At 39.4% G+C, this 70759-nt stretch overlaps 6 protein-coding genes and 1 long non-coding RNA gene across 12 annotated transcripts; 2 read left to right on the top strand and 5 right to left on the bottom strand.

Moving 5' to 3' along the window:
• Positions 1-1332: 1332 nt before the first annotated feature.
• On the bottom strand, positions 1333-3742 carry LOC104416122 (3-ketoacyl-CoA synthase 11). Its single transcript, XM_010027558.2, has 2 exons — positions 2909-3742; positions 1333-2124 (listed from the first exon to the last, which is right to left on the bottom strand). Exons 1-2 carry the CDS (start codon positions 3740-3742, stop codon positions 1333-1335), a joined length of 1626 nt encoding a protein of 541 aa, XP_010025860.2.
• Positions 3743-10593: 6851 nt separating this feature from the next.
• Positions 10594-14134, bottom strand: LOC104456147 (3-ketoacyl-CoA synthase 11). Of its 2 annotated transcripts, none has more exons than XM_039298739.1 (3): positions 14123-14134; positions 12446-13392; positions 10594-11671 (listed from the first exon to the last, which is right to left on the bottom strand). In XM_039298739.1, exons 2-3 carry the CDS (start codon positions 13253-13255, stop codon positions 10880-10882), a joined length of 1602 nt encoding a protein of 533 aa, XP_039154673.1. In that variant the 5' UTR covers positions 13256-13392; positions 14123-14134; the 3' UTR covers positions 10594-10879. The 2 variants fall into 2 exon arrangements, with proteins under 2 accessions (XP_039154673.1, XP_010069186.1); XM_010070884.3 differs by having other exon boundaries at positions 12446-13393; positions 14118-14132.
• A 22320-nt stretch (positions 14135-36454) lies between these two features.
• On the top strand, positions 36455-41000 carry LOC104456146 (CBL-interacting serine/threonine-protein kinase 4). The gene is given in 4 exon segments (XM_010070883.3): positions 36455-37141; positions 37144-38723; positions 39390-39574; positions 40654-41000. Coding segments are annotated over 2 exon segments (1422 nt in total). The 5' UTR covers positions 36455-36498; the 3' UTR covers positions 37923-38723; positions 39390-39574; positions 40654-41000.
• Positions 41001-42786: 1786 nt separating this feature from the next.
• On the bottom strand, positions 42787-53941 carry LOC104456143 (acylamino-acid-releasing enzyme). 4 transcript variants are annotated; one of them, XM_010070877.3, is made up of 18 exons: positions 53792-53941; positions 52851-53026; positions 52465-52774; positions 52005-52226; positions 51698-51916; positions 50933-51007; positions 50256-50394; positions 48028-48179; positions 47855-47937; positions 47650-47771; positions 47472-47550; positions 45540-45714; positions 44659-44719; positions 44438-44560; positions 44019-44216; positions 43514-43582; positions 43209-43285; positions 42787-43104 (listed from the first exon to the last, which is right to left on the bottom strand). In XM_010070877.3, exons 1-18 carry the CDS (start codon positions 53920-53922, stop codon positions 43041-43043), a joined length of 2475 nt encoding a protein of 824 aa, XP_010069179.2. In that variant the 5' UTR covers positions 53923-53941; the 3' UTR covers positions 42787-43040. The 4 variants fall into 4 exon arrangements, with proteins under 4 accessions (XP_010069179.2, XP_010069182.2, XP_010069180.2 ...); XM_010070880.2 differs by having other exon boundaries at positions 52851-52986; positions 53792-53920; XM_010070878.3 differs by lacking the exon at positions 53792-53941 and adding an exon at positions 53457-53726 and having other exon boundaries at positions 52851-52986.
• A 1995-nt stretch (positions 53942-55936) lies between these two features.
• LOC104456145 (acylamino-acid-releasing enzyme 1) lies at positions 55937-65384 on the bottom strand. Of its 2 annotated transcripts, XM_010070881.3 has the most exons (18): positions 65251-65384; positions 64168-64303; positions 63771-64080; positions 63466-63687; positions 63156-63374; positions 62964-63038; positions 62258-62396; positions 61578-61729; positions 61370-61452; positions 61166-61287; positions 60992-61070; positions 59470-59644; positions 57843-57903; positions 57602-57724; positions 57238-57435; positions 56804-56872; positions 56507-56583; positions 55937-56390 (listed from the first exon to the last, which is right to left on the bottom strand). In XM_010070881.3, the coding sequence occupies exons 2-18, from the start codon at positions 64289-64291 to the stop codon at positions 56327-56329; spliced, it is 2292 nt and encodes a 763-aa protein (XP_010069183.2). In that variant the 5' UTR covers positions 64292-64303; positions 65251-65384; the 3' UTR covers positions 55937-56326. The 2 variants fall into 2 exon arrangements, with proteins under 2 accessions (XP_010069183.2, XP_039154765.1); XM_039298831.1 differs by lacking the exons at positions 64168-64303; positions 65251-65384 and having other exon boundaries at positions 63466-63696; positions 63771-63907.
• Positions 65385-66683: 1299 nt separating this feature from the next.
• LOC104456142 (photosynthetic NDH subunit of subcomplex B 5, chloroplastic) lies at positions 66684-68751 on the top strand. Its single transcript, XM_010070876.3, has 5 exons — positions 66684-66940; positions 67385-67445; positions 67963-68025; positions 68122-68180; positions 68295-68751. Exons 1-5 carry the CDS (start codon positions 66713-66715, stop codon positions 68523-68525), a joined length of 642 nt encoding a protein of 213 aa, XP_010069178.2. The 5' UTR covers positions 66684-66712; the 3' UTR covers positions 68526-68751.
• A 1375-nt stretch (positions 68752-70126) lies between these two features.
• On the bottom strand, positions 70127-70413 carry LOC104456141. The gene is made up of 2 exons (XR_727295.3): positions 70374-70413; positions 70127-70228 (listed from the first exon to the last, which is right to left on the bottom strand). It is a non-coding gene; the product is annotated as an uncharacterized LOC104456141 (long non-coding RNA).
• Between the last annotated feature and the right edge of the window lie 346 nt (positions 70414-70759).

The raw sequence follows: 70759 nt of genomic DNA, 5'->3' as shown, positions 1-70759 counted from the left end.
TGTAACCAATATTTTGAAATTAAAATTATGCATGCCATGATAACATTAAGTAACATTATGTTATTTACTAAGGAACTTTTTTTCTTGTAAAAGCTAAATATATACGAACAGGCTAGGCTGGGAAAATAAGGAGAATCTTTTCTACTATGGATTCAGTCAATACTAAAAAAGTAATTCCACGTATAACGCTATCCCAATGACTTATTATTACTAGTATTGTAATTATGATTAATATTATTATTATGTAGGAACTAATACGAGGAATAATGACGTCATATTCCACAATTAAAAGTTCCAAACATACCTATCCATCATTCATTCACAAGTAAGGATTTCACTTGAATTCCAACAATTGTCGTAGGAAACTCAATAGGTATAACAGGGAGAAAATTACCTAATCGTTCCTGAATATATCGTAATGACTGTAGATTCTAATTTACCTTGTCATTCCCCTTTCTACTGTTCCATATCACTTTCTTGATTTGATCCTTTTGTTTCTTAATTTATTTTACCCTTTGGAAACTCTCCATTTTAGTCAATGATAGTCAAACGACCGTATCTGTGTCTCCATCAAGTGTCAAACTTCAATAAAACCGGTGAAAGGGAAAGTGCATATAGTTCACATTCATCGTGGCATTAAGCTCGAATCTTTTACCAACCACTTCTTCAAAAATAAAAATAGTTGGTGATAATATCAACTTTCGGCGTCTCTAAATAAAATATTTGAGAAACTTTACTTCTAAGAAAAGGTTTTAAAAAAACCAATTAGAAGTACTTGTCGATTATTCACCTAAACACCATATATAATCACGTTATAGGGGATTGTCTAATTGATTCCACGGTCTAAATGAGTTTCTGCACATAAGACGCAGTCTGCGGTTCGGACCTTTGGTTCACCCTTGATATTTTTTGTCCCGTGTAAAAAAACGACAGACGGTCGTCTAACCAACCAATATAAATTGCCGTTTGACTTTAGGTTTCTAGGTTAGTTCTTGCATTGAAACAAGTAAGGATTGGAGTGGTAATAATATCTAAAAGCCTTCATGGAATATAAAGTTCGAAGTCTCGATTTTACTATGCAATATAGGTGAACAGCACAATAGTTTCTTCAAGTAATCCAGCCATAGAAAACATGCTTTGACCGGTCATATAGACAATTACAACAGCTAAATGCACACTTCTTTCAGGAATCGATTCAGGCGAAGAAAAGTTTAATCTCAAGTAGATCTAGAATGATGCTTGTGCAAGAACTCAAGGCAAAAGGATAATTAAGGGTTTATGTGTCCTTCAGAATCAATCTCACCTATCTTGGCGAAATCCCGAACGATGCGCTTATTTCATGGTAGATCCGAAGGACACTGCTTTTGGAACATGGACGGGGAACTCATGAATCTCATCCATCCATGGATTCTTCTCCTTCACTGGGTCGATGGTCCTGAGCGCCCGCCAAACTGTGCTATTGCACTTAAATCCGGACCCGAAACCAATCTGCCATGTCCTATCACCTTTCCTAATCCTTCCTTTGGCCTCCGAATAGGCCAATTCGTACCACAGTGAGCTACTCGACGTGTTCCCAAATCGGTATAGAGTCATTTGTGATGGCTCCAAGTGCCAATCGGTGAGCTCAAGGTTCTTTTGTACCTCATCAAGAACCGCTCGACCTCCAGCGTGGATGCAAAAATGCTCGAAGGCCAGCTTGAAGTCAGGAATGTATGGCCTACTCTTCATCTTGAACACCTTCTTCGCGACCAAGGTGGCGAAGAACAAGAGCTGCTCCGACATCGGGAGCACTAATGGGCCGAGGGTCGTGATGTTGGTCTTCAAGGCTTCCCCGGCAACTGCCATCAAGTCCTTGGAAAGCGACACGCCGATGATCTTCTTATCATCCTCTCGTTGGAACGCGCAGTTGTAGCTCTTGTCATCTGCGCCTTTGTGGGTGCGCACAGTGTGGATGAGCTGGTACTTGGAGCGGCGGCGGTCGGAGGACCGGTTGGAGAGGAGGATCGCTGCGCCGCCCATCCGGAAGAGGCAGTTCGAGACGAGCATCGATCGGTCGTTGCCAAAGTACCAGTTGAGGGTGATGCTCTCGAGGCTGACCACTAGAGCATAAAAGTTACGATTTACCTGGTGATTGATTCATCAGAGAAGTATTACGATTAGACCCAAGTTTCATTTTCATGAGACCAAAATTAAATTTCCCTAGTAAGAAAGTCTAGAAACTATTGTGCCTAGTAGATAGAATAGATAGTAATGAGAATTTACAAAGCTCATGTTCAATTCCGTTGTCAATTATCGAATTCGTAAATGTGAAAAGTCCTATTTCAACTCTAGCTATATTTTGTGGCATAATGAATCTTGAATTGACTTATCAGTGGATCATTTTGTTCGACGACATCTAGGTTCTGAGTTCAAACCACTCATTAACTCCCACTTCCCAACCAACCAAAGCGTAGTCTAGGGAAATAAAATACGTGAAAATTTACTATTTGCACCACTTGGGTCACAATCTTTAATTTACTACGAGAATAATAGTCTATTTTAGATCACAAAAATCAAATAACAAATAATTATAAATTGTTGTTGCGTCCATTCTTTCGAGAATTTGTGATTCACAATTAGCCATTATTCTCACATTAGCTCAAAGATTGTTATGCTAACAATGCTTCTTTTATTTTCCTGTCCTGATTCTAATTTTTATGAAATGGTTTTAAAATTACATGACACACTATCAACATAAAATGGCCTGCGGTAGTGAACCTAATACAATTCCTATTGCCCAATTTATATTTAGAATTTTTTCTTAAATGAAAGTTTTCATTCCTTGTCTGCTTGGATAGCACTAAGGTTGTTCATAAAATGAAACCTATAATTTCAATATGAAAAAGAGAGAGGAAAACAGAAATAAAACCTGTAATAACTGCTTAACAAGGTCGATCGAAATCAATCCAGCACTGCAACCCATCCCACCAATATTGTAGCTCAACACATTCCCTCTGAGCTTGTAGTGGTTCACGATCATCGCCGACAGCGACGGCGTCGGGTTGAACACACTACAGTTCACGACAAGGATCCCTATGTCCTTGGCCTTGACCCCGGTCTTGGCCAGCAGCTGGTCCACAGCCCCGAACATGATGGCCTCAGCCTCTGCCCGTGCTTCTGCCATGCACCGGTTCGGTGGAACCTGAAGCACAGCTTCAGGCACGTATGTCCGCTGCCCCAGCCCGGACCGCTCGAGGATCCGCTGCTGAAAAGCAAGATTCTCCTTGGTGAAGACGTTCGTGAGCTCCGACCGCTCCATGAAGGTCTCATGGGTGCATATCCGAGCCGGGTCAGACTTGTGGCAGGCAGAGTCGTCAGGCTTGTAGCAGGCAAAGTCGACGAGGTAGACTTTTCTGGGTAGGGTCATGAAATACAGAGTGACCAGAAATACCATGAGGGTTGAGCAGAGCACGACGGTAATGAGATTGAACCTGAGTTGGTTCCAGAGCTGGGCTAGGTCTCGGGCCGTGAGGGCTGACAGGTGGGCCGAGGAGATGCCAAGGAGTGGCACGAGGAGTAAATATATGGCTTTAGAGATGAGGTAGTGGTAGCCGAGCTTCACGTACTTGAGCCTCACTGATAAGAGGAAATCTGGGAGGTTGTGGTTCAATGGTCTGTCCGAGTCTTGGCTTCGAGGTTCAACTGAGACGGGGACCGTTTGATCTGGGTTTTGTCGACTGGTCTGTTCTTGTTGGTTGGCCATTTCCGAAGGACCCTATTGCGGAAAAGACAAGACGTTTGCAGCTTCAGAGGTTTCTTGTCTCTCCTTCAGAGGAGCTCCCTGAAGAATATCAGAGGACAAGAACTTGGTGTTTCAAAAGCAAACGGAAGAAAATGGCAGAGAAAGAGATAGAGAGAGATAGAGTCTTAGCAATGCATGGGAAAGATTGAGGAATGTTTGGGATGGATTTAAAGAGAGTGCGTGGAGAGCGTGGAGGAGAAATGAGAAGTTATACCATGTAAACGGTACATGTTTCCAGATAGTTGAGAGATGAGAGAGAGAAGTTATACCATGTAAATGGTACATGTGTCCAGCTAGTTTAAAGGGACCGTAGGATGACGAGGGCCCAAGTCGATTGAATGGAATATAAATTATTTGAGATTACACTAATAACCATTTGCTCTAAAAGTTTGAGTTGTCAAATTATGATGTGAAAGATAGTTCTATATATCTTGACAGTTTCTCTCACGAGGGAATCGGTTTGATGATATGAATTTGAATATATGCAAACAAGCTCCGCGAGGAAAGTGTTGTTGAGCAATAATACTTATAAAGAAGGAAATCAATAAATGAATGAAAGAAAGTGAGAGGAATCGGATTGAGAACTCTATGGATGGATGAGGTTGCCCAGTGTCCCCATTTATCATAAATGGTAGGACTAGGAGGACCTTTCCAGAGGTAAACCACTACGCCAAAGACTTAGTGCCCACTCTCCCAACTTCATATCCATCGAAACTTTAGGGTTTTGATACAATCATTTTAACATGCAAATTAGTTCAATTCAATTATGTGTTGTCACTGATCTATTGTGGGTCGATTAGTAACCCAAGTAAGATGCAGGAATTCACCTTACTTTTATGAACCAAAGATTTATAGATTAATCTAACTCTCTTTCACTACCATTTCTCTTTATTTTCAAAAAAAAATTAGTTTTTAGTCTTGGCAAGTTTTAATCCTAAACCACTAACATGCAATGAGTGATCATACAAGGACACAATAAATTAATGCAACACTAAATAAATTGCTAGAAACAAGGCAAACCTCAATACACTAAACAAAGCATAATCTCACTATGATTAATTTTCCAATATTTGCAAGATGTCAATTAAAAAAAAAATCGCATGCCATAAACATTATTTTTAGTTGCAATGATGATTATTTCTTTTTGGATTTTCTTGTTCAATAAAAGATTAAACTATATGCAGTTCATGATATGCAAGTTGATTCTAGGTTGTGTCTATGTGATGCTATTCTAACTAATGACATGTGATATGGATTATCTAGATGCGGTCTATATATAATATAATTCTAATATGACACAATCTAATTCTTTGATATCTTGACATGGGAATTATGACATGGCAATGATGCAACTAATTCTGTATGATATATGCATGTTTTTTTTTTTTTTTGTGGTCTTCTTTTAAACTACAATAGAAAACTACTTAAAATATGTAGTTACCTATTTTAAACGAGGAAATAATTTACTTACATCCTAATCTAAATTAAGTAATTTTCTAATTAACTACATGGTTACTAAATATGCAATTCCAAGTTAGAAACTATACAGAAGCAATCAATCCTAACATGCAATGCAATACTTTTTTTGTATTTTTCAAAACAGGAAAAGTTCCTAATTTAGTGGTATGCAATATTTAAGCTCACATAATCAAATATTTTCCACGATTCAAAACAGGAAATAAAATAATTTCAAGGATCCAATCTTAAGTCTTAAAGATTGAAACCCCAATTATCATAATTATGCATGTCTCAAAAAATATAAATTTCCTATTTTGGCGATGCCAATAATTTCATACCAAATCAAATGAGAACCAAGTAATCCAAATTAGGTAATCAAATATTTAAATTGGATTTAGTTGAAGAAATTACCTAAATTGGACTTGATCCAAGATAATCGGCGAGGAAAGTTTGACGACAAAGGGCAAGCGGCGGTACCGCAGTGAGGCTACGACAATAAAGGCGATGACAATGAGGAGACCTCAGCAGCAGTTGGGCACATAGGAAGAGCTGACCACCAGAGTTGGTGTGAATCATGACCAAGGATTGGGCTCGATGAGAGTTGGTAGCTCTTGGTCAAATCCCTAGGTCTCTAAATGTTTAATGAGATTCCTTTGGTGAGGATGAAGAAGTATGCGTCATTAAGATCTCCTTAAATTTCAACGCATTCTAACCTAGAACAAACCCATGCTCACCGTTTTTGCGAGGCTGCACGTTGAGCTGTCTTGTCTTGATCCAGTAGTCTGACCGGTTCAGTTTTCTATGTCAAAGACGTACTTTCAGATATTTTCTCACCAATCCCGCCAAACAAATCTAAAAATAATGCCTTGCCATACTCTCCATAAATTTTGAGCACAATCCAACAGCGCAATTGTTGATTTAGTGAAACTGCCTGCTGAAATTTTACTGCCAAGGAAGAGAGCTTCGCCATTTTCTCAAAAAATTTCTGCACGTCCCTCCTCTTTCTTGCTCTGCCAAGAGGGGATCTTTATAACCTCCATTAAGTCGGGTTTTCGCTAAAGGTCAGGAATTATCGAATAAGAGTTTGATTGAATTCAAGAACCACTTTAAAGCTCAATCGGTTTTGTTCATTATTGACACTTCAATTTTGATAATCCAATTAGTTATTATTTGCACAGAAAATTAAGGACAAAATTTTAGTCCCTAGCAAAAATGTTAGTTAACTGCATATAAATATTAGGAGCATATTACATTAGTATTGAACCGGCAGCTGATGGGCTTATAGTAAGTGGAAATTTGAGCTTAATTAAGTTTCTTGGACAAGAGTGCACAAAAATTAGACACTAACCCCTCACTACTGTTTTCACCTCTGGCTTATCACCAAAAACCGGTTGTCCACTCATGTTTCTACTCTCCTATGGTAGGATTGCAGAGGGATCTTGTGCCTTCTGCAATCTAAGACCAAATTCTATTGATCATCTATCTTTTTGTTGTCATGTTACTACTAGCCTTGTTTTTTTTTTTTTTTTTTTTTGGGCTCCTCAGTGTAACCTCCCTTGGCAAAATAGCTTGTGGCTGGAAAATCTAATTTGGGCCAACAAATTCCTATCTGGCAATGGGTTCCATTAGTGTATTGCTCAATTTGCTTTTGGGCCCTGTGTCACCTAATATGGAAGACGGGGAACAACATCTTCTTCTGGGACCAGGTCCTGTTCGTGCCTACCTTGAAGAAGCATCTCATTAAAGACGTGAAGGACAAGGCTATGTCGTTCAGCCTCATTACGAACACGCCTAGGAACAAGAGGATTCAAAGAATTTGGAGACTTGATCCCTCTATTTTCTCTTCCAAGGTGTCAAATATTTCCTTGTAAAGTTTGACTAAGGGTTGCCTCTTTGTTGGTTCCCCCTTCCCTTTTTTACTCGCGGCACCCTTTCACTCTTTTTGACTTGTTTGTCTCCAAGAGTATAAAGTTTGACTAAGGGTTGCCGAGATCTCTTTCTTGTAAAGTTCCCTTTGGTTAAAAGTTAATAACAATCTTACCTTACCAAAACAAAAAACAAAATTAGGCCAAACCCATTGAAATTTATCTGGCGGTGTGTACACTCAGGCGCCACCTACTGCTATCACTGCTCCATCCCGACGACCTGCTGTGCTGACGAAAGCGCTGCTGCTACGAAGCCCCATCGACAAGCTGCAACGCCTGCACTTTGCACCGTCACTGGTCCCTGTTGCACCGCGAGCCCTTGGTGATTCTCTGCTGCCCTCCTTGCACCGTTGCCGAACTTTCAATCTCGACCAGTTGCTGTTGGACCTGCCACTGAGAGCTGCTCAGCCAAGAAGTCCAGCGAATCCAGCAAGCATTAAAGCAGTCCTGGCGGGCTCCTGCATCTCCGACGCGTTTGTTGAAGATCTCTCTTATGACCAGCAAGTTTTTTGTCTTCTCTGGTGTCCACGAAACCTCGGTCCGTCCCACACCGCTGCACAGTCAGTGATCGAGAGTCGATAGAAGAGAAGAGGACAAAAGTTGGGTGGTGAATTGAAGATTTAAATAAGAATGTCAGGGTAGGAGATCCTCAGGAGCATTCCATCGGCTGGACCTTCCCAGAGGAAGAAATAAACAGAAAAGTATAAAGAGTTGGAGCGGAAAAGAGTGACTGGTCCCCGACGTGCTCAACCGAGTTAATCATGATACTAGAAACTCAACAAAACAATTCCGTGCCTTTGGTGATTTTTCTTGCCGGATCCCTGGTGCTTCCCGCCGTCTGACAGTCACTTGCATCGTCACCACCTCTCACCCATAAGTCCATACCGCCGTGAGTCCATCGCTGTGATACCAAGGCACCATCGCTGGTCACCGTCCCGATCGTGATTCGCGAGCCACCATCTGTCGATCCAAATTTGAAAACAAATATTCAGATTAGGTGTCTTGCCTAATTTGATTTTCGAAAATTTTATTTCCTTGTTTAAAATATTGTGGATGCATATGATTGAATTCCTAGATATATTATCTTATCCAAAATCTTGAGCAACTAATTTCCTAACGTATTATAATTGCTAATCCGATCTCACGCCCTAAATATAATTTGTGATTACACGGAAAATTGCCATTTTAATCTCATACTCAAAATATAATTCATGATAATGAAATTGTCCAATCTGACCGCATTCCTAAGATACGATTTTCTTTTCCTTAATTTAAATTGCATGTTTAATTATTAGGCAATTTTAATTCCGAATTAAAAAAAAAAAAAAACCTAAAAAAAGCGTGTCACATAGAATTAGTTCACCTATTGTTTAGAAATTGCATGTTTAGTTTAAGAAATGACTAAGAAGAATGACCAAAATTTAGGTATCAACAATTGTCCCTCTTTGAAAATGTGCTCGTGAAGGTTTAATTTGAAGATAAATAATACCTAAATTTTGGTCGTGCAAATGCAATGTATTGACTATTTTTGTTGGAGGGATAAATTTCAATGAGCCTGTACCCATCTTTCAAAATGCAATGATGTGTAATGAAAATGCAGATGCTAATACAAAGATAGAGTACATAGCTGCCACTACTTATCTGGAAATCCGGGAAAGCACACTTGGATACGAATACAATTTCTAAAGAATCATCAAATTCTGGAAAAGACTAATCCAACTCCTAGATGATCTACAGATATTCAAATGTTTTTTAAAGCAAGCACCCACGCCAACAAAGAGGATTGGAAAAGAAGCATTTGGATATCCATAAATAGTTAAAACACTCGATCACCTCGACGGTGAGCACTACTTAACAAAAATTGAAATAAGTACACTAAAAGTCCTATAACTTATCACAAAAGTATAATATTTTTCTTTTGGTGAATAATTTGCGTTTGATATAACAAAAGTATAATTGAATCCTAAAACTTTCAAAAAATACAATTAAGTCCTAAAATTTATAACAAAAGTACAATCGAGTCCTAAAAATTATCATGAAAGTGCAATCAAATACTAAATTTTCATTGGGTCCTGGGCTAGTGCCGCCCCTAGTTTACCTTGCCGGTTGCCGACTGTACGGGGGTTCTAGGGTCATAAAAAAAAAAATACTAAATTTTTAAAAAGTGCAATTAAATTCTAAAACTCATAAAATTAGTTTAATAAAAAGATTTTTACACATATCGTGGAATTTTCTCTTATTTCTTTTGGAATTTTCTTGCAAAAAATTCACAAACTTATCACACTCTCAATCGCATTTCCATTGGCTCTTGAATAGTTCAACACTTTGGCTTCTCGAGGTATTCATCTTCAATTGACTCTTTGGATCATGTTGATTCACTGTGGTAACTCATGTGCCTTGCTCAGGCATAGGGGATGATCACCAATTGGTTTGGGAAATGAATTTGTAGGCTTAGTTGGGCTATGCAAAGTATAAGAATGTACACAATAGAAAAAAGAAATGATTTTCATCATCTTAAGGCACTTAAATTCTCGTTTGAGATCACCTACAATAAAGACACTCAATGATTGATATAAGTTAGGGCAAGAAAGTTTAATCCATTTTTCTCACATTATAATGCCAACCCTACCTCCATTCTAGTGCAATGTTGGGTGGTTCTAGACAACTGTAATCTAAAAGAATTTTCCAAATACTCAAGCTCAAATGGGTTAAACAACAGTTTTCCTATAGTGTTTAAGATAGAGAAATTAAATGTCTCTCATCACTCTTTACCTTGAGTATATGGAATTTTTCCACTCATCTTGTAGATAAAGGATTGTGTGTAAGATAGGGCTTCCTTTCATATTTTTAACATGTCTCATTTAACGAACTCAAATAATTCCACATCATTCATCAAAATATCTATCTAGATAAATTCCAAAATAGAAATTAGTAATTTAGATAGGCAAAATATCATGGAAAAATCCTCTTTTAAGGTTATGAGCATGTTGTAAGCTTATCGCCTAGCAAGGGCTCCACCCCCATAGTCAGGCGAGGGTCATCCCTCGCCAAAAATAGTGAGGGCTCACCTAGACTAAAGTGTGGCGACTCTCACTTGCCACCAATGAGGGCCATGATGCTCACCGGCCACAATGAAAATAATAGAATATAAAAAGAAAAAATAAATAAATAAATCAATGAAAAATAAATAAAAAAATTATAAATTATTCACATCAATGCTATTGGTGTTACATAAGATGGCTGAGGTCCACGTCAACGAATTCTAGTCAAAATTGACTTGATGGACTAAGTTGATAAATTGTCAAAAGGTTTAAGAGTAAATGGCCAAATTAAAATATTTAAAATTGAATTGATATAAGTGTAATAAGTTGAGGAATTTTTTCGTAGTTTTATCATTCAGAGAGGTAATAACATCTAAAAGCCTTCGTGGAATATAAAGTTCGAAGTCTCAAATTAATTTTTCATTATAGGTGTACTTCACAATAGTTTCTTCAATTAATCCAGCTATAGAAAACCTGCTTTGACCGGTCATATGGACAATTACAAAGCTAAATGCACACTTCTTCCAGGAATCGATTCCAGGAGAAGAAAAGTTTAATATCGAGTAGATTTGGGATGATGCTTGCGCTTGAACACAAGTTAAAAGGAGAATTAAGGTTCTGCATATCCTTCAAAATCAACCTCGCCTATATTGGCAACGTCCCGAGCGATGCACTTATTTTGTGGTAGATCCAATGGACACCGCTTTCGGAACATGGACAGGGAACTCGTGAATATCATCCATCCATGGGTTCTTTTCCTTCGCTGGGTCGACGGTCCTCAACGCCTGCCAAACCGCGCTATTGCACTTGAATCCGGACCCAAAAGCAATCTGCCATGTCCTGTCACCTTTCCTAATCCTTCCTTTGGCCTCCGAATAGGCCAATTCATACCACAATGAGCTACTCGACGTGTTCCCGAATCGGTATAGAGTCATTCGTGATGGCTCCATGTGCCAATCGGAGAGCTCGAGGTTCTTCTCTATCTCGTCGAGAACAGCTCGGCCTCCAGCGTGGATGCAAAAATGCTCGAAGGCCAGCTTGAAGTCAGGAATGTATGGCCTAATCTTCATCTTTAACACCTTCCTTGCGACCAAAGTCATGAAGAACAAGAGCTGCTCCGACATTGGGAGCACTAACGGGCCGAGGGTCGTGATGTTGGTCTTCAAGGCTTCCCCAGCAACCGCCATCAAGTCCTTGGAGAGCGACACGCCGATCTTCTTCTTGTCGTCCTCTCGTTGGAACACGCAGCTGTAGCTCTTGTCATCTGAGCCTTTGTGGGTGCGCACGGTGTGGATGAGCTGGTACTTGGAGCGGCGGCGGTCTGAGGACCGGTTGGAGAGGAGGATTGCTGCGCCGCCCATCCGGAAGAGGCAGTTTGAGACGAGCATCGACCGGTCATTACCGAAGTACCAGTTGAGGGTGATATTCTCCATGCTCACCACTAGGGCATAAGAGTTAGGGTGTACCTAGGGATTGATTCATAAGAGAAGTATAAAATTAGGCTGAAGTTTCATTTTCATAAGACCAAAATTAAATTTCCCTAGCAAGAGAACCTAGAAACTTTTGCACCTAGTAGATGGTCCGGATATTAGAATGTATGAAGCTCATGTTCAATACCATCTTCATATATCGAATTCAACAATGCGAAAATCCTATTTCAACTCTAGCTAAGCCAATATACGATTGGCTTTATTATTCTGACCTACTTATTGCATCTCTCGATATATAGGTAAGTACAGATACAGTTGGGAGTAGATAATCAATTCAAGACTCTAGCCTACTGAAAAGTAGGTAGGTACCCTGAGCCACCGATCTCGTGAATTTATTGCCAAGGGCAAGCAAGAACATGTGGACGGGACAGGAACTCTCTTTCCTAGATCCGGTGACCTATATTCTGAGCCAAAATAAATCTTGGATTGACTAACTCCCACTTCCCAACCAACGAAAGCGTAAACTAGGGAAAGAAACAACCTAAATAAAGTTGCTGTTTTTTTGTCCTGATTCTAATTTTTATGAAATGTTATTAGATTAGATGACACAATCATAAAATGGCCTGCTATTCAATAGTGAACCTAATAAAATTCCCGTTACCCACCTTATATTTAGCATTTATTTCGTCGATGAAAGTTTCCGTTCCTTGTTGGCTTTGGTAACATTTAGGATATTGTACAAAGCTAGTTTCTATCATCAAACTTACACTTCGAAGAATAGAAAAAAAGAGAGGAAAAGAGAATCCAAACCTGTAACAACTGCTTAGCAAGGTCGATAGAAATCAATCCAGCACTGCAGCCCATCCCACCAAGATTGTAGCTCAATACATTCCCTCTGAGCTTGTAGTGGTTTACGATCATCGCCGACAATGATGGCGTTGGGTTGAACAAGCTGCAGTTCACGACGAGGATCCCTATGTCCTTGGCCTTGACCCCAGTCTTGGCCAGCAGCTGGTCGACGGCCCCGAACATGACGGTCTCAGCCTCCGCCCGCGCTTCTGCCATGCACGGGTTCGGTGGGACCTGTAGCACCGCCTCGGGCAGGTACGTCCGCTGCCCGAGGCCAGACCGCTCGAGGATCCGCCGCTGGAAAGCGAGGTTCTCCTCGGTGAAGGCCTTCGTGAGCTCCGAGCACTCCATGAAGGTCTCGCGGGTGCATATCCGGGCCGGGTCGGGCTTGTAGCAGGCGAAGTCTACGAGGTAGACTTTCCTGGGTCGGGTCATGAAGTAGAGAGTGACCAGAAACACCATCAGGGTCGAGCAGACGACGACGGTGACGAGATTGAACCTGAGTTGGTCCCAGAGCTGGGCCAGGTCTCGAGCCGTGAGGGTTGAGAGGTGAACCGAGGAGATGCCGAGGAGTGGCACGAGGAGTAGATACAGAGCTTTGGAGATGAGGTAGTGGTAACCGAGCTTCACGTACTTGAGCTTCACCGACAAGAGGAAGTTCGGGAGGCTGTGCTTCGATGGTCTGTCCGAGTCTTGGCTTCGAGGCTCGACGGACACGGGGACTGTCTGATCTGGGTTTTGTCGACTGATCTGTTCTTGTTGGTCGGCCATTTCTGCAGAGAAGACAAGATTTTTGCAGTTTCGGGGGGTTCTCGTGTCTTCTTCAGAGGGGTTTCCTGAAGAGTAACGAAGGACGAGAACTCGGTGTTTCAAAAGCAAACGGAGGGAAATGGCACGGAGAGAGAGAGGAAGTTTTAGCAATGCATGGGGAAAGATTGGGGAGCGTTTGGGGTGGATTTAAAGAAAGTGCGTGGAGAGCGTAGAGGAGTTGCTATACGCGTATGGCGGACCGAAAAAAAAAAAACAGTACATGAGTCCAGCTAGTTTGTGGGGACCGTTGGTTTCTCAGTAACCGCGTTCGCATTAGAATATATTGATATTATAAAATATTTTTTACACATGAAAATCGGTTTAACAATGAAGGTCAGAAGCATGGATCTTAAATTTTGAGGCCCGAAGTTGGAGGATTTCTAAAGTATGAGGTTTATATTAAAAATGAAATTCATAGGTGGGTGAAAGGGTTATACAAGAAATCAAAAGTGAAACTTCTAACTCAGATATCTTAACTTGAAACTTAGTATTATTAAAGCATGGCACGAAACCAACTTTATATTATAACTACATCCAATGCATGTTAAATTAATATTTTAAAAGTCCGAAAAGAATTCATGGTAAATTTTGTTAGCAAGTGCTTCATATGTATTAGTTAAGGTCGCTGCAAATGACAAAGATGCATACCCACGTGTTTTGAAAATTTGAAATGAACACGTTTTAAGAGATCAACTGCTTCAAATAAAAAGAATTATATTTCAGGAGTGCAATTAGTGATCACCCTTTTAAAATCTTCTCAATTACGTATAGTGAATTTTCATATTATTTCTTTCATTGTCATTCAAAAGCAGATTATATTTTTGAGAGAGAGAGAGAGAGAGGATGCAACCACTCCAACGAACAATAAATTTGGTTGGATAGGCAGTGGGCGTTGAATAGTTTTGACAATTGGGAAAACAGCGGGTTTGACCAGCGTACAGCCACGTCATCACCGGTTTGACATTGCAGCCCGCAAGCCAATGCGTAATAATTTCACGCAAGAGGGACAGCCGGTGCACGTGTCGTGTTGGTGCTGGTCAGAACGCGATGATGTGGAGTGGGCATTGCGTTGTTGAACCATGCCTGATTACCTCCCCCAACGAAATTGCTCGAGATGAGAAGTTTGATCACGTAAACCGCGGCAGCGATGACTCTTCTCCCCCATATTCATCACGTTAGCTCATGGGCCATAGTCATGGGACATATATTGCCCACTTAGGTTAAGGTTTGACATATATTGCCCACTTAGGTTTAGGTTTAGGTGGGGTGTAAAAGTATAGAATCGGTTCTTAACGTTTTGGCCCCATCGGTCAATTCATGCTTGGATGTTATTTCGATCCATTAAGTCTTTAAGGGTTTTACAACAAATGAAAGAATAGTTCGACCGAGCCTTTGGACTAGATTTTCAACATCAAAAACCGCTCGCGATTCTATGGTCCGTGGCTATGTAGCATTAGGGAAAGGCCGTGTCAAAGACATAGAAGATTTCTGTCATCAGACCATTGACGGTGAGTTTAAGAGTTGATTGCAGTGCTTTTCAAACGTTAAGGATTTAATTAACTAAAATAAGATATTAAGGACTCGATCGATTGATGGCAAAACATTGAGAATGGGTCTCGCACTTAGCTTTCGTAGGTGATAGATGAACATTTCTTTTTGCTTTAGTGGTACTAGCTTTGGAACAATCGATGGATGGTCTTGATTTAGACATACCGATACAGAGTTGATTGAATCAATTTTTGTCCCACTACGTTAAAAAGGAGGAGGATAGATTTGATTTTCAATATAAATAGGCAAAGAATCTCCATCTTTCTAGACCCTTTTGTTATTTTCCTGTTTTTAGTGGGAATTCTTAGATCAGGAAAGAAACAGGAGGGAGTGGATGTATATGCTGCATTTATTTGCGCGGTCGAATCTAATGGCTCGTCTCATCCCAATCTTTTATCGGACAACTCATATTTAATGTTTGTACAACACCTCCTAAAAGAGCATATGTTAATATTTACGTTATTAACTGCTGAATTACTCCAAAATGAAAATTAAGAAGTAACTAATTTGCAACACCTTAATCTCCTGTGAATAAATGTGAGTTGTTGGATGTGAAAATCCTTGTTAAAACGAGATGTCGCTCAATATGATCCTATCAATAACGAATTAGAATTAGGATTTTGATGTGCCAGAGTTGTTATTTGTTTAAATTTAATGCAAGAAAACTTCCTCACACCGCAATGGGTGTCTAGTGTACTCGAAAAGTGAAAAAAAAAATGCTTATTAGAAAAGAGATTTGTCAAGGATTGTCTTTTCTTTTCCCCTTGATAAGCATCTCATGTAGTTCCCTCCTTTATGAACATGACTCAAACCAAATTAAAAGAGTATTTAACTCGGATCATTATGGTTGAAATCCTTTAAAGTTGGGAATTACATAAGAACCATCTAATCACTCGTTCTATCAGAGTTCATGCAGAAAATTCTACACACGAACTTTAATATTATGTCCTCTCTCTCGGATCATTATGGTTGAAATCCTTTAAAGTTGGGAATTACATAAGAACCATCTAATCACTCATTCTGTCAGAGTTCATGCAGAAAATTCTACACACGAACTTTAATATTATGTCCTCTCTCTCTCTCTCTCCACCCACGTTCCTCCTCTGTCATTGCACCGCACCTCCGCTGCCAACTTGCCATCACGTCCCTCCCACCGTTGTACCATTCAGCCCCCATCAGTTATCCCCAATGGGTCGCACTCGTCACAGTTTCTCAGGAGCTCCCTCCACTAATGAGGCGAAGGAGTTTATGGCGGCAAGGCCAACAACGTTGGAGCTGAGCTTGCCGCTTATGACCCGACGTTGCGAGCTCTAACCCAAGGCCAATGAGCCTGAACCTGAGGCTGAGAGAGAGAGAACGTGTGTCTCTCAACGATGTAAACTTAAGATGTAAATCCATTTTTTTTAATTTAGAGAAGTCACTTCAATTGGTTCATAGTAAACAATTTAATTATGGATTAAAATCAAGTTATTATCTCTGGTAAAGAGAGAAATTCACTCAAATGTAATGAAAGGCCTAAAGGTCCCCCTCCATCTTTAGTTTCTGACCCCAAGAAAGGAGGAGGATCAATGTGGACCAGCCATGATCCTCCCACACTTCTCATCAGTGGGAAAGCTGGCTGGCAAATGCCTACTTAGACACGATAAGTGTCCCCGGCAGATTAGTGCGCAGCTGCTAACACAGCAAATGGGTCCACGTGCACTACGCATTCGCATTGTATACATTTCCAAGCCATCAATTTTGTGTTGTGTATGGAAATTGGATTTCGGTTGTGCTTTGTATTTCTCTCTTCTCCTTTTTTTTTGGTTTGTATAAAATTTGGACTACGCAGACCATCCTGGATATTTATTATGTGCTTTACAAAATTCACTTTATGAAATTAAAAAGAAAAATCAGAAAAATAAAAAAATTATAAAAAAATTATCTAAATCAACGCCGACAATGTCACGTAGGATAGCCGGCATCTATGTCAATAATTTTATGCCAAAATTAATATGGATGACTGCACTAATAAATCATCAAAAGGTTTAAAACTAATTAAATTAGTACAATAAAAAAAAATTAATGACTGAATTAACTACTATATGATAGATTTATGGTTTTTTTCTTTTCTTTTTTTTTTTTTTTTTTTGGTAAATTTTCTAAACTTTGTCCCCCCAATAAAGGCTATCAGACTCTGGCATATATTTGACTCATTTACTTATTGAGCTTGCACTTATATCGATGATTATCAAGGCTATGAATCTCTAGATGATTTGGAAAATACAGAAGGAACAACTCAATCAATTGCAAAGTTAACATCCCATTTACCTTTTCCAAACGTAATAATCTGATGATATATTAATGACTGCTGCATTACATACCCAAAATAAACCCCAACCGCATCCGCTCTGTAAGGTCGACTACTCCAACGAGCAACGCTAGAAATAGTAACTTCCCCACTAAATTTAACTTTAGTGCTTTAGCAAGATTCGTTGAAATAAGTGATAGTCATCCGCTAAACATTGGAGATGATTTTTCAGCATTGTTAGCATTTCTCAGTGTTAGGATATAAGCTACTTTCGGAAGCAAATTAATACACGATCAGGACATGTATAAGCCGACTAAAAAGACCAATTTCTTCGGTTATAGACACAAGAGTCCATCCATTAATCTGATGTATCACTTGGGTCGATGGCGGGTGACAGATACGAGAAATTTAATGCGGAGGCCAACCCCAGCCGGCTTTGACCACGCAGCAAAGTCATTTCTCACTCATTGACCAAGTGGACAATGAATGAAATATACAAACTGAATCGACCTTTTTCCCCAAAACAAATAATATCTAAATAAACTACTAACCAACTGAATAAATAAGTAAATAAATAAATGGACCCTCTTTCGAACCGATGCGTGTACTTCTCAGCATCATCTTTTGATCAGCTGAATAAGCAAGAATATTCCCACCATAACCCTCTATTTAATGCACATAACTTCCAGCTCCCAACCTACGTAAGGACCGCCAATTTGCAGCCACAGCTCGGACTTCATGATATGGTCCACATGCACGAGTGGGCCGCTCATCTTGGGATCATGGTCTCCAACCCGGTTCGAAAATACTAGAGGGCAAGAAACGCCCCATCCTTGTCTCATTTGCACCGAGACCAAGCAATGATTCGGAGAGAAGAAAGAAGGAAAGAGAGAGCAATGAATGAGAAGATATCAGTTTATCGCTAGCGTGCACGTGATGTTTGCATGCGCCATGAGTTTTTCTCTTTGTCAAACGTTCATGTGGGGAGCTCTAGGACAGAACGACTGATTGATCGCTTGAAGTGAGTTTGAAGCTTTGGGTTTTGTGTCTGGGTGTTTCCCAATGTTGGGTTGGAACCGGTCGTAATGCACACGGTCAAGGCTAATGATTTGACGAGAAGAGATTGACCAGCTAAACAACTAGCATCCTCTTAGGGAAATAAATTTTTTGTTGGGGGCCAAATGTCTAGTTAGACAAGTATGTCAGGGGCCCCAACCCCCAAGTTAATGCATGCAAGCGTGACTTGAACAGAAGTTAGCAACTATGAATCACAACAACGACAACCCTAATAACGAAAGAGGGATTCTATTTTTGATGATATCATGAATTTGAGACATGTCGTAAATAAATTTATGCTCAGATTTTGCATTGAGCATTTACGACATATCTTGCATGTAGAGACTTTCATACTTCGGAAGTGTCACAACAACAAGCTCTTCAACCTTAAACCTTTGAGTCTAAGGTACTAACTAGCTAAAATCGGACATTTCTTGCCAAGTATGGAATATTCATGACAATGCTGACATGAGGGTGGGGTGTTAGTCTTCACTCTCTACATACTTAAGCATTTGTACGAAGAGGAAGTTGAAAAGAGAACTGTTATGGGTTGAGATACGTTTGAAGCATTTTCCTAGCACTCTAAATGCACCAACTATAAATGCAAGCAAATAACTCCCAAGATACAAGTCAGCCTCCACTCTCTACATACTTAAGCATTTGTACGAAGAGGAAGTTGAAAAGAGAACTGTTATGGGTTGAGATACGTTTGAAGCATTTTCCTAGCACTCTAAATGCACCAACTATAAATGCAAGCAAATAACTCCCAAGATACAAGTCAGCCTCCACTCTCTACATACTTAAGCATTTGTACGAAAAGGAAGTTGAAAAAGCATTTTCCTAGCACTCTAAATGCACCAACTATAAATGCAAGCAAATAACTCCCAAGATACAAGTCAGCCTCCACTCTCTACATACTTAAGCATTTGTACGAAAAGGAAGTTGAAAAAGCATTTTCTTAGCACTCTAAATGCACCAACTATTAAATGCAAGCAAATAACTCCCAAGATACAAGTCAGCCTCCACGACTCTCTCAAAGTAAATGAGAACATGGGACAACATTTGAATGAAGGAATACTTTTATACACGACATTTGAATGCACAAATCATTATATAAGGTCAAATGAAAATTACTGATAAATCTATTCTATTTATGTCAATTCAATCTTAAACCTTTAAATTATGCTAATCTAATCATAAACATTTTCACGTTTTATCAATTGAGTATATCTAATCAATTTTGGTCTAAAAACACTAACATGGGCACTTATGGCTTTAAGTGGCATGAGCAATGATGACATTGAATTTTTTTTTCAATATTTTTTAGATTTTTTTTAACGGAGGGCTACACAGGCATCACGGCCCTTGTTGGCCACTAGGTGAGGACTGATGGGCCCTCCTTGTGGTCAACAGGGTGTCACTAACCTTGCCCAATACCCTCGGCCAAATGTGACTAGGGCTGTAATGTCCTCGCTCTGTTCAACGAGGGCCTGGCAAGGGCCATGACGCCCTCATCGGCCAAAGTAAGGGCTTGTAGTCCCTCACCCTAATATGATAAGGGTTGTAACGCCCTTGTAAGATCTGGACCAGGCAAGGTTACTGTAGTCCCTTGCCCAAATCAAGCGAGGCTTGTGATGCTCTTGCTTGGTGTCGACAAGGGTATCCTCACTCTCAATCCAAAAAAAAAAGAAAAAAGAGTAAAGAAATGAAAAAAAAAATTATAAAAAATGTCTACGTCGGCATTAGCTGTACCACATAGGAAAGCTAGTGTCCACGTAGGCAATTTCCAATGTGAATTGGTCAAATGAACCTAATTGACGAGATGTGAAATTAATTATATCTAATTTGGCGTAATTAAATAGTTTATGGCTAAATTGATAAAAATACAATAAGTTTAGGATTTATTTGGTAATTTTCGCAACTTAGAACAGTGCATGTTGTCCATGAAGAAAATCATTGGACAGTCAGAGAGGTCAACTTTCAACGGACACAATCATACAAAAAACATTTACTCTAATTCTAGCCAAGATTGACTATAAATTATAAGACCCATCCAATGCTCGTAGGTTCACTGAGAACACATGTCCTTAAGTAAAATTTACTCTAATCCTATCATGTTTAAACTCAATACTTTCCTTCTGTTCTTTCCCATGTGAGGCTTCTTCCGCACACGTACATCAGAAACTTCGTACAAACGTTATGACGTGAAGAATCATTTCTGCCCATCTAATGTTTTCAACACATTATTTAACCCATGTGCTTTGTATGGTGCAATCAATTTTTATTTTTATTTTCACTCCTTTAAAATTTTCATGAGAGATCTTTATACTTCGGTCCTCCTGAAGTTAGATTTTGCTGAATTCCTTAACTCGCCCCCTTTCAAGTTAAAACTCCGCGTCCACTAAGTTTCTGATCTGCAAGCTACAAACTTGGCAACTCTTAACACCTTCAACAGAAGCCCGTATGCTACGCGTATTCGTATTTCTTGCTCAATACTCGTATTTGGATCATCAGGGCGTTTGCCTTTTCTTTTGAGGTCATCATACTCAGGAACATGAAGATTCCAATAATTTTCTCATTTGCGAGGGACGACAAGTGGCTGCTAAATGACCTTCGTGGGCTTGACTATATGGGTACTCAAATGGGCCAGGTGGTGAGCAAGATCATAAGGGTCTTTCAATGACTTGAGATTTTCAAGTTATTTGGCAAGACAAGATACTATGAAAAAAGTCAATATCAACCATTACAACTATGCTTTTTCTTTTTCTTTTTCTTTTTTTTAAATTATTATCAAGCATTTGATGTTATTTGGGCCTCTGAGAGGAACATGCACACATCAACGTAGAACACAAATTCTTATTGCGCCCAAAAAGATTTCATATTGGGTAGATCATAAGTGGAAATAAGCAGATGATTTTCTTGAGACTTTTGGGCATCATTTTTTCACATTTATTAAACTAAATTTACCGCCATTTTATACCATGATATTCAATGTAGATTCGTGCACAATTAGGGGTGAGCGGTTCCAGGTTCCGGTTCGGTTCCGTCGGAACCTGGAACCCCTCGGGTACGGAGTTCCTCAAAATGAGGAACCTGGAACCTACCCGTGAAATCGAGAACCTGGAACCTACCCCTGTCACGGGTTCAGGTGGTCGGTTCCAGGTTCCCAACAGGTTCTTTTTTTTTTTTTTGTTATTTTCATATTTGGACTATAACATAAAAAAATATAATGTACGCGCACGTTACCAAAAAAACTATAATGTACACGCACGTTACCAAAAAAACTATAACGTACGCGCACGTTACCCAAAAAAAAAACTATAACGTATGCGCACGTTATAAAAAAAAACTATAACATGCACGCACATTACCAAAAAAAAATATAACGTATGCGCACGTTACCAAAAAAAACTATAACACGCACGTTACCAAAAAAAAATATAACGTATGCGCACGTTACCAAAAAAACTATAATGTACGCGTATACTACACGGTAACTTCCCATATCTTAGCAAACATACCAATGCCAATTGTCAAGAATTTAGACATACATAATCAAAACTAATAAGAAGTTTCCAAATGACAGATAACTCGCTACACAGACCTATCACATATGTCTGTATACCTTTGCACCCAAAGGTATACAAAATGAAGTGATTGCCAGATAATTGACTGAATAACAAGTTATTGTTTTTCCACCAATTGCACATAAATATTTCTTTGTTCAATAGATCTTGGATCAACAACAGTGAATAGACTTCAATGCATTTAACTTGAGACAACGCATTCACCAATTATTTTCTTTTATTGTCCCTATGAGGTCCCACTGGTACTCAGTCAATGCTTTTAAGAATAAGCAATCCCAGGGTTATTATTAAAATGGAATATGTCATTTTTTCCATCAGGGAAATTCAATATGAAGACTCAATTCATAGAAAGGCATTGGGTGATCTCCAAATATAATATAAATATATTAAGGGAACAGAGACACAAAAAAGAAAACAGAGCTGCTCTACCTTTCCTATTCACAACTTGCGGAGATGGGCGGTGCGGCGCGGAGATGGCCGGTGGCGCGGAGATGGCCGGTGCGGCGCGGAGACGCGGCGGTGCGGCGCGGCGACTGGGCGAGTCTGAGAGAGAGAGAGAGAGGGGGCGGCTACGGGCGACTGGGCGGTACGGCGCGGAGATGGCCGGTGGCGCGGAGTGGCCGGCGGCGCGGAGACGCAGCGGTGCGGCGCGGAGATGGGCGGTGCGGCGGCGGGCGAGTCCGCGAGAGAGAGAGAGGGGGCGGCTACGGGCGCTGGGCGAGTTTGAGGCGAGAGAGAGAGGGGGGGGAATGGCTTTTTCTGCCCTAACTTAACCGGTTCCGGTTCGGGACGGTTCCGATTCCGGTTCGGGACAGGTTCCGGGACGGTTCCGGTGCCGGTTCCGGGACGGGTTCAAACCGGTTCGGTTCCGGTTCCGGAACCGAACTCCCGGTTCCCAGAAAAAAAGGAACCGGAACCGGAACCAGTCCCCCTTGGAACCGGGGAACCGAACCGGACCCTCCTCCGGTTCCGGTTCCGGTTCGGTTCCAGGTAACCGGGAACCGTGCTCAGCCCTAGTGCACATAGGTGGGCCAAGATTTCTTCAGGGCGAGCTTTCCATATGCATTGGTTCCTGTTAACAGGTGGCCCGGCCCAGCCCAAACAATCTACCAAATGGAGGATCTCACAAATTCTGATATTGTCTTGTTTGCATCAATTGGAAACTTTAACCATTATGGCCTTGTGCAAAATACTAAGAGCGTGTTTAGTTGCCTGGACAAATAGCCAAATAGTATAGAATTTATCTATGTAGCGTTTGGATGCATACTTATATGCTAGGATAAGCCCAGACAAGTCCGGATATAGTATCGGACGACCTATCCAGGATCTTGGAATGGGATAGAAAAATTACCATGCGGATAGATTAAAAGAACCTAAAAAATTAGACAAAAGGGCAATAGCGCCGCTCGCGACCACCGAGCTTTGGTCACAGCATTCGGCGACCTTGTTTCTGCAGATGTTTCAGATTTCTTGGTGCCCTGCCCCAGTTTTGTCCCCACTTTCAAAGTCGTCTTGGTGGTCGGCCACCTTGACGACACATGACACCACTGTCAAAGTGGCTGTCCTTGACAATATGTGCAGGTCAAGTACACATAAAGGCCTGGATCTTGATTTGGACTCCCGATTTCAGTTGCAGTGGCCTCAAGTGATGGTCGTGACGGACACTAACCCCACATGGTCGTTGGGCTGACCACCACGATGGCAGGGGCTTGTAGTGATCAGCACAATTAGATTCTAGAGTCCTCAATCCCTGCTTTTTTCTGTTCTTTTAATGAATTTTAAGCTCTACTTTCATTACTATGTTTGTTGTGATATCCCGTGTTGTACCAAATGGTAGATAGTTTATCATGAGTGCCCCCAAAATCTTTATCTTATTCAAATCTAATTCATGTCCGAATGATTAAACACAGTCTAATCACTCTCCTTCACTTTTGTTATCTTAATTCAGGTGAGGGATAATGATTAAATTCCAGTTGGCTTTTCATCACTTTGAAATAATTGCTTCTATGTCTATTTATAATGCACGAAGAAAAATCAGATCTCAGAAATACATAGAAAACATAAAGTATCGTGAATTGTAGCCACATAAAGCACTTTAGTCAGCTTAGGCTCCAAGGATTTCGAATAATGCTTCGGAAAAGATTCGCACATTTAATTGTGCTGACAAGGACTCTACATCTTTCCTTTTAGGTGTAGTGACAAAGAAGATCTCTACTTGGCCTTTAAACAGAAGCAAAAGTCATTTCCAACAATGTTTAAATAGAGACTGACTATTTACTTTATTGACACTAGATTAAAATGGAATCAAATGTTACTTGCTGACTTAGGAAAGTGACATTAATTGTCCCAAATGGGGGCCATTAATTTTGGAATTCTCTAATTAAATTGAAGCTAGCTTTTCATGCACGAAAGGGAGAGCGACATTAAAGTCTGATCGATTCTTAATCATAGTCATATGAGGAATGATGCTTAGGCACAGCCTTGCATTATTGCAATAACAATAGTTTCTCTTCTTCTCCTTTTTTTTCCCTTTTGAATTTTTTTTATTGAAAAAAAAAATTAATTTATTTCTCAAAATAATACTCAAGAGGTACATAGAAGATTTCAAGTCTAGCAATTCCCAAATAACCGTGGAATAAACCAAATGCATGAATGTAAAAAAAAAGGCATAGTTTATAGCTAGAAGCACACTCTCATCCCTCGAGAATAGATCAATCATCATAAACTTTTGACAACCAATTACTAGATTTATTGATGAGCACACACCAAATCTAACTTCATTGGCAACAATTTGTGGTGCGCATCTAAGTTCAATGTCCTCATCACCATAACCGTATAGACACATCAACACCAATATGTTGAAAGAATGCAAGTCAAGTACTTGTAAGGAACTCCCAAATCTATGTCTAGATTTAGTTCAAGATAGTAAAATCCCCATATCTTAATCTAAATCTAAATCAGAAGAAGAGAGCGGCTTAATCTCGAAGAGGTTGTGAAGCCATGTTAACTTATAAATATCCTTCTAGGTGGTTGTCGACTAGACAAATGGTCAAGCTAGTCTCCACGTTAACGCAAGATTAGTCATCGAAATTTATCCACACTCACAAACTCCCAAAACAAATCAAGACACAAGAAAAAACAATCAAAGTAGACAAAAAGAAAATCAAAGTAAGCTCTCGGCTTCAAAAATTGAAGCGGAGAGCCTACACGAGATTTTCAAAAGAGGGAAGAGCTTTTTTTCGGGGGAGGAAATCTTGTCTACCACAAAATATTAGGTAATATATCTCAACCCCAAAACAGTGATACTAAAAGTATTTAGCATAAATCTAAAGTGATGACCCACCTCAATTAACTCATGAGTGGTTAAACCAAGTCTTTCTTAATGTACTTTCACATACACATTTAACCAATTATAGGAGATTTTGCTAAGCTGTAAATAAGTCGGTGCAATCAATCAACTCCTGAAAACCACGTGAAATTGCCACTACTTTTTTCTTTAGTTTCTTTGTAAACCACAAAGCTCCATATGTCACATAATATCATATGGTTACAAAATGATAAATTTAATTTAATCTCCAACGATGAAGGGACACGTTAATCGAATTCTTTAGAACGTTAGGGCATCATCACTTGGCTATTAAACTTCCTCTTCCACTAAATAGTGCATTTGTGGGAAGGATCGATCAAGATATAAATAAATAAATAAAGTTAAAGGTAATGGATAAAGTAGCAAACATACACAAATCTAAAGTGACATTAGATTTTTTGGCAACTTTTCATGCATTCAAATTAGAATAAAATCATTTGAAAAACTATTTGGAAGTGGAGATAGATCAAAACAATGTACTAATTAAATTGATTTTTTTAATAAGGCTCGAAAATTGAAACTTGACCCTGATATGATGTCGAGCACATCGGAAGATTGAGAAAGAAAAGGATGACATTCTTGTCTTTGCCTCATTCATTAGGTCTCCCTTGCCAGCAAGCCATGTTCACAAGAAAGCCCTTGTACGTTGGAGAATAGGAGAAGTGTAATTTGTGATGTTGACACCAAAATCTAAAACTCTATTTCTAGTGGTCTGACTAGGGCTTATTTGGCAACTTATTGGTGTCTTGTCATTGGTCCACATGTCTAGAACATCCAATTATTCGTGACGAAATGATTAGCGGTCAAAATAGTATGCATGATTATTGCAACTTGCACTAGAGTGATAGACTATATTAAAACGCAGATATTTTCAACCGCAGGAACATTTTTTATTGTGGCATCCCCTAGTCCTTCCAAGCAAAAAGTGGTTCTAGAATTTCCTCAGTAATAATGTTTTTATTATATTATAAGCAATTAAATTACCATATCCTTTAATAATATTCTATAGTGTCCACCCAAGCCAATTTGGCCACTACTCTCAATGGAATCGAAGCCGGGCAATTTGGTTGGTAGAAGATCTTTCTTGGAGTCAAATGTCCTCATATGCTTGGCATATTCCAGTAAGGAAATTCTCATATAAGACAGAAAAATAAGTAAAAAAAGAAACACCTTTTGGTTTCTTTAGTTCTCTCTTGATAATAAGAATTGGGAGGAGCAACCGGTATAACTATTAACTCTAAACATTACTCACCTGCTATGAAATGTTTGGTTTAAGCTACAATTAATCGATCCACCCGTGAGTGTAGCATGTAAATCTCTACACATGACGCAACATACTTCCAAGGTACAAGTTGGCCATTGACTCACTGCATGGTTCATAATTGTAATCTCGTGAAAGATAGTGTACTTCTTTTATCATTGGACAACCACACTCAGCACTACAACTCTGTTGATGTCAAATTTATCTTAATTATAAATATAATAGTTTGATGACTCTCTCACATAATGGGAAATGCTTGTCTCATCATTATATAAAAAAAAATATCAAAATTATTTGCTCAAAATTATTTGTTTTTAGATTTTCTTGGCACTATTTAGTTCCTGTTTGGATTTCATAAAATGTCAACTGTATTTTGTGCTCTTGCTTTCCCAATGTCAAGTGTTGCAGCTTGCCCCTTAAATTTTGCAAAACGCAGATTTATCAGCAAAATTTTTCGAAATGTTTTAAATATAAATAATGTGCCTAATTCTCCACATGTTTCAGATATAAGAGTATTGATATTATATATTATATAAAGCAAGAAAATGTTTTATCTTAAGTACATCAATGCAGATCAGAAATAATTTTTTGAGCTCATTTCCAAATCTTGCCATAATAATACACATGTTTTTTTGCACTTCTTTCCATCATTTTAAAGATGAGCTGTGACTACCAAGTGAATTTGTCATTTCAATGTTTAAACCAAGTAGTAAGTGAAAATTGTAATTTCGCCACTAGAGATCCAAGAAAAGAAATTGACTTTCATCCATGGTTATGAAAGCATGAGCTCTTGAGCTCAAATCCTTCTAGACCCCTATTTACTTACACTATTATATGTTTTCATTGCGATAGACAACCTTTTGGCAATGAACATTACTTTCACTGCGCTATGGCAACCATATGAATTCGTCGCCAAGAACTATGCTTATGCAACTGCACTTATCAACGAAAGGTGGTGACAAAGCTATTCTCATCGTGAGTGTCTGTAGCAGCAAAATTGTTGGTTTTACCAACGAATTTGGTTCGTTGGTAGAGCTCAACCTTCTTATATTGCTAATTGACTAGACCCTTTTTAATAGAGATTGACTATTTACTTAATTGACACTAGATTTAAATGATATCAAATGTTACTTGCTGATTTAGGAAAGTGACATTAATTGTCCCAAATGGGGGCCATTAATTTTGGAAACCTATAATTAACTTGAAGCTGGCTTTTCATGCACGAAAGGGAGAGGGACATAAAAGTTTGATCGATTCTTAATCATAGTCATTCAGGAATGATGTTAGGCATAGCCTTGCATTATTGCAATAACAATAGTCTTTTCTTCTTTCACTTTTCGAAATTTTATTTTTTCAAAAAGAATTTCGGTCTTTTTTTTAAAATAATACTCAAGAGATACAAAGAAGATTTCAAGTCTAGCAAATCCTAAATAACCGCAAAACAAAGCAAATGCTAGAATTTAAATAACAAAGCATAATATGCAGCTAAAAGCACACTCTTATCCCTCAAGAATAGATCTATTATAGTAAACTTTCAATGGCCGATTACTAGTTTTATTGATGAGCACACACCGAGATCTATAACTCCATTTGCAACGATTTATAGTACATACCTAGGTTCAACATCCTCATCACCCTAGTTATGTAGAGACACCAACATCACTATGTTGAAAGAACAGAGATCAAGTACCTATAAAGGACTCCTAAATCTATATCTATATATAGTTCGAGAGAGTAAAATCCCCAAATCTAGACCTAAATATAAATTGGAAGAAGAGGGCGGCCTAATTTCAAAGAGATTGTGAAGCCACATCATGAATATCCTCATTGATGGCTGTTGACAAGACAAATGGTCAACTTGATCTCCATGTTAACCCAAGATCAATTGTAGAAATTTATTCACACACACAAAGTCTCAAAACAAATCATGAGAGGGAAGAAAAAGCAATCAAAGTAAGTAGGCTCTCGGCTTCAAAATATAAAGCGGTGAGCCTACAAAAGATTTTCAAAAGAGGGAAGAGGTTTTTTTTGTTGGGAATCTTGGGTACCACAAAATATTAGGTAACAAATCTCAAACCCGAAATAGTAATAATATAAATATTTAGCATAAATCTAAAGTGATGACCAACCTCAATTAACTCGCGAGTGATTAAACTAAGTCTTTCTTAATGTAATTTTACATACACATTTAACCAATTATAGGAGATTTTGCTAGAGCCATAAAGAAGTCGGTGCGATCAATCAAATCTTGAAAAACACGAGAGATCGCCACTAATTTTTGTCTTAGTTTCTTTGTAAACTACAAATCTCCATGTTTCACATAATATTACATGGTCTAAATCTAATTTAATCTCCAATGTTGAAACGACACGTTAAATGGTGCAATTGTAGGAAGGATCGATGAAGATCAAAAAGTTAAAACTACTAGATAAAGTAGCAAATATACACATTCGAAATAACATTAGATTTTTTTGCAACCTTTCATGCATTCAAATTAGAATAAATCATTCGAAAAACTATGTGAAAGGGGAGATAGATCAAAACAACGTACTAATTAAATTGATTTTTTTAATGGGGCATGAAAATTGAAACTTGACCCTAATAAGATGTGAAAGGCATCGGAAGGTTGAGAAAGAAAAGGATGTCATCCTTTGTCTTTGCCACATTCATGAGGTCTCCCTCCTTGCCAACAAGCCATGTTCACGAGAAAGCTCTCGTATGTTGGAGCCAACAGGCGTTGTGTAATTTATGATGTTGACACCCAAATCTAACACACTATTTCTAGCGGTCCGACTAGGGATTATTTGGCAACTTATCGGTGTCTTGTCATTGGTCCATGTCCAGAACATCCAATAATTCGCAATGAAATAATTAGCCGTCGATAAAATAGTATGCATGATTATGGCCACTTGCACTAGAGAGATGAACTATATTATAATGCAGATTTTTTCAACGGCAGGAAAATTTCTTTAATGTGGCATCCGCTAGTCCTTCCAAGCACATAGTGGTCCAGAATTTCCTCAGTAATAATTTGTTTATTATACTATAAGCAATTAAATTACCATATCGTTTTATAATATTCAATAGCTATTAGTTTCCACCCATGCCGATTGGCCACTACCCTGAATGGAATCTTAGCCAGGCAATTTGGTTGGTAGTAGATCTCTCTTGGAGTCAAATGTCCTCATATGCTCGGTATATTCCAGTGAGGAAACTCTCATCTTAGACAAAGAAATAGTAGAATACAAGAAAGAGAAACGCATTTTGTTTCTTTTTTCTTTTATTGGTAATAAGGGTTGGGAGGACGGAGTTGTGCAATTGTCCTAAATAAACATTACCCACTTTCCGTGAAATGTTTGGTTTAACCTGTAATTAATCGGTCCACCCGTGAGTGTAGCGTGCCAGAAGCCTATAAATCTCTCCACATGAGGCAACAAACTTCCATGGTACAACCTGGCCATTCATTCACATGGCTCAAAATTGTAATATCGTGAAAGGCAGTGCACTTCTTTTATCATTGGACAACCACACTAGGCGGTGCGCCTCTTTTGATGTCCAGTTTATTTTAATTACATATCTACAAGTTTGATATTCCCTTAGATAATAGGAAATTCTTGTCTCATCAGTTAAAAAAAAGAAGGATTTATGTCAAAATTATTTGCTCAAAATTATTTGTTATTAGATTTTCTTGGCACTATTAAGTTCTTGTTTGGATTTCATAAAAAAAATCAACTGCTGTGCCCTTGCGTTCCCAATATCAAGTGTTGCAGCTTCCCCTTAAATTTTACAGAACACAGAATTATCAGCCGTGAAATTTTAATTTCTGTTGAATGTGTGTGGTTGCTTGTCCTCCTAAAGTTTTGAAATGTTTAGAATATAAATCATGTGCTTGATTCTCCACATGTTTCAGCTATAAGAGTATTGATATTATATATTATATAAAGCAAGAAAATGTTTTATTTTAATTACATCAATGTAGATCTAAAATATTTTTTTGAGCTCATTTCCAGATCGTCAAAATAACACACCTGTTTGTTTTGCACTTGCTTCTTTAGATCGATTTAACCATGAGCTGTGACTCCTAAGTGAAATTATCATTTCAATGTTTAAACCAAGTATTGAATGAAAATTGTAATTTTGGCGCTAGAGATCCAAGAAAACCAATTGACTTTCATCCATGGTTACGAAAGCGTGAACTTTTGAGCTCAAATCCTTCTAAAACCCTATTTACTTATACTATTATATATTTTCACAGTTTGAGCTTAACAATGATAATCTAAATTTCATTGCTATAGACAAGCTTTTGGCAATGAATCTTACTTTCACCACACTATGGCAATCATATGAATTTGTCGCCAAGAACTATGCTTATGCAGCTTCACTTATCAACGAAAGGTGGTGACAAAGCTTTTCTCGTCGCTAGTGTCTGTAGCGACAAAATTGTTGGCTTTACCAATGAATTTGGTTCTTTGGTAGAGCTCGAATTTCTTATGGTGCTAATTGACAAAAACCTCACATGCCTTCCTCGCAAGACTTTAAAAAAACCGTACGTACTTCCAATTAGAAAATGCCAACAAAAAAGGTCCCAAATTGTTTAATAACGACGGGTTTAGTCATCTACGTTCTTGGTTGAATTTTGCATGCATTGTATTAGTCTATAACTCATTACCGGACAAGAAAAACCTGGTGATCTATAGTTAGAAAGAATTTCGCATCAAAACCTCTGATTAATATAGGTTTTCTTTTAGATGCGACAAATCTCATGTTCAAATAACAAGTTTCTTTATTCGTAATAATTTGAAGTGTTATTTACCTCACTCTATGAATTGCGCTCTATGCAAATGGCAGGACAATTTGTGTGCTTCCTCAGAATTAAATTAACCTAATAAATCAAAATATCTAGTGCACAGAGAGACGATAATTGCGATAAACTACACAAGTATTATAATCCTGCCTCCTCCATGTTCCTTTTTTTATGCTGTTATTAGTTGGACATCACTTGTGCACTTCGATTTATGTGAATGCGCTCTTTCTAGTGTATGCACCATCAGTATCGAATAAATGGGATTGCCGCTTTTGCTCCCAAAAGCGACAGCCGCTGAAGATTTTTTCAATGGGTCGTCCCCATTTGCTTTGTCGTTAAAAAATGAAAAATTAATGGAAAAGGAGAAGAAAAGCATTATACGCGTATCAAAAGATAATTTAGTTTACCCTTATTTTTGACCGAGAATTCTTATTTAGTCCATCATGATTCATGTGAGACTCAAGGAATATAGATATATAGAGAGAGAAGAAGAGTTATGAAATAGAAAGGAATGAAGGTGAGTTTATAATAAAGTCTATTGTGATATAAAGGTGAGTGGGACAGAAAAATGTGTGCTCTTTGCGTATTGTTATATATTTATTTGAAGTATGGTGCGCTAAACAATACATAATTAATATGTAGTTTGTGTAGAAGCCACTCAAGTTTGAAAAGAAGAGTGGTTACAAGATCTGCATTGCATTTAGAAATCTCAAATTCAATTATGAATTTGATACATGGGGAAATTGCCCAAAAAATCTTTAACATATTGTATGGTGCGCTAAACAATACATAATTAATATGTAGTTTGTGTAGAAGCCACTCAAGTTTGAAAAGAAGAGTGGTTACAAGATCTGCATTGCATTTAGAAATCTCAAATTCAATTATGAATTTGATACATGGGGAAATTGCCCAAAAATTCTTTAACATATTGTATGGTAACCAATTTAATCGTAAAATTTTTAATTATGTCAATTTAATTCTAAATTTTTTGACAATTTGCCAATTCAAGCAAATTTAGTCCTATACCATTAAAGGAATTGTTGATTTAGTCCTAAATCTTTTAACAAATCACCAATATAGTACTTCCAGCTAATTTTAATTGAAAATCACTAAAATGGTGGTCTAATTAGTGCCAACTATCCTACATGTTGCAAATATTGGGATTGTCCCTTTTGCTCCCAAAAGTGCCAATCGCCGAAGATTTTTCGTTGGGTCATCCCCATTTGCTTTGTCATAAAAAAAAATGGGAAATAAATGGAAAGGAGGAGAAAAGCATCATACGCATATAAAAGATAATCTAGTTTATCCTTATTTAGTCCACCATGATTCATGTGAGACTCGATACAAGTATATTTTAGAGAGAGAGAGAGAAATAATAAAGATGAGTTTATAGTAAAGTCTATTGTGATATAAAGGTCAGTCAGACTAAATAACATGTTCTCTTTACGTATTGTTATATACTTATTTGAAGTATAGTGCACTAAATAATGCATAATTAATATGTACTTAGTGTAGAAGCCACTCAAGTTTGAAAAGAAGAGTGATTACAAGATCCACATTGCATATATAATTCTCAAATTCAATGATGCATTTGATACATTCCTTATTCTTTTGCCAATGTAAATCTAAGTGGCTAGAGTTATCGAGCTATTACTGACAAGCATCGCAAGAATGGCTAATACTGGGTTAAGTAAAGAAGGGATGACACAAGTGGTAACAATAGAAGAGGATGTATGCTTAAGGAAGTAAGTTTGAACCCGTTATTTTATATCATACTTAAATTGTCGTGACACGTTTTTATTTGCCTTTAAAGAAAAGAAAATTCTTTTTTCAAATCTGATGAATCGATACTCCTTGACCGGCAATTAGTAACCACACAATTAGCATATACTTCGATTCTTATTTACCGGAATTCGGGGGAAATAGAATGCCTGGTAAAGTCATATGTTAGTAATAAAAATAACAAATAATAATAATAATAATAATAATAATAATAATAATAATAATAATAATATATTATTATTATTATTATTATTATTATTATTATTATTATTATTATTATTATTATTAAACGGTTTCAATCTCTTCAATTTGCACGGTAGGTTTTCTTCTTGGATTTGGAAGTACCCGAGTGTAGTATTTTCAGCAGCCACCGGAAACACGCATGAGGACAAATTCATATAAAATACGAGAGAAAAATAAAAGAAAGAAAAGGACATCAACGAGCTTCAGAACTCCCGTTTTAAGCGATTTCTCTACAAAGACGGCTAAGCGACAACGACAACGATTTGATATCTTTCTACTGGATATTTTATATGGCTCTTTCTGTCGCTAATGCGATGCGGACACTATTTTGCAAAAACATAAAATAATAAAAATAATAAAATAATAAAAAATAATAATAATAATAATAATAATAATAATAATAATAAGGAAGGAAAATTAAGAAATTGTACGAGTCGAACATCTAAATGATTAATTAATTGAAATAGTGCAATTCATGTCCCAAAATATGGTGCTAATATTTTTTATTTATATTGTGAAATTTAAAATTAGGTGAAGCATCACTTGATGGGCTCGTATCATGAAATGATAGCTTCTCTGCAAAAAAAAAAAAAGTCCATGGCTCTTTTTTTTTTTTTGGGGAGGGGGGTTATATATGACCCATCATGAGTTTAATTTTCCTAACACAAGCCCACTAAAAAAAGTGCAGGTGGCTTATGAATAAAAGATTTACTTAGCCTATGTACTAAAGGCTAATCATTTGAATAAGCAAAATCTCTTCTTCTTCTTGTCCAAGATTGTACTCTTGACATCAAAATTGTTGGAGAAAGAATTGGTATGCTCCCCGTTAAATCTTCTGCAAATTGTTCAAGAAATCATATGGGAATAGGTTAAGTTTCAAGAAAATAGTCTCGTCATCCTACTTTCAAAAGAATATTGATATGGTGGTAAAGATAATCTTCATTTATTTTATTTGTAGACAGATGTAAATAATATAGACCAAATTGCTAATCGATTGATAATTCGAGAACTCTCCATGCTTGTAACTTTTGAACATGCACTCAAAACAAGGTCATTCCTTTGTAAATTGTCCGGTAGACTTTACGTGAAAGAACTTTTATCTTGTATTAAGCAATTGCATGTATCTTTCCCATATGCAGAAGAAATCCCAATCCAGCTATACAGAAAAATCAGTCAGCGCGTCCCCCCAGCGTGTTTCTCCATTGCGAAAGCGATCGGTGCAGAGACAAAGGCCGCACCGCACCCCACCAACCCCGTGAAGTGAACTTTCCCAGCAACTGGCGAAAATGGTCGAACCTTTGACCCGGAAAACCCCACCAAGTTGCAGCAAACTTCGGCGGATTCAGGAGATAATATTCAATTCAATTTGCGCATGTTGTTGTAATGTAAATCATGAGTCTTGATGGCGGTGGCAGTGGCAGCCAGCCGGACTCCAAAACGACGCCCTCCACGCTCCAGCCCCGCAAACGTCGCTTTCCTCGGTCTTTCTCCCTCTCGGCCGAGAAAATTCCTGGGGAAATGACTGGGAAACCACACCTCCAACAGGCAACAGCAACATTTTCTTCTTTTTCGTTCTCTTGAATTTGCCCCTCCTTCGGATGCACGTGATTGGCCGATCTTGCCGCCATCGTATCGTCAGTATCATCGTCCTAGCATTTATTGAGGATCTGCCCATTTAAGGATATTTTTTAATACAACGTTGGCGTCGCTGTCTTCGATTTGTTTATTTCAAAGCGGCGGTAACTTTCACTAGCTGCCTTCTTCCATATGTTTTCTTTCCTTTTCGTGCACCTGCTCCTTTCGACAACTTGCTCTCCCGGAAAATATCTGCCGTTCATTTCCGCTTCTCTCTCTCCCTGCATTACCGACAAAATAGGACTGCTTGCGTCCCCAAAATGAAATGGACGAAATGGTGAATAGGAGATTCCCTCATTATGCACCTGGGCCTATGTTGGCACTTTTTTTTTTTTTTTTATGGTTTACGAACTTTTTTGGAGATCTATCTTTATATTTTCTTTACAAATTATGGCGATGTTATAATTGCGAGGGGTGAGGGGAAAAAAAAAAATTAGACTGGGAGCGAGAAAGCTCAAACTCACTCAAACCAAATATTCTATATTATATTTTCGGGTGAGCTAATAAGGGCCTCAAATTTTAGGCCTGAAATTGACTTGGACTAAGCTCGAATGAATTTTAGCGAAACAAGAGTATAGCCATAAACAAGTTCAATAATTATGTCTTCGAAAAAATTCAAATGAATGAGAGAAAATGTGGCGGTAAGGATTCAAATTTTGAAAAGTGACATAGAAGATTATGCGACTGATTATGGCTATTGGAATTAAATGCAACAATATAATGAAGGAAAATCATCCGATGGTAACTACATCCATTTCATAAAATGAAATTAGAGGGGTTGCTGTGTTTCCCTCTTGAGCATCCTCACTTTACCTTGCCCAAAAAAAAAAAAAAAAGAAAGGATCATTTATTTATGGAATCAGAAATGCAATTAGCGCAGATCTTACTTGTTGAACCATAATCGCAGTAAATTAATTAAATCGCCTTCGCAAAATCACCAACAAATCTTGATAAATGGGAAAGCTTTTCAAAAGGGTTCATTGCATTTTTCCTAATACCCTCAATAATTTACATAAGACAAATTACTGTATCAAATGCGGATGATGATGGGGGCTTCAGAATAATTTGGTTTTGATTATCTTTGCCAGCTTGATTTCTAATCGAGATCCAATTTGAAAGCACGCAAGAGAAAAAGGGATTTTTCTTTTTGTAAATGCGTTTCCTTTGTTCTTCCTTTCTGTTCTCGAAAACAGTCAAAGCCCCCCAAACGGCTCGAGCCAACGAGGAAGGCAGGCCATTAATTGCACGTAATCAAGACGACGAATATGCCTGGATATTATTTTATTCTATTTACAATTTTGCGCAGTCAAAAAGAGGTTTGAAAGAGTAAAAACCAATCAATTAATTTCGTGTCTTCTTTTTATTCTTAAAAAAGAAAGAAGGGGATTGGATCGCTACGCCGAGTCAACACTACCTCATCAAGGTACCGGGCTAACCAAAGCCAGCTTGTCCTTCCCTAATTGACAACCAAACGATAAGGGAAAGCCCCTCCGGGAGGGCACTTTCGTAACTTCACCCGACCGGTCCTTCCTCGTTCCTTCCGAAGACTCGTATAAATATGTCAGAAGCTCGTGCGGAACCCTCCACCCCCCGTCAGCCACTCCTCCCCTGTACATACGACGCACAGTTCCATGGAAGGGTCGCCTCCTCCTCCTCCTCCTCCTCCTCCGGCCGGCGCCGCCGATCTCGGCGGCTCCCAGTTTCCGGGAAAGCAAGGACCGGCGGCCCCTACTCCTCCTCCTCTTCCTCCGGCCACCGGCGCCGCGGCAGGCGTGGGGCCGAAGCTCCAGCTGGGCCGCCAGGACTCGGGCGCGGCCCTCCTGGGGAAGTACCAGATGGGGCAGCTCCTTGGGCGGGGCAGCTTCGCGAAGGTGTACCGGGCCACGTCGCTCGCCGACGGCGCCCCGGTGGCCATCAAGATCATCGACAAGACGAAGCCCGTGACGTCCGCCATGGAGCCGCAGATACTCCGGGAGGTGGCGGCGATGCGGCGGCTCCACTCCCACCCCAACATACTCAAGATCCACGAGGTGATGGCCACGCGGACCAAGATCTACCTCGTCATGGAGCTCGCCACCGGCGGCGAGCTCTTCTCCAAGATCGTCCGCCGCGGCCGCCTCACCGAGCCCGTGGCCCGCCGCTACTTCCAGCAGCTCGTCTCCGCCCTCCGCTTCTGCCACCGGAGCGGCGTCGTCCACCGCGACATCAAGCCCCAGAACCTGCTGCTCGACGCCGCCGGCGCGCTCAAGGTCTCCGACTTCGGCCTCTCGGCGCTCCCGAGCAGCTCCGCGACGGGCTCCTCCACACGGCCTGCGGGACCCCGGCGTACACCGCCCCGGAGGTGGTCTCCCGCCGCGGCTACGACGGCGCCAAGGCCGACGCCTGGTCCTGCGGGGTCATCCTCTTCGTCCTCCTCGCCGGCTCCATGCCGTTCGACGACCACAACCTCGTCGCCCTGTACAAGAGAATCCACACGAGGGACTACAATTTCCCCGATTGGATCTCCAAGCCCGCGAGATACATAATCTACCAGCTTCTCGATCCGAACCCCAAATCAAGAATGAGCCTCGAGGATCTCGTGAAGACTTCCTGGTTCAAGAAATCATTGAACGCGAAGCCCCGGTCCGATCAAACCCCGACCGCCGAACCCGATATGCCTGATGGCAAGCACCACGCGGTCGGGACGATGAACGCCTTCGACATAATCTCGCTGTCCTCGGGGCTGGACCTGTCGGGGCTGTTCGAGGCGACGACCGGTGCGAAGGGGAAGCGGTTCACGTCCAAGGCGTCGGTGGAGGCGATCGCGGAGAAGGTCCAGGACGTCGGGAGCAAATTAGGGTTTAGCGTGGAGAGGAGGAAGGCGGGGAGCATAGGATTAGGGAAGGGGGTCGGGTCGGTCCTGACGGTGGAGGTGTCGGAGATCGCGGAGTCGCTGTTGATGGTGGAGGTGAGGACGGTCGGGAACGGCGGAGTGAGCCTCGAGGAGGTTCAGTGGGGGGATTGGAAGGCGGGGCTGGAGGAGATCGTGCTCTCGTGGCACCACGACGGGGTTTGAAGGCGGCGCCGCCGCCGCCAGCACAGGGTGGAAGTTCATGGAACCTTGGGAAGTGATGAAAACATTTAGGAAATTTTTTGGGGGTGGGATGGACTAATCTTGAGGAGAGAGTGGGGGAGTTAATTTTTGTATATAGGGTGGTGACAATTCGTTCATGATTAAAGATTTTTGTTGTAGATTTCAATCTATTAGTATGATGAGCATATCCCGGTTTCATGGTTTCCTGATGGTAAAATCCTTGGTTTCTGAGGAGCAATTCAGGAATTATGAACACACTTGAATGTGCAACTTCTCATCCTTCATTGCATGCCCACCATTTGCGTCTAAAAGCAAATGATAGAGCATGGCCCTAACTAGACGTCACCGGTAACTGGAGCTATTCCTTCAAGCGTGGCTAAGATGGATTTCCAAAACAGATGGCTCGGATGTGAAGTTAGCTTCTATTGGGTTGTTAGATGAGATAAATTTGGCTCCTTTTAGTGTGACTAAAGTGGATTTCCAAGACAAATAGCTCGGATGTGAAGTTAGCTTCTATTGGGTTGTTAGATGAGATGTATTTGGCTTCCATGACATGACACCACAAGGATGTTTGGCCTGCCCCTTAAAATGGTGAAGGTAGGTATACCGGGTTGTTTGGTTAAGACTATCGCCGCCTTGGAAGACTTTTATGACCGGAAAGGAAACTCGAATTTCGAAAGTACAAGGAGGAGCCCCCCATGGCTCAAGAAGTCGAGGTTTAACTACTGGTGGGTCCACAGAAGTTTCTTTGTGCTTCTGTGGGCTCCATTAACAAGTTGAAAGGTAAATAAAGTGGAAACACTGATGTTCACATTAAGTCTTGGAATCATGCTTGGTGGTGAATCACAGAGAGCAAGTATAACTCGACTAAATTCAAATAATTTTTCAACATCTTCACTAATCGAATAAATTGCATTATGAGTTGAAAAGGAAGACTTGGAAACCATATACTTTAAGCATTTCTGCATAGTATATCTGAAATAAAGGTTCCTAAATGCAGGTAGTTAAATTGCATTAAATGGCAACATAAATTATATGGAATATTAATCGTTATTTCATATGTAAGATGGGATTGGAAAACAAAACAAATATTGAATATAAATAACTCCTTGTAGTGAGGTAATTTTTTAGCATACATAGACGTAATTATCTTATCAAAAAATTCTACCGTTCTCTCTTCTTAGTATGCATTAACCAATATACCAATTCTGATCATCTCTGTGGAAGAAAATGAGCAATGGAAGAACATCTCTCTCATCTTACGCTGCCAATTGAAGGTAGACATGTCACTTTCTGTTGATTTTGAATCTCGTGCATACATGTTTGTCGCTCGATCATTCAACTAGTCAGAGTCCACCTCAATCTGAACTATGAGGAATGAATCAGTGTCAAGCAATTTAAAGGACAACAAACAGGAACAGAGTACTTACTCTCTCTTCTGCTCTATAGATCCAAATTGAAGCAACAGACTCCACAAACTTCTTCAGGGTGCAAGCAGAGTTGCAGAGCTTGTGGGATTCCTCAATCCCAAACCTCCCTCACGCTTTGGAGAACAAACATCATCCAATGAGACTCTGCGGAGCACTTGCTTTCTATTGCTTTGACAATCTTCTGGCAGCAGTAGTTAAACCAAGGTAGATTTCACAGATTCTTTCAATTGCCATCTTCCTGCATGACTCGTGCTTTGATCTCCAGCTTTCCATTCTTGAAGTAATCCTAAGAATTAAAGGTTTGCTCTCCTTGTCTGACAACCTGCTAGAAATCAGAGACAGTCCTAGATATCTCGCACTTAGACTGCCTTTCATAAACCCCCTCAGTTGATACAAAGCAGCAACGTGCTCATCATAAGCAGCTAGATACAATTCGATTTTGTCTGGATTGAGGTTAAACCAGATATTGTACAGAATTGTTAAAAAATCTCTCTACCTTGGTCTCCAGTGGTGGCTGTCTAGGAACGCCAGCTTTTTAAACATCATTCAACCCTCTCTTCTTCAGCTATCCTGTTTCTTTTTTTTCTTCTACTCTGTCCTCTTCCTTTTCCTTTTGCATTTACTCCTTCTGCACTAATCTAGGAATGGATAATAACCCAGACCCCAGCAATCGGATGGCTCTACTTTGCAAGAAACTAGGGAAGTTGTGCTCCAAAAATACGCTCATGGCAACATACAAGATACTCGCCACTTGGAAATATCCTCGCAGCACATAGAAAAATCCTCTAATTCATTAATCGCCCTAATTGTGCTGCTCACTACATAAAAAGAAAGTAATGTTCTGTGAAACTCTGTGCAATAAGGCGAAAAACTATATAATAGAAGGGTAACCCATGATAGGAAAATGCCTAAGAAATTACGTGCACATCTCGTTGCCTATAGATCGAAGAGGTCATTTCTGAAGAGCAAGTTTTACAATAACCTAGACTATTTTTTTTTTCTTTCAAGACTGTTACACTTTCTTTGACATGGGAAACAGAGGCCAATGAAAAGACATACTAGATGGAGCCCAAATCTTTTGTATTTTATATGTACAAGTCGGTACCTGCAGTTTACATAATGTACTCTGATTGATAGAGCGACATGCGATGATCAAAGGAATCATTTATGCTACTTGGACAATGGAAATGCTGTTGCACATCAATTTTTATCTTTTTCCTGTCATTGATATTTGCTGACTGAGTTTTTCGGGAACCTTCGGATCGCCCTCTGTTTTTATGCAGGAACAACGGATTTGGGCCAAAGAACGGGAAAGAACTGGAGACAAAACTGATTTCATTTGGTGGAGAATCTTAATTCTTAAGTAGCTTATGCTATTTCTGCAAGGTAATCTTCTTATACGTTGATTATTTCTCGACTATAACCATTTTTAAGTAGTTTGAGATATGAGCCTCGTAATGGGAACATAACATTTTGATATAGATCTCCTTAAAAATAGCTCCCACAAAATAGATAATATGATCCTGCACAATGCGCAGATAAATTCTTGTTAAGAAAATGGGCAGAACCATAATGGTAAAATGATCTACCTATTATCATTTCAATGCAGTTTCTCCAAGCTTTCAAGTGACTACAACTTATCCCCCATTGGTCACTTTACATATACAGTACATTATGCTATGAAAATTAGAAATATACATAGAGGATTGGAAGAAAGACACTGGAAGTATCAAAAGTTCTATACGGCATTCACTTTAGTGCCAAAAGTTTTTTTCAGCTTACTTAAGTGTTAAACCAGAGAAAAAATGATCATTTAAATGCCCCGGCGAGAAGTTCCAATCAAAATAAGCACGTGTTATTAATAATTAAAGTTTAATATGATGTGGCAGTTTTTAAGTAAAAAAATCAATCCATGTGGACAAATTAAACGATATTGCACAATCCTATGTGGTTCCATGAAGTAAAACGACGTCACAACACGTATGGGGAGAATGACATTGCACCACTCTCCCTATCATTGTTAGCTCAATTATCTTCAACACTGGCTAACCGTCGGATCACTCTTCCTGTCACTATTGCTCTCTTGCCGTCTTTGTCGCTCACCGTCTCTATTTCTCTCACTCACTTGGGTTCATCATCCTCTTTGAGTCGCTCAATTGGAGGGAAAAATTAGGGCTCGAAGGGCAAAATTGGGGATTGGAAGTAAATTTTGGGGCTCTTGGTGCAGCCGTGGGATGATTGTGCTAGAGGAGGAATCGCGCGATAATGAAGAGTCAAGGGCTGCACCTAAAAGAAGACAAAAGCGGAACCTTGACTAATGATACTAGTAAAAATGAATCAAATGATACTCCAAAAAAAAAAAAAAAAAAAACGATGGAAGTGACAGGTCCAAAGACGAAAGAAGAACCTTGACTAATGGGTGTTGATATTAACTGATTTTGAGATGTTAGGTTGATATTGTTTGATGGAAGGGGAAGCTGCACATGTTTTGGGTTGATATTGTTTGGTAAGAGGGGAAGCTGGACGTGTTTGCTTTGTTACTCAGATCAACTAAATGTAAAGGAGCAATTTAATGTCAATGGCAACGGTGTTTATTTTGTCTATGCTTTTGCCAGTTCCATTTTTTGTCTGGCTTTTGGCTGTGATGTATTGGATTGTGCTTGTTTGTGCTGGCAAGGTGCAGTTTTGTGCTTGTACTGCACTTTTTTTTGCAGGTGATGGAAGCACAACACTTCACCAGCACTTATATGTATTGGTTTATACTTGCACCAGTCGGTATAGTTTTGTGCTTGCATGAACCAATTGGTCTTGCTTGTTTTTGTCTATTCTTTTGTTGGTACCCATTTTTTGTCTTTCTTTGGCTGGCTTGTTCTTGTGCTGCTTGTGCAAGTTTGTCATGGGACTGCCGATGCTGGCTTTTATGTTGGTGCTGCTGGTTGTTAAAAGACAACACCAGATGTGCCGCTAGTGCAAGCTTCTACGTAGGTGGTGGTGCTGATTTATGCTTGCACCAGCACCTGTTTATGCTGGTGTAAGCTTTGGCACTAAAATAATCACTTTTTAATAATGACTAATACTGAAGTGATCGCTTTTTAATAATGACTAATACTGAAGTGACCATTTTAAACAAAATTTCGCATTCAACCGATAATCATTTGGAAGTTATTTACTAATTGGGCACATCAGTAAGCCATGTACGACTATTAATCAAATATTACTACATTAGATTTCCGATAACCTTAGAATTGACACTTACGTGATCTTTTTATAAAGTGACACTTCAAAGTGAGCGTTGTACAAACTTTTTACACTTCTGGTGTCCTCCCTAGAGACTCGCTTTCCCCAATCGACCAATCTCAGAAAATGGACTGACCTGGGTTTGTCGTTCCAAACTAGTTATCGAGTACATTGTGAAATTTCATCAGAGAAACATAATTTATTGATGAGAATCCGGCATCATTATTCTAACAGAAGACCAACCCTTAACTTATATGGTAGGTCTTGCTCCAGATGAGCATGTACAATGTGCATTTTGCGGGGTCCTCAATTTTTTTCCCCAAATGTAGACAATGTTTTTTTTTTTTTTGGCCTATATTTATACAATGATGGAATACCAAATTTGAGGCATCTGATTGTTACCCATACGACAATGCAAGTTTCATATTCTGGCTTATTTGCAGTACTTCTTGAACCACACTCCAATGTTCAGGAAACTTTCGAAATCAGATTGTGGTCTGCATCAAAGGGGATTATGGTTAGCCTCAAAAGTGGCATGCTACTTTGAACTTAAAACTTACGGCAAAGCTAGAATATGCAGAAATTGGAAATGGACCTATACCTGTCGATGCCATGAACATCATGGGGAAATACAATTACTTTATGTTCGACTCCTTTCTCCCTTAGTGCCCGAGCATACTGTAAAGTTCAAACCAAAGTATTAATTAGGCGGATTAGCGAGAATTCCATGCAAAGTAACATATAGAAAGTCAGAAAAGGGGTAAAATGAGAGAAGAAAGCAGGATAAAAATAAGTACAATTAACATCCATGAAATCTGCTAAGTCGAAGGTACCAAAGTTCAGTCTCTGTGAATAAGTTATAATCAATGTCAGCATAGTCCGATCTCTAATTGAAATGACTCTTACCTGTAACCCATTAGAAAATGGAACACGGAGATCCTTAGCACTGAGAAGGAAAAGGGTTGGTGTCTTAACCTGCAATGTTTATCAACACAAATACTTCCAATCATTTCAGGAGAAACCATTAATGGGAGCAAATCGTTCCTCTAAACAAAGATGGTTGGAAAAAGGAAAAGAAGATGATCAGAAAAGAGATGAAACTTAAAGCAAAAGAATATGTCACAGAATGCACTGGACATGAAGGAACTAAATTGCTATAATCCAACAGGAGAGGCATTTTCATATGGTTTTACCAGCCCCTCCCACTCAAAGTTAACCCCATTATAATCCACAAGCAAAAGCCTCTGCAATGCATCTTGTATCTGTCATTAATATTCTGCTAAAAGTGTACCTTTATCTTGTCATGGAGTTGGTGTAACAATGGCATAAGGCATTGTCTAGTCAAGGCTGTAGAAAGATTTGAACAATGTGGAACAATTGTCTGATATAACATGCTTCAGCCACAGCATACCTTATGGAGATGAGAGATTGGAGACTTGCTGTAAAAGAGACTCAAATGTTCAGCTGAAGGTGCTTCTGTGAAATGATTCTTCCCTTCACTACCAAAAGATTCGACATAGCACCAATCAGGAATATCAGTAGTCCCAACCATCAATCCAAGGTTACAAACAGGATTCCTCGTAGCAGCAGCAATGAACTTATCTGGTGCCTGCAGATGTAAGTTACGACAGATAACTAGGATTCAGTCTGCTGATCATTTAGCCTATTCATGCTACAACTTGACTTGATGCAAAACAAACTCAAAGGACATGGAAGCTTCTATAGTGTTAGAAGGGCTCCATTTAAAGCTGCGGCGAATGACTATCCCCAAAACTGAACACAAGGTGAAAGGAAAGTCTCATTTTTGTTGCATTGAGTTTAACCACTCACCTGGCCAATCAAATGGGTTGTTAAGAAGCCACCATGGGAACCACCCACTACAGCTATTCTAGATGGATTGGCAAGTCCCAAATTAACAGCATGATCTATTGCTGTAAGTACATCATCGACATCCTACAAAAGACAGAACAATGCATTAAATTGCTGACCAAGTTAAATCTTGAGATTATCTGTTCCATTAATGAAGAGCAAAGTAAAAGAACAATAGAAACCTGTGAACCAACTTTTCCTGGTAGGGACTGCAATGCTTCCTCACCAAATCCTATTGAACCTCTGCAAGCATTAATATGAAAGGATACCCTGAATGAAGAACTAAATTTTGCAAAACAAATTGAAATCATAAACATGAAAGATTTGTTCACGACACACATGGGCACTCTCCACGGTAAGTGGCACTTTTACATGCCTGTTACACAGCTCAATCTTGCTAGAGACTATATTCTAAATTAAAGTTCCAAGGAATCAGGTGACTAGGACAATCACAAGAAATCTTTCGTAAGAAAAAGATAGCAACTCAGAATAATTTGGGATAACTTCTCAGCTAATGAAAAATCCTTCTACCTTCAAACCCACTAAAATTCCTCCATGTATTTATCTTGCCACAAATTCCTTCATAAAAATATCAATAAGCTACTAGCTTGCTGATTGTTTTGTGCAGGTATAGATAATAGTTATTTCCTAGGCAATAAACGTCAGTTAAACCAGTACCTACATCAATTTCTCAACTCCCAAGCAGGAAGCAATAATTGAATAGTCATTCCACAAACTTAATGCTAATTATCCTGCCATGATGCTCAATTCAATGTATTTGGGGAAAAAAAACAATTAATGCAAACATTCTATTGATACTATTGAGACTTGGGGGGCTGCAACAAGGTCATGCCTTGTGATGTCTGTATCTTGGAGATAATTACTCTAAATGAAAATTTACCAGTTGAACCAATTGAACTGTCGATTCAAACCAGTCACTCAACTAGTTTTCATTGGTCTGGTTTTGAGGACATTGGGTAACAAACTAATGAAAGAGTCTCACGCTGGCTTAAGGAACTAAACTGATTTTATTTTCAGTAAATCAGACAACATTACGGCATACCTGTAATTCACAATTAGCAAGCTGAACCCAAGAGAAGACAAAAACGCCAAGGACTTTGAAAAGCTTGAGATGGCAACAGCATGAGGTCCACCATGAAGGACCACAATAAGTGGATCAGGCAAGTCATTCTTTGATTTTGTTGAGACAAATATTGCCTCGAAGGGCTTTGAAGCACCTGTAATGAATCAAATACATGGACCATGAGGAGCAATAATTTTTCCATTGCCAAAAGATGAGATTTTAGACATTGTTGATACAAATATTGCCCCAAAGGGCTTTGAAGCACCTGTAATGAATCAAATATATGGACCATGAGGAGCAATAATTTTTCCATTGCCATAAGATGAGATTTTAGATTTTTGTGGGGATGGAAATTAAGCAAAAACTACTTGTGATGATTTTAAAAGGCCTCACTCAGCCACTGGCATGCCATGTTGAAGGAACAAATTGAACCAAACTACGAGATTCCAATTAACAAATTTTTATTTCTCGTTGAACCCCCTCTTGCCAAAAACTTAAACTATCGCAAACAAGCCCACAAGTACAGTGGAGCCTAAATCTCAACAGCCCCTTGCACGTGTAAGCTGAACCATACAAATAAAACATAGGATCTAGATGCAACCACATCAAACAATAACCAGAGGAGAAACAGGAGCATCAGACATAATGATCATAATAAGGAGTGTTAAGATTCAAACCATCGATCTAAAGCTCAAATACCATGTTGAATAACTGTTTCTCTCAAAAGCTTAGGCTATCAGGAAACATGCACACAGTACATATCAAGCATATATCGCCCGCAGTACATATCAAGCATATATCTTAACACTTCTCCTACATAATTAGGTTCATGATCCTTCTACGAAATAGCCATTTTCTCAATTTAGTGGCCTTTTGAAGCCCAAAGGTTAGTCATCATTTATCATATTTACAGATCATTTATCATTCATGATTCCTATCCATTTCATCGCAGCTTTTCTGTACAAATGGACTCCAATAGCTCATCTAGCTTTTCGTTCAGCAACAAAGAATGAGTTGGTATTACAAAAGAGTTCCATTGTGTTTCTTATGTGCTACTAGAAACCATCGCGCCAAATCTTTTAAGCAACTTCTTGAAATATAATTGAGCATTAAAAACATTACTGAAAAAGAAAATAATATGGAGTTTAGAATTAGTAGACAATGCTTAATAAAAATATAAATGAACAGAAACTACTTGCTACATGTGTGGAAATATGTACATATGAAGCTTGTCCAAGCAGCAAGTGCATTTAGAAGGAGACTGATCTTTATCCAAGCCATTAGACCAATATACACATTAAAAAAAAAATGTGCTTATAAATGAATAATGATGCTGAGCCAAACAACTACATCAAAGTATGGATATATTAGTGCTTGCTCATGAACATTTATGTGTCCAAGAAACTTAAGTCCAGTAAAAAATTCTAAAGATGCACAAAGGCACAACCTATACTGATCAAGGCAACAAACCAAGGAAGAAACATGAAAGAATACCATTTGAAAGGAGACACATGTAAGAATTGGATAGAAAAAAGAAAACCTTGAGTTTTCAAAGACCAAACAGAGTAGCAACAAGACAGAAGCTAAAAATGTGAAAGAAAAGGAGTCTCCTACTTTAAAAGAATTTTTAGTCCCAAATGAATAAGAATAGAGTTAAAAATGAAAAACACGATGATAAATGCAAAATTGATTTCCACCCACTTCTATCATGAAAAGTGACTTACACTTCATCTGATAAAACAGTTGCAACAAGTTAAAATGAAAAACAAAAGAACTCCAGCAAGCATACAATAAACAAGCTCAAAAAGGCTTGCAGGCATCAATCACATCAGTGAATACAAGTGGGTTGACCCTTTGTAAATAGTACAAATAGCACATGCTTTTGTAAATAGTACAAATAGCACATGCTACCTTTTGTTGTACAAGCAGCAACGTTCTTGACTGGAATTTTAATTATGTTAAATTGAAGAGATCCCAGCAACATCTTAACCTGTAAAAAGTTCAGTGTTAGTCAAGATGGACACATATGGAGTTCAGTAACAGACTGTGTCTTGCCACCAAATGAAGGACGGAGAAATTATATAATGACCTTTTCAGAACATTTGAATATGGAACTAGAAATATCCAGCCAACTCCATGAAGCACTTGATATTGTTTTGTCGATAAGATAACCATACTTGAGCTGAGGGACATCTGTGGGACTGCTAGAAACTGAAAAGGCAAGTTGCATATACTTATATTTCAAGTCATATCGCTTTCTCACAATGCATTGGCAAATATTAATTTCAGGTTACCAGCAACAATATTGTCCCCATCAAGAGAGAGAATTTCCCATGAAGCACTCGACTCAGTAGGGCTAATTCGTGATACACTCCCACTGCATATAAATAAGTGACATGGTAAGTCCAAATGAAAGGAAGAGAGAATCTCAATGGGAAAAAATAGCCATATAGAACAAGTTTATTACTTTAACACATTTACTGCAAGTATAACTTCACTGCTGCCCCAAATGGAAGACAGGATCATCGTGCATCCATCAGAAAGCCATGGGTTAGTAAGGAGACCAGAAAAGTAAAGCCCAGGAAAGTGCCCTTCTTCAGCATTCATTATAACAGGGATCTGCAATAATGATAGTTCAAGCAAGGAAAGATCGAGACGACAAAAAAAAATGTAAATCCAGGCAGTATCCACTCTCAAAGCAAATATCATCAAAATCCACATACTTCTTATAACACAAAAGTACTGAGTCAATACTTAAGTTTAGACCTGTCAAAAGCAAAAATCATATGAAGTCACTTACTTTCAAATGATAACACTAGTACTCAAAGTCAACACGAAATTTAGAATGTCACATATTCTACTGCTAAGTGGTTTGTGGTGAAATCCTGGAAGCCAATCATGCAAACACGTAGTTGGGAAAATTTGAGTACATGAACTACATGAATTAGTCAATGAACCATCTATATCAACTATAGTTACTGTTAAATCTGGCAACACTCTCTCCCAAAAGACTTGATAAATATTCGCTCCTTTAAATCACTTGAGCATCTATTCTTTTTTTTTAGGGGAAATTACCAAAAAAAAGTCTTAAACCTATTGCATTTGTGCAAATTTAGTCATAAACCTTTCAATTTGACAATTTAACCCCAAACCTTTTGACAATTTTATGTAGTTCTTCCGGCCAATTTTGGCTGGAAATTGCTAACATGGACACCGCCTGTTTTACGTGGTAGGGGTGTGCAACCGGACCGGGTATACCTAGTTCTCGGACCGGCCTACCAAGAAAATAGGGTCGGGAACCGATTCCCAATCCGGGAACCAGTTCTCAAAATTCAGAACTAGTTTAAACCAGTCCGGGAACAGATTCCGGTGATTACTCACCCGAAAACCAGTTCCTAGACCGGTTTTGGAACCGGTTCTCGGACCAGTTCTGTAAGTAGAGGTCCAAAACCCTTTTTTTTCCCCCGATTTCCATTCTTACTCCCGCAATCACACAACATTTTTCCTCTTGACTCTTTCAAACACGCACGACACTTCTCCTTTATCATTCCTCTTCCTCACTTGCTTCCCTCCCTCACCGGCTCCCTCTCACACCGTCCAATGGACGGACAGTGTTTGTCGCCACCAAATTTTTGTGTATCACATGGATTGACTCGCCTAATTTCTCTTTATAGGAAGAGTTATGCTTACATAAATGAGTAGCTTCATGTAGTAGTTGTGAAAATAAGACTAATATTAGACCCATATTTATTGCTAATTCTTTGCCTTATGATTTTATTTATTATAATTAGCCTTATGGATCCTTAATTTTTTATTTAGTCAAAAAGTTCATATATTTATTTATTACAAGTGCTTAATATTTCAATACAAATTATGAGGATTATGTTATTTTCTCGCATATCAATATAAAATTCAAAGTCGTATAAGATATCAGGAAATTGCAAAACAAGTTCCAGTGAAAACAAGATTGACCCTGGAACCGGATCGGAAAAAGAGAGGGTGGGTCGAGTACAGGGTCGGGGGAGGAACCGGTTATAACAGGGTTGGGTACAGGTACAGGTCCAGGTCTAGACCCTACCCACCCTAGACCCAATCACCCCTACTATGTGGCACGATGTAGGACAGCTAGCACTAACATGGGCTTTTTTATGATCTTTCAAAATTTTCAGGATTTTTTTTTTTTTTTTTTTTTTTTCTTTTTTTCCTTTTTTTTCTTTCTTACTTTTTTCTCTTCTAAGCTCGACAAGGATTGCTAACCAATCTAAATTGTCGACATCAGCGCCAGCCATCCTACATGGCATCACCAATGTCCACATCATCGAATCTAGCCAAATTTGGCCAAAATGACAATTTTAGCAAATCGTTAAAAAGTTGAGGACTAATCGGCACGAGATTTAGGACATTTTAGGTAATTTTTCCTGTTTACATGTTGAATTTTATGACAGAAACATATTAGTAGGATAGGATCATCTCTATTGCAATATCCGGCTGGTCTATACCTCTACCAAAAAGGGAGGCAAAGGGGACAGAACTGCAGTTAGTCAACATTCCCAACAAACAGATCAACATACCATCAACAAACAAAAAAACGACAAAAGCAACAAAGGAAATTAGTCAACATTGCCAACAAACAGATAAACACACCATTAAACAAACAAAAAACGACAAAAGCAACAAAGGAAAATGATAACTTACCACATCAACAATACTTCGGTGCAGGCTCAGCTCTCCATCTACTGGCCAATCAATTTTATGGAGTGAATTAGTAGCCCCATGTGCTCCAGAATCCACTGCACTCTTAGCAGATAAAAACAGGAGGTACTTCCCATCTGGGCTGAGAATGGTGATTTTGCATGGGAGCAATTGGTTAGAAAACCATTTCTCTTCTTGAGATCAATAGGCCAATGTAATATCATTCAACTCATTTGCTTCTTTCAAGTAACAGAATAGTGTAGAGGCAATTAAAAGAAAAGCTGGATAATATGCATCTTTAAACATAAAGAGAAGTCTCGACAGTATCAACACGAATTTTATAGAAAGCTAATCCTAATATTCATCTAGTAGGATAAACAACACTGATGCACAAGCATCACGGTGTAAAATTATGCAATTATTCAGAGGTAACATTCCGGCTGCATTAAACAGCAGAGAAGAGAAATACAGCAAACAGTGCTCACAGATACTTAACAATGGAGAAAACGAAACTCCAAATTATCAAAAGGAAGGCTGGGTAATGCAAATTACTGTTAAGTTCGAAACAGCAAAAAGTTAGTCACAGTGCTTCCGAAACTTCATTAAGAGCATATCATACTGATGAACCAAAAAGTAAAGGAGTTCGAATAAATGAAGTACATGTCCTAGGAGGAGCATACCTGAAACGTGGAAGGAAGGCGCTGCTGATGCTCTGAGTTAGATTATACAAAGTTGAACCTTTACCAGAATCACCTCTGAAAATAGAATAGCTTAATTCAATTATTATGGTTTACATTAATTAATTATACTTATGATACATAATCTTCCAAGAGTATTCTTTGATGTCCTTAAACTCTGCTTTGTGACAGTCATGGTGCTTAAGTAGTGCAATTGTAGGACAACAGTCGGAATTTTCATCACAACACAGACAAAAAGTATAAGATCATTTTTGTATGAATTTTTAATACGAAAAAAGAACAGAATATTTGTGGTTATTTTTTGGTCGTGAAGCCTCTCTATCCCTCAACTTTTGGAAACCTAACCATTCCAATTCCCTCCCAAACACAACAGATGAAGAGGAGCACAGCACCCCTGCACCCCCTATTTCCTAAAGGCTAATCAATCCTTAGCACAAGTGCTAAGAAAGCAAGCTATCTTATGGTTAAAAGTTCTAGAGAGAAATTAGACCATTATGGGCTTCCATTGGGTGAACAGCTGCCAGATATGTACTTTTCATATTTTTTGCGATACGAATTCCATGGTTATCGTATATCTGTGCAATTTATAAAATTTTAAGGACCATAAATGTCACAAAGTAAAATTTAAGGACTAAAAGATTTCACCTCGAAACTTTAAGGATGTTACTGTGTTAAGCCCCGCATCAGATGGTAACAAAAAGTACATCATATAAGCAAGAGCAGGACACTGACAAAAGATGTGCTCACTTGAAATCTTTTTCATTTGCTTCTGATTGATGGAATGGATTTTTAGTTACATATAATGCACAGGGCCTATTGTAGCAGTATCTGATGCCAAGCTTCCTTTGATCTGATGACCACCCAACAAAAACCAAATGTTGATCTATGCCTCCAGATGATGGTGCCCATATGACCTGGCCGACACTCAAAGAACTTGCTATTCCTTGAACAGCTCGTACCTCTCCACTGAACATCATATGAAAATTCAGATTATAAGTTCCCACCTTAGAGCGTTTGTCAGTTATCAAAGTATCAAAAGAGCTACGTAATTGACCTCTGAATATCAATAACAAAGAGTGCTGGCTTCCTTTTTCCTGCATATGTTTCGCCCCACTCCTCTTCAAAGTCACCTTGGCCTTTCCAGCTGCCACAATCTTTTTCATTTGAACTATCCTTTTTATAGCCAGAACTGTCGAAGGTAGGCTTGGAAGGAGCAGGTTCTTCAGCAACATAAGCAATGAGAGATTCATCAAAGTTCCAGGATACTCCCTCAAACCTACGCATTGAGAGATCTTTCAGTTTCTTTTAATTCAAGAAATCTCACAAGGTAACATGGACATCACCATTTCAGCTTCTTCCACTGATATTATTCCTACAAGTTACGGAGGCAGTACTGCTCCAACTAACATTACTACACATGCAAATAAAGAGGATGAAATTGGACACACCAAAAAAAAAAACTAGTTAACATTCAGGCTCTTCATGAGGAGTTTGAGAGTCATATAGTTTATTACCATTTGTCCGTGTATACAGAACCATGAACAGATTGGGGGATGTGGAACTCCTTCTCCAACTGAGACGAGCCCCATATTTCTAGTTGAACTGGAGAATCATTCTCGGGATTCTTCACTATCAGTAGCTTAGAACCCGAGGGTGAGGGAACAATTAGAGAAGCATTTGCCATCTCAACAGGGAATTGAGCCCACTGAAAGGTTACAGAATTGCTACTTCCACTGGCAATTTGAGCAGATAGAATAAATTTCCTCCTCTTATTTGCCAGAAGATTTGATTGGCTAACTGAGAACATAGCCTGTGAGCCTTTTCCTGTGATTGTTTATCTGATTTGAGTACAAAGAGGATGTGAAAGGAGGGAGATGAAAGATGGGCTAATCGGCATTACCCTTTTCAGACTGAAATATCCATGCCTTGTCAATGCTGCAGACGTTAGTGAACTCTTGAAGTAGCTTAGACTGGGAAGCATATTCTTCTTCAGTTGCCATGACCGTACCCAAAGTCACCTCCTTTAAAGGGTCAGCCTGAGAAACATCCATGGCAAACAAGGCTGAGAGTCTTCCACTACAAATGCAAGCAAAGATAAAAATCTTAATTAGGCAGATGAGATGCTAATTGGAAAACTATTGCGAAATTAATATCGATGGAGGAGAGTGACAGCACTCCAACTCAAATTAATCTTGAGGAGAGAAAACACTGATAACCCAAAGCTATCCGGAATTTAAGCTATCCGTACAAACGTGTTTGCAATAATGTTCAGTCTTCATGCTATATTGCCACCCAAGAAGAAGCAAGTGCCACTTCTTATGCTACCAATCCTACTCCTGATTCGTTTTCACAGCAAACAGCCATATGGATCCTCAATTTTCTCGAATGTTGGAGCACTACTAAATCTTCCAGCTCCTTAAACTTAACTGTTCTACTGGACTATAAAAAGCACAAGGTCGTCGATTCCTTTACAATGAAGACATTTCTTTCATTTCACTCAACAAACCTGCGCCAAAGAATCAACCAATCCTAACATAACCATCTTGAAAAAAATTCAAACTTCATCATCCGCAACAGCATAACTCGACACGGCTTCGCCGACGAGCGACATCGAAGCGCATTCGGTAATCTTCCTTTCCGCGCGTGCCGGAAGTGCGCTCTCTAAAAGCTCCGATTAATCCAATCTCCTGACGACGTCAGCCTACATGCACTGTCCCAGGAATCTTCCCCGCACGCAAGACAGGCATAAGTCCAGAAGGAACGACGGCTGAGCGAGCGCGTTGACCGGCGGCGGCAGGAAGTCAAGAGCAAGCGCGAGTGCACAGAGAGAGAGATGCTTACGCAGAGCGAGAGAGAGAGCTGCGACGGCCGGCCGGAGGAGGAGGAGGTCGTCGACGACGGCGGCGGCGCTCTAGTGCAAGCTCAGGCGACGACCAAATAGGGGCGGCGATGCTTACGCGGATTGATTCCATATGCCGAGCACGTCCTTGGGTATAGCCCCGAAAAGGTAAGAGACAGCCGGGAATCCCGGGCTGGTGGGACCCAGTTCAGCCACGGCCCCCCAATCGGGTCTACCCGACGTGCAAGTGCAACGTCGTTCTTAAATTTTTAATTTGTTTACGTGGATTCCATATGCCAAACAAGTACTTGGGTTGGCGTAGCCCCAACAAAAGTAGGAGACGAGGTGATAGGACCCGATTTGGCCATGGCCCAATCAGGTTTGATCAGTCACGAAGTATTTGAGAAAATGATATGAATGATCTATAGATTTTGATCCGATATATAATATTATTTATAAATTTTAATTTATTCGATGTAATTCATAAATTTCTTCGTACGTGTTTAATTTAATCTGCAGATTAGATAATTTAAGAACTAGATTAAATCCATTAAGTATTATATTCAATGATGATATTATAAATTAGGCTAAAGTGGAAAGGTCACGTTGAATATTTGTAAGGGTCACATTGAACATATCAAAAATTTAGCGGAAAGAAGGAACCGACAGACCGGCCGGCCAACACTAAGTCCAAAAGGAACGATGGCTAAGCGAGCGCGTTGAGCGGCAGCAGCAGCAAGCGCGAGTGCAGAGAGAGAGAGAGAGAGAGAGAGAGAGATGCTTACGCAAAGCGAGAGAGAGAGCTGCGACGGCCGGCCGGAGGAGGAGGGAGAGGACAGAGAGAGAGAGATGTGTTACGTGGATTGATTTCATATGCCGAGCAGGTGCTTGGGTTTTTATAGCCTCGAAAAGGTAGGAGCTTGGGCTGGTACAGCTTCGAAAAAGTAGGAGACGAGGCGGTAGGACCCGATTTGGCCATGGCCCCAATCGGGTTTGCCATTCCATCTGGGGTCATTTTCATAGGCGCCGACGGACTATGGAGAATGCCGGTTTTTGAGATGGAGTTTATCTGATAACCTGCACATTCAAACTCTTTGGTTTGGCTAGTTTCTTGAAATGTATGGAAACCACCATGTCCACATGCATTGAATTAAGGACCATTCGGGGAACTCCGCATTTTGATGGACTATGGAGAATGCCAATTTGAAGATGGAGTCCGTCTAATAACTTGGCGTATTCAAACTTTTTGATTTGACTAGTTTCTTGAAATGTACAGCGACCATCATGTCCACATGCATTGAATAAATGACCATGCAGATGCAGCGAACTTCGCATTTTGATGGACTATGGAGAATGCCAGCTTTTGAGATGGAATCCGTCTAATAACTCGGCGTATTCGAACATTTTGATTTGACTAGTTTCTTGAAATGTACAATGACCACCATGTCCACATGCATCGAATAAAGGATCGTGCAAAATGCAAAGTGAACTTTGCATTTCGACCAACTATGGTGAATGCCAGCGTTTGAGATGGAGTCCATCTGATAACTTGGCGTATTCGAACTTTTTGGTTTGACTAGTTTCTTGAAATATATGGAGACCACCGCGTCCACATTGATCGAATAAAGGACCGTGCAAGATGCAGCAAACTTCGCTTATTTAAGTTACTATGGAAGATTTTATGATACGATTGATTGCATTTCAATCGAAGTTATAAATGGTGCTATTATCAAGTGACCAGGTTTGGTCATCAAATATCTTATGGTTGGATAATGGAGTGGGTTTGTGCATTGCCGCTTTTCCAGGTGGCTAGGTCCAAGTGGTCTCTAATTGAGGTTTTTTTATTTTTTTCTTTCCCCTTTTCAGCTGACACTTGAAATAGCTGATTATTAGACCTAATTACTAGGAAAAGATGCTATTATAGAGTCATGAAGAACCGTCAAATAAAATTTGATATAAAAACTATAGTTGACTCTAAAGATTGAAGAAGAAAGTTGGGTATGCATAAACGCACTTACTCTCTATTATTAACTCATGAGTCCTGACATTCTAATCTCAATCCTTAAATCATGTGAATCCCACGTTAAATATGTCAAAATCAAAGATTAAGAGGTTTGGAGCTCAAATGCATTGCAGCCACCCGAGAGTTGGTCCAGAAAAACTTCACATAAAGTAATAAAAGCAGACCTCAGGAAAGTAACTGGGACTAATGCCCATCAAGGATCAGCACAAGGTTGAAAACAGCAGAGGAAATCCTTCAAAAACTATCCAGAGAGAGTTGAAGGACATCATAAATTTGGTTAAAGAAGCATATTCGATTTACGAGCATCCAGCATCAACCTTAGTACTTTGAACAGAGGACCAGCTTGGCCGAAAAGCAAAAGAGGAGTAGTGCAATACGCGTGCTCTTTAGGAGCAAGCCATAGAACACGAGTTGAAGATTCTGTCCTTATTAGAACAGCAATTGTTACCAAATACGATATTTGAGGTATCCGAATTGTTATCCAGACAGCGAAGGCGCAGCTTCATTCTTTTGCTCATTTGCAGTACTTTTTGAACCACACTCCAACATTCAGGAAGCTTTCGAAATTAGATTGTTGTCTGTACAAAGAGGGACGATGGTTTAGATTGAAGGAACAATGAAACACAACGAACATAAGACGGAATGCTTACGACAAGCCAATGTGTTTAAAAATCAGAAATGGACCTTCCTTCACCTTTTAATACCATGAACGTCATGTGGAAATAAGATGACTTTACAATCTACTCCTCTCTCCCTTAGTGCTCGGGCATACTGTAAAGTTTGAAGTTGGTTAGCAGGTGTATTAGCCAGACTTCCATGCAAAGTAACGTGAAGAAAATTCGAAAAATCATACGGGCTCAGATAAGAAGATAATCATCTCTACCGCTGTGTCGGTATATGTAAGTCATCACTCAATTGATAAAATGTAAATGAACCCACAAAATTTACATCCGCATGGTCCGATCTCGGAAGAAAATGAAATGAATCCTACCTGTAACCCGGTAGAGACTGGGACTCGGAGATCCTGAGCACCGAGAAGGAAAAGGGTAGGTGTCTTGACCTGCAATGATTATCAAGGATGATAAATCTATCGCTACTGGATAAAACATTCATAAGAGAAAGTTGTTCCTATAAAGAAGCCAGGCCAGAAAGAGGAAAGGAAGATTGTTTGGAGGAGAGGTGAATGAAATCAAAATGTATCTTCCACTTAAAGAAAACGAATATGTAAGATAAATCATTACGACTTGGTGATAGATTCACTGTTCTCGAGTCCAAATACGCAAATAAAAAAGCATCACCTATGATGGTATTTCACTCAAGTTTCACCTTTATCTTGTCATAAAGTTGGTGTAAAATTGTTGTCCGATAAGGTTCTACAACATTGAACAACCGTCTCATATAATGTGGTTCATTGATGGTGCATACCTTATGGATATGTGAGATGGGAGACTTGCTATAAAGGAGACTCAAGTGTTCATCTGAAGGCGCTTCTGTGAAAATATTCTTCCCTTCGATACCGTATGAGATCACATAGCACCAATCGGGAATATCAGTAGTGCCAACCATTAATGCAAGGTTACAAACAGGATTCCTTGCGACAGCAGCACAAAACTTGTCTGGTGCCTGCATATATTATGCAAGTCACGATAGAACAGTAGGATTCAGTGTGCTGACTATTTAAACTTCTTTAGGGTCAGGAGAGTGCCAGTTATATGGTTAAGACGAAATAACATGAGAGTGACAGAGAAAAGCCTCCAGTTTTGTGCATCTATTTCTCGTATCCACCCACCTGGCCTATCAAATGGGTGGTCAAGAAACCACCATGAGATAGTCCAATCACGGCTATTTTGGATGGATTGGCAAGTCCCATCTCAATGATATGATCAATCGCTGTAAGTACATCATTGACATCCTGCACACGACAGAAGTGAAGGCATTCATTAAATTGCAGATATGAATTAAAACTCATGACTCTTTCTTTCACTGAAGTGAAGAAGGACATAGAAAAGAAAATGAATGACAGCAGGCACCTGTGAACCAACTTTTCCCGGTAGTGATTGCAATGCTTCCTCTCCGAATCCTAATGAACCTCTGCAAGCATGTACAACATTAGGAAATGCCTGAATGAACATTAGATATTGCAAGAAAGTATTGAGAATATCAAATGATGAAAGATCATTTCATGATATAAGCAGGGAAAAAACAGAGGCCATTGTGATTGAGTTACTAAAATCTCCAGTGTATGTTTATGCGTCATCATGCTTGACCTTGTAAAAGACTAAATTTTGCAACTAGGATGATTCCGAGCCACAAGAATCCCTAGTTAGAAAGCCACTCAGCATTCATTGAGATAACTTCTCGGCCAATAAAATATTTTAAAACACTCTTAATGAATCTACATACATAAAAGAAAAATTTCCTGATGCCCTATGGATGTAATATTGGATCCGTGCCAATACTATATGCAATCTACAAAGTAAGATAGTACTTTCTGCTTACTTAGACATTATATTACAGAGTTTTGAATGCTCAGTTTATGCAAGGCAGGAAATCCAAGAGAAATTGAAGACTCAGACACCACATCATACCCACATAAATCCTCCATCTTATACGGCTTGGTCAGTTTCTTTTATAAATTCTGTATAAGCTTGCTAGCTTTCTGATCATTTTGTGAGTTACACACGTAAACTAATTGTACCAATTTCTCAATTACCCAGGCAAGAAAACCCGTAAATGAAGGAATACTTTCTTCACAATCTTAATACCAAATTACCAATTCTCCTGATGATAGGAGAAATTAGCATATATACTTATAGATATTTGAATGCCAAAGTAAAAGCCCAAAATGATTTAGAAAGGAAGATATCCAGAGTCTTCATCCACACTGCATCACATTGTGACCTAGCATCACAAAAACATCAAAACAGAAAGGGCAGAACATCAATCTGGTTCTCCCATATCAATTGCAGTCTATTGACTTTCGAAAGTGGAGGCTTTCTTCTCTAGCATTGGATAGAGGAGACAATTAAAGAAAGAAACTCCTTTTGTTATGCAATTTGTGAAAACTAATTGTCCAGTTCAACCATCAAGTAGTGGATCTGTCTGAATTCCAGTTCGGTGCATGGCACTAAATTGTACTTCAGATCAAACCATATTTAAAAGATTGAACCAATTAAAGCAAGCTTTTCCAACGGGTCCAACACTGGTTCAACCAATTTCTGCTGGAGAAGGATTCAAAAATCGTGCTGGTGGTGTTCCAAACCTAGGCCTCAACCTTGAGAACACAATACTGAAAACACATAGGCATGCAATTTTTCAAATAAATGATGCTTAATTTAATGATACTCGATTTTATGTACTTAACATAATCAGTCAAGGAATGCAAAACGAAATGATGCAAGCAGAGATTCAAACAAAGCATTGGCACCAGGGGGCATATAAGAAGACACGCCATTTTAGCTTGGATCTTGGAGAACAGATAGATGCAGAGCAGCATAGCGTTGAGACAGTTGTTGCACACAAATCAGTCACTCAAGTGGTTTATTCAATGGTCCGGCATTAAAAACATCTGGTTACAAGCTAATTCTGGAGTCCCACATTTGCTCAAGGAACCAAACTGAATCAAACCTTCTGCAAATTGGACAACAGAAGACCTACCTGTAATTCACAATTAGTAAGCTGAATCCAAGTGAAGACAGAAAAGCCTCAGACTTTGAAAAAGTTGAAGTGGAGACAGAATGTGGCCCACCATGAAGGATCACGATTAGTGGATCAGGCACATCGTTTTTCAATTTTGATGATACAAAAATAGCCTCAAAGTCATTTGTAGCACCTGTAATGAATCAAATACATGGAACATGAAAAGCAGTATTTTACTCTAGTTGTAAGATGAGATCTTAGACATCTGAAATGGGAATGAAAAAGCAACTGGTGATGCTATTAAAACAACTCAGTTGGCTACCAGCATGCTATACTGAAGGAACAAGTTCGACTGAAGTATGAGATATGTATTGACTAAGTTCTATTTAGATTTTTCACTTCTTCTGACACACAATTCAAATCGGGATACTTCTACAGAAAAGTCAGTTTCCTTATCAAGTAGGCTTTCTGATCCCCTAAGGCGCCCATGTACCATATTTAGAGTTCCCTAAGCCCATCTCAAAAAAGACACTTAACTCATCTGGCAATTTGGTCCACTGATTTCTTACTCTTTCCATTAATTCAAGCTCTTTCTGTAGATGATCAACAGATCATCCAATCTTTGTTCGACTATCAAGAAATTAGTTGGCATTATTAACAGTTTCTGTCACACTTGTTTCAAGCTCCTCCCAATCATTTAATTCAACCTTTCAAGTGGTCCTCAAAATCTTTCTGTTTTTGTCAAAATCCTTGGGAACCTACTTGGGCAAGGATAACATGGTCACATTGTACATGAACCAATAATAACATTACAGCGAAAAATATGAATTACAATAAAAAGGAGCAACCTCGGGATGCCTAGGATATGTAAATGAGCAGCAGCTATTAAACTGCACATTTGCAGATACTAATGTATGAAGCTCATCAACACAAGTAAATGCATGTAAGAAGGAGATTGATCTTTGTCCAAGCTACCACATTACTTACGAAGGAAGACCATGTTGACCAAGACATCAAAATCGAACTTACTGTTGTTCATATGGGTCCACATTTCTAAGAACTTTAAGTCCGGCAGAAACTTATAAAGGTGCACAAATGCACACATTTATCAACTTGACATGAAAAGGAAAAAGCAGGGGAATGTATCAATGAAAGGAGACAAAAACATAAGCACCAAGCAAAATAACAACTCGAGATTTTCATGGAGGAACAGATGATATTTACTGGTAGTGCCAATAAGAAGCTCACAATGTGGGGAAAAAAAAGAGAGTAGAATTTCTCCATGGTAAACAAGATTATTTCATCCCCAAATGGATGAGAATGATGTAAAGAATGAAAAGCACCATAAGCAGTAATACGCAAAGTATCTAATCACTCCATTATTAAGCAAGCATAAAGGGAAAACCTTTTACTAGAGATTTTAGAATAAAAATCATAAATACATGTTAATAGCACATCAACAACAAAGTCACAAACAAAGTCACATCAGCGAATACGGGTGGGTATACTCTACATAAATAAGACAGATGACATGAGCTACCTCTTGTTGTGCAAGAAGAAACGTCCTTGACTGGAATTTTAATTAGTCTAAATTGACGAGATGCAAGCAACATTTCTACCTGTAATAAGAGGAGTTTTGGTAGATTAGGTCATACATGGAAAAGTAACTGCAGGCACTTGACACCAATATGGAACAGAAGAAGTATTTTATGACCTTCTGAGAACATTTGAATATGGGACTTGAAATGTCCAACCAACTCCATGAAGCACTTGATTGTATTTTATCAATTAGATAACCGTACTTCAGCTGAGGCACGTCCACTGGACTGCTAGAAACTGAAAGGCAAATTGCATGAACTTATATTTCAAGTCATGTCGTTTCCTAACAACTTACAGGCTACTCTCAGCTTCAGGTTACCAGCAATAACGTTGCCCCCATCAAGAGTAAGAACTTCCCATGAAGCGTCCAACTCCATAGGGCTGATTCGTGCTACGTTGCCACTGCATACAGATGAGCATTTACCTGTTAAGTTCAATTAAAATAAAGAGTCTCTAACCAACAAAATCCATGCACTGAACAGTGTTCTTTCTTCTTTTAATTGTAGTGACAAACAAAAACGTATTACTTCAGCACATTAACAGCAAGTATCACTTCACTGCTCCGCCATGAGGAAGTCAGGATCATTGTGCATCCATCAGAAAGCCACGGGTTAGCAAGCACATTGGTGCAGTAAAGCCCAGGAAAGCACCCTTCTTCAGCAGTCATGATGATAGGGACCTGCACTTATGAAGGATTGAAATATAATAAGCCAACAAAGAAGACGCATTAGAGGAACACAAGAAAAGAAATCCTAGGCAGCATCCACTGTCAAAGTAAATATCAGTGTAGTCTACATACTTCAGATTGACAACACAAAATATAGAGAACCAATCATTTTCCTTATAGCATTAGTATACCAAAGGTTATATCAGTGCAAATTTAACTGCAAGTGGTATAAGTGAGTGTTCAAATCCTCAAATCCAATCATGCAGAACACATTTCATCGAAAGCTACACTAATTAGTCAACGAATTGACCTACATCCAATAAAGTTTCTAGTAAATCAAGCAGCACACAGAATGAAAAAACAATAAAGAAATGTTGGCTTTGTTTTTTTCGCCTGCTTGAGTACCTATGTCATTAAACTGAGTATCACAACGTTGACATATCAGCAGGATAGTATCATCTTTCATGTGATACGTACAACACAAATAAATGAAGTGAGGCAGCAAAATTTATCAGACTTCAATCAGGTGATGAAACTCACCACATCGGCAATACTTCTGTGTAGGCTCGGGTTCCCATCAATTGGCCAATTTATTTTATGAAGTGAATTAGTAACCCAATGCGCTCCAGAGTCCACTCCACTCTTTGCTGATAGAAAGACAAGGTACTTCCCATCTGGGCTGAGAATTGATATTTTATATAGAAGCGTTTGGTTAGAAAACCATTTCAGTTCTTGAGATTAACACTCATATTACCAACAATATTATATCATTCAGATAAAATTGCTTCTCTCAAGTAAACAGAATAGTGCACAGACAGTTTAAGAAAAGCTGGATAGTTATCATATTTGGATATATAGAGATACGTCATGACAGTATATAGATAGGTCAGTCATAAATGGCTAACCTTAGTACTCTTTTTCCATGATAATAGCACTGTCATATAAGCTTGCGAAATCAAAACATTGCAACACATCCAGTAGTAGATGACCCATGCCAAAGAATTGCAGCTGAGCATAAAACAGCAGAGAAAGATACAATACAGCAAAAATATGCTTGCATGTACCAATGACGCAAAAATTATGGAATCAAACTCAATGCTGAGACTGTACCATTAATGTAAAGTTTGAATGAGTAAAACCTTAAAACAGAGGTGACAGGTGCTTCCAAAGTCTAATCAAGAACTTATACTCAACGTCGAAACAATAACAAATGAAGAACATATCCTAAGAGCCAAGATGAGCATACCTGAAACGGGGAAAGAAAGCACTGCTGATGCTCTGAGTTAAATTACACAAAGGAGAATCTACACCAGCATCAGCTCTACAAAATTGGATGATGTATTTGAATTCTTAAAAGTACATTTAAAAGTCATATCGATAATAATCACATAAAGAAAAAAATTTGCAAGAGCAGGAAACCAATTGAGGATGTACCCACTTGACATCAACTTTATCAGCTTCTGATTGATGGAATGGGTTTTTAACTGCATATATTGCACAAGGCCTGTTGTTGCAATACTTGATGCCAAACTTCCTTAGATTTGATGACCACCCAACAAAAACCATATATTCATTCGTGTCTTCAACTGATGGTGCCCATATGACCTGTCCAGCACTTAGAGAGCTCGTGATTCCTTGAACAGCTCGTACCTCCCCACTGCACACAACCAGCGAATTCAGATCTTAAAGTTGCAATTTCAAACTTCTGCTAGTGAGAAGAGTATTTTAAAACTGTGTAATGGGACGACCTCTTAGTATTGACAACAAAGAGAGTTGGCTTCCTTTTTCCTGCGTATGTTTCCCCCCACTCCTCTTCAAAGTCACCCTGACCTTTCCAGCTGGAACAATCTTTGTCATTTGAGTTATCCTTTGTATAGCCAGAACTGTTGAAGTTGGGCTTGGAAGCAGCCGGCTCTTCGGCAACATAAGCAATGAGAGATTCATCATGGCTCCATGATATCCCCTTGAACCTATCCATTCTGAGATCATTTCAATTTTCTACTGACATTATACAACAGATTCATTGGAGCTTGAGACTGATATAGTTTATTACCAATCATCTGTAAACACAGAACCGTGGACAGATTGGGGAACACAGAATTCCTTCTCCAACTGAGACGAACCCCAGATTTCAAATTGAGTTGGAGAATCAGTCTCAGAATTCTTCACTACAAGAAGCTTGGACCCAGAGGGTGAGGGAACAATTATAGAAGCGTTTTCCATCTCGACGGGGAATAGGGCCCATTGAAAGGTGATGGAATTGCTAGTTTCGCTGGAGATATGAGCAGATAAGATGAATTTCCTCATCTTGTTTGCCAGAAGATCTGGCTGGCTAAGTGAAAACATACCCTTGGAGCCTTTACCTATAACCAAACAATAACCACTTTTATCATAGTGTATATCTATGGAAGAGTAAGCATGGAGATAGCAGATGAGATAAGCACTGATACCATTTTCGGACTTAAATATCCATGCCTTGTCGATGTTGCAAATGTCAGTGAACTCTTTAAGTAATTGAGACTGGGAAGCATAGTCTTCTTCAGTAGCGATGTCCATCCCTAAGTGCGCCTCCATGTGAGGGACAGCCTGAGAAACATCCACGGCAAACAAGGTTATGAATATTTAAGTGCAAATGAAAGCAAAGAAAAGAAAATACATTAGAATATAGTAAATTCCAATATGCAATCCAAAACTATTGTCAAATTAGTACCAATAAGAAAGAATGGCAGTTCTCAACCTCAACTAATAATGAGGAATGAGAAAACTCAGAACCCCAACATCTCCTGTGGCATTAAACAACTCTCGTTGCAAAAATCAATGGATCCTACAACCGGTATTGACGACATCCATTCATCATACTTCATGTCTAACTAACAATAAGCAAGTATCATTTCTTAGGTTACAATCGGACCACGAGACACACAAACCCATCACCATAAGTTGAGATAGACAAGAGATTCCTCTCATAGCACAAAAAAGTAGGAAAGAGGGGCTACAACTTCACTCAACCAATCACACAAATGAATTAACCAAGTTTCACTTAACCAACTTCCCAGTCGAGATTTTCCCAAAACAAATAAGTTATCTGATGCATGTTCCAGCAAAGTTTTGGCCAACAAATAGAACCAACATCAACCCCATTTAATAACTTCTCTTCCCACGCATACCAAAACCGAACTCACATCGACACGCAGCCACCCATGGAGCACAGAGCGAAGTGATCTTTCGCCTCATGCTTAAAGGGTGCTTCTTCGCGCTCGCCCGAGCTCAAAGTGTATTCATGTCGAAGCAAAAAGATCGATTCTTTCAACGAGGCAAGTTGCAAAGTTCCATTAAAACCAAACAAAAAAGAAAACAGAAAGACGAGGCGTGGCGGCAGATGATGATCGAATGAATCCACTTTCGTCCTCCCCCGCTACTCGCGCATTCGCTGGCAACTGAACAACCCAACAAGATGCAAAAACAACCCATTCGGGATTTCGACCGCGCATTCCGAAAGCAGCCCATGAGAGAGGAAGAAGAAGGAAACTCACCGGTCGAGAGAGAAACGCACGGACGCGAGCAGAACGAGTGCCAAGTCAGAGAGAGAGTCAACGAAGTGCGACTGAATTTCAAAGAATATGATTCTTCTTGCTCATCCGAGGAGAGAGAGTGAAGCAATTCGAGGTTTACGAGGCTGTCGTGCTGACGTGGACTGATTAATTTATTGTTTTAAAAATACTGCGCTAAAGCTAGGATGGACTTTTGGTGTAGAATCTGGCTCCGGCCGGAGTCCGTCGCGACCGGACGGACTTTATAAGATTCTTTTTTATGTTCGCCCGTCCCCGCCACCGTACTTTTGTGTCTTGTATATCACCTGGCATTTTCATTCTATGCTTAGGCTAATTCGCAACGAAATTGACGCGTCAAATCAAATGGCCGACAATTAACTATTAGTCTATTAGTGATTCGATTCTCAGCAATAGTCATTTGTGAACAATTGACAATCATTCTTCACTCATTGAACTACAAATGAAGGCCCCAGCAAAGTTTGTTGTGGTTTTAGCCTATCATAGTGCACGATAGAATACGTGACATTGCAAAGTTTTTTTTTTTTTTTGGTCGAACATTGCAAAGTTAACAATGTTAAAAAGTTTCAGTAAAAGAAATTAGAAGATCAAAATAGGTAATTAGATGATAGAAAATGTACCTCAAAAACATTTGACAACACATATATATTGGAGCAGAGTTACTAAAGTTTAACTTCTAAGTAATTAAAGGAACTTGGTGAAATTTACCATTTATTTAATTTGTAATCGAAACTCTTTCTATCTAGTTTTATTTTTTCGTTCCCATTTGTCATTTTTCTTGTTATGCAAGAATCATCTTGATAATTTCCTCGATATTTTCATTTTTTTTATATGTATTTCTATTTTCCTCTTCTCTATATATATTATCATCAGTAACGTCACCTCTCTTTCGTGGAGTCCATTCATTTTTAAATTTCAGTTGAGGCTTATAATGTTCATACTCCATTCGGAGAACCAGGAAAAACAAAGCATGGATATTTGGATGGGAAAATTAAAAAAAAAAAAATGTTTTGAAATGTTGTGAAAGGAAAGGGAAAAAGTTTTTAAAATTTTCTTAAATCTTTTAGTCGAATTATCTTAGTTTTGAGGAAAATGGATATGTCCCATGTTATTAGAACATTGAAATTTCTTAGACCAGGGAAGCCAAATTTTCCTTTAAATACAAACCAATATGTTCTGGATAAAGTGCAAATATCCCCGTTACCGTTCAATTTCAGTTGGTACGGTCACGCACCATGCACTCGGTCCTACGGTAACGAAATAACTATCCAACCAGATGACGCCACGCCATCCACAAACGGAAACGGGGAGCGCCGAACGAACACGTGGGAGGGTCCCATTGGCTGGCGCCCCGCAGCCGGAGCAACCGCAAAGCGAAGATAAAAGAAAAACGGTCGATCCAGTGAAGGAAAGCCGAAGGCCGAAAATGGCGCTCTGCGTTCTCGCGGCATGCACGGTGCCCGGAATCTCCTCTAAGCCAGTCAACGTCGCCACGAGGCGAGCGTCGCGACCCGAAGCCCCGGCTCTCCTCCGCTGCCTCGAGCCGCGGGGACGGAGCTCGGTCCGCCGGCTGAACGCTGCCGGACTGTCCCAGATCGAACCCGACCTGAACGAGGACCCGGTGGACCGTTGGGCCACGAACAGCGTCGACGAAGTAAGTTCTTGCGGCTTCCGGCACCCTCCCGCCCTGGCCGTGCGTCGTTCTTCATTTGGCAAATTACGAAAACAGTGATGCATTGATCATGATGCCTATGCGTTCAGAACAATTTCGTGAGTTACCCGATTGCTTGATTAGCTAACGGAATCGAGTTGCGGAGAAGTACTCCGCTTTAAGTTATATTAGGCCAGTTACATGCCACAAGAATTGATGAATTTGAAAAATGCCGGGCCAAAGATGAGATGCATGTCCTTTCGTGATGAGCTGGTGTTCATGCGTGTGACGCCGGACGACACCGGTGACCGGTTATGTAGCGCCGCCTCTCGCTGCTCCCGCCGAACAAATTCCTTTGAATCCATGTTCTAATGTTTCTAATTGACGTAGAGCATGTGCATGTTAGTGGGAGATGTGATCTGAAGCTATGTTGGGTGCTGATCGCAGGAGGATTTCAAGTATGGAAAGTACGACGGGCACCACACTTACTACGAAGGGGAGGAGAAAGGTAAATATATGTTGCAAGCTATCTTCTTCTTTTGTTCCCTTTCGTCTTTTGCTCTTTTGTGGGTCGTTTTACTCGGAGTCGGAAACGGTAGAGTTAATCGATTTGCCAGCAATATGAAGTGATTCCAGGATGAAACATCTAAATGAAAGAGACAATTTACAGTGTGATTGGATGGGATTTTTACATCATGACTTCAATTCCTCAGTATAACAGAAGAACTTATTCCATACATGCTGATTAAAGGACAGGTGAATTGCAGATTTGATGTCACAACCTTATTCAGGTGTTGTGTAGGCGAAGTACTAAGGAGTTATATTTGTGGTACACAAGTGTGATGGTCTTTTCAGTTTCGAATGTGGAGCCAGATAGTGGCTTGCTTGCAGTAACCTTGCTTTTGATCGTAGAATGATACCTGCGATTTATGATACCGACTGCCCTCTAGGAAATTGCCTGTGTTGTAGGAAGAATCATCTTGTCCTTTCGACTTCTGGTTGATTCTTGATGATTTTCGATCTAGGAACTTTCTGGGGATCAATCGCGGAAGATATTGCTGCAGCTGAACCGCCGACTGGCTTTCAGGGTATAACTAGTTATATCAAGCATTCTCCTGCATTTGATTTACAATTAATCAGAGGGACTCGGACGAACAACTTATTGGTGCAATCACTAATTGCAGGGCTCATCTCGTGGCTTTTCCTTCCAGCGGTTGCTGCAGGAATGTACTTTGATGTTCCGGTAATGTGAAGGAATATTTAGCTCTGCTAAGCATTGGACGATCCAATCTGCTATATTTCCCCTGTTAACCTGTGTTAAATGACTAAGGATAGCCTTGGCTTCCTTTTCCTTCAGGGAGAGTACTTGTACATCGGAGCAGCTCTCTTTACTATCGTCTTTTGCATCATCGAGATGGATAAGCCTGACAAGCCCCACAACTTCGAGCCCCAGATATACACCATGGAAAGAGGAGCCCGCGATAAGTTAATAGCTGACTACAACACCATGGACATTTGGGATTTCAACGAGAAGTATGGAGATCTGTGGGACTTCACCATTATAAGAGATGATATAACCAAAAGATGACTGCTCATAAACTAAAGATGGCAACTGTTCTTTAACGATCTCTGTATATGAGGGAAATTACAGGTTCATGTCCTTCCTTTCTAGATTGCCTATTCTGTATTCTCCAGTTTTGCCTTTTCACTCCCGTAAAGCTTAAGCAATATAAAGGAAGAGAAAGCTCTAGAAGCAGCTGTTTATAAAAACTGCGATGATGCACACCAGTGCAAAACTTGCATTGTTAGTTTCATCTCTTCAACTTCACATTATTATCCTGGTCCAAAAGTAAACTTAACTGCATTGCGCATATCACATTTCCGTTTGGTGGGATATAAGGTTCCAGTTCCTTGGACAATTAGCGGAATGGGCAAGTATATTTGATGCTAGGTGCATACGCCTTATTAGAGGTCATAGCACGAAAACACCGAGGCTAGTCATTTCTGCTGAAGAGTGAAGTAACTATCAAGGATATCCAGTTTCTTTCCCCTTTTCTCTTTCTTTTTAGTTTACCGTGGTCTTGGAAAAATGGATATGCAGTGGCGTATATGCCATTCGACCTCTGGCAGCGTAGCATGCAAAGCTTCTCTGGAGGGCCTAAGTGCTTCATTTGAGCTGTTTTTCAGGTGCCACAAGAGTCAGACTTTTAGTAGCACGCTTCTTGTTATGCTTCTATGCTTTGTCCATGCTCAGTGAGGACTTTTGCTCACAGTGCAGTCCAAGTGATTACTCGATTGAGTTATTCTCGTGTTACTTTAAATATATGCATAATTGTAGCTTGTCCAAGAAGAGGCCATGTTCTGGTTATGAATTTCTTTGACCTCAGCCTGATAATTGTTTGCTTATCCCCTTACTAGCATTTTCTTTGTCAGTTAAACTTTGTGGTTAATCTCGGACATCCATGTTTTCGATATGCTTGCTTGGGAAATGTACCATAAGTCATCTGTATCTGATGCATGTAGTTTTTTTCAAATGTTGTTCCTGAAACAATGGTTATTGCCAGGTATCCTTTTCTGAAAACTTCTGGTAGTTAGAAATTGCGGGTATGCAGATAGTTGCTTTCCATTGTTATCATCTTCCTAGACCTTCTCAGCTTGCTTTTTTGAGGTGCTCATGGAGCATTTAGATTGAATAAGAACGTGTTTCCATGGGGGGTAACGCTAACCCACAAGTCCAGCAAAATCATGTACTCAAAAGGCTAAAGTTTCTCTCTCCTAAGTGAACAAGCATGCTCGGCTGGAAAACATAGTGGAAGAGTAACGCTCGGTCCCTGATCGTGATCTCCCCATCGATCCCAATGTACTCAACCGTATCCATATCCAGATGTTGCTGTCTAGCGATAATTTCTGAAAAACAGTTCATAGATTTGTTGAGGATTGGCTGCAGAAGTCCAGGCAATACAGTAATGTTCACATTTATGGCATGATTTCATCAAGACATTTCTGAAGAATGGGAACCATTTCTAAGCTAGGTGAAAGTCATTGGACAGGAGGACAATGTACTGTCCTCATTAACTTAGTATGGTGATTTTGCTCCTCCTCCACTCATGGACATAGGTCAATGGATAAATGATGCAATTCATCATCTTACTCCATTGATGTATGTTCTACCTTTATTATGTTATCACGTTTTGCAGAAGCTTATCTTTCGATAATATCAATAAATTCATATACAGCATGGACTTCGAGGGCTGCTGTAGGTCTGATGCATTCTCTTTGACACAAATTAGGCTGCAAAATGTTATGTTCAGACAAGATACTGATTCGTGAGAAGACGATGAGTTCCGGGGAAGAGTTGTCATCCATTACCGGTGGCCAAGTGAACGAACTGCGAGTGAAAACGATGACTGTTAATGCCTTGCAGGACAGAAAGTACCTTTTTGGATTCTAGTTTGCACCATAGATTTGACTTTTGCAGGAAGCAATTGAGACTAGGATGGAGCCCTTATATTGCTGTGCTTATTACGTCATTCACACGAGTACTTCCGCGTTACAAATGTTAGGGTGGTGCGGTATCGTGGTCTAAAGAAGGTGAAAGATGCCTGGTCAAAAGTTTGCTCAATCAATCGAAATTCCACCTTTCAAAAACGACGAGGCGGATCGAAAACTACCGTTCAGTTTGCAGTCAATTCCCGCGTACTATGGTTTGCAATCCAAGTGAGGTTGACATTGAGATGTTCGTTTTGTATTTGATGTTTGAGTGAACTATGAATTCTTGAAATGCCATGCATAAAGCCAGGCGCCTGACCAAGTTAGAGGATA

This window comes from Eucalyptus grandis, chromosome 8 (genome assembly GCF_016545825.1).
Source record: "Eucalyptus grandis isolate ANBG69807.140 chromosome 8, ASM1654582v1, whole genome shotgun sequence".
Classification (NCBI taxonomy): Eukaryota; Viridiplantae; Streptophyta; class Magnoliopsida; order Myrtales; family Myrtaceae; genus Eucalyptus; species Eucalyptus grandis.
This window is presented reverse-complemented; position numbering and strand designations above follow the sequence as displayed.

Bases quoted from the DNA above. Each gene is read 5' to 3' on its own strand.
- LOC104416122 (XM_010027558.2), bottom strand. From the start codon at position 3,742: ATGGCCAACCAACAAGAACAGACCAGTCGACAAAACCCAGATCAAACG. The intron at 2,125-2,908 runs GTTTTATTTCTG...ATCAATCACCAG, and splicing joins TTGTTAAGCAGTTATTACAG to GTAAATCGTAACTTTTATGC.
- LOC104456147 (XM_039298739.1), bottom strand. From the start codon at position 13,255: ATGGCCGACCAACAAGAACAGATCAGTCGACAAAACCCAGATCAGACA. The intron at 11,672-12,445 runs GTTTGGATTCTC...ATCAATCCCTAG, and splicing joins TTGCTAAGCAGTTGTTACAG to GTACACCCTAACTCTTATGC.
- LOC104456143 (XM_010070877.3), bottom strand. From the start codon at position 53,922: ATGGAATCAATCCGCGTAAGCATCGCCGCCCCTATTTGGTCGTCGCCT. The intron at 52,775-52,850 runs GTAATGCCGATT...AAACAATCACAG, and splicing joins GATATTTCAGTCTGAAAAGG to GAAAAGGCTCACAGGCTATG. The intron at 50,395-50,932 runs GTATGCTCCTCC...CACCATTCTCAG, and splicing joins GCCTTCCTTCCACGTTTCAG to CCCAGATGGGAAGTACCTCC.
- LOC104456145 (XM_010070881.3), bottom strand. From the start codon at position 64,291: ATGGAGGCGCACTTAGGGATGGACATCGCTACTGAAGAAGACTATGCT. The intron at 63,375-63,465 runs GTCGTCCCATTA...GGTTGTGTGCAG, and splicing joins TTTGTTGTCAATACTAAGAG to TGGGGAGGTACGAGCTGTTC. The intron at 61,730-62,257 runs GTGAGTTTCATC...TCATAAGTGCAG, and splicing joins ACAGAAGTATTGCCGATGTG to GTCCCTATCATCATGACTGC.
- LOC104456142 (XM_010070876.3), top strand. From the start codon at position 66,713: ATGGCGCTCTGCGTTCTCGCGGCATGCACGGTGCCCGGAATCTCCTCT. The intron at 68,026-68,121 runs GTATAACTAGTT...CACTAATTGCAG, and splicing joins ACCGCCGACTGGCTTTCAGG to GGCTCATCTCGTGGCTTTTC. The intron at 68,181-68,294 runs GTAATGTGAAGG...CTTTTCCTTCAG, and splicing joins GAATGTACTTTGATGTTCCG to GGAGAGTACTTGTACATCGG.